We start from the raw sequence: 72,089 nt of genomic DNA on the forward strand, positions 1-72,089 counted from the left end.
GGGTATTGCGCCAAATCAATCTTCTTTTCCAACAACAGGAATGCCGCTCATGTCTTGGAGGGACCACCTCTGAGTGTGAGTCCAGCCCATTCCCCACTGATGAATGCCTTTGGATAAAAGAGGAGGTGAGATTTTTTCTTGAGAATTTCCACTGAGAGTCTGTATCCAAAGAGGACTGGGTACCTCAGTGGTCTTCCAGCCCCACGTCAATGACCACCAGTCCTCTCTTAGGAAGGATCAGTATCTGCCTGGATCCTTTTGACTTGCGTTGTGAGCTGTGGGGTCTGTACAAGAGAGCCAAATGCTGCAGGCTATGGTCAGTGATGGACCACAGCACGATGGACCAAGCCAGGTGAGTTAACACAGCTCATCTCCACAAGGCAGAGCTGTGTGACATCTTCCTGTTTGTGGGCTGCCACAGCTGCAAGGTGCGGCGGCATCAGGAGGGACCAGATTTGGGTCTTCCAATCCATCTCTTCATGTGGCTTAAGAAAGGATGTAATTTTGCTGGGGCTTTCTGTGGACATCATCATAGCCAATCCTGTTCCTCATTGCTGCCTATGGCCAGGGGGATTCCCGTATCTGAATACTTACTACCCTGACACATTTAAAAGACACATGAAACCCTGGCCTGAGGGTTTTTGAGACAAATTTTGAGACAAATACATGAAGAAAAGGATGGGTTATTCAAGGGCACCAAAGGGACACCAGAGCAGAGCTCCTGAGCAGCTCTAGCTGGGATAGGTACCTCCAACTCTTCTCTCTCACAGCTGGCAGAGGAGCTATAAATCTAATTTTGCTACCTTTTCCCTTCCTACACTGTGGAACAGCATTTATGTGTTTCATTTACACTAAATGTAGGTACACTTTGATTTTACTAAATGTGCCAAAAATAGAGATCATACATCATTAATACTGTCTGGCTTTCAGCTGAGTCATTACACATTTATGGAGAAATAAGTATTTATGCAACTATTTACTTTGGTTTTATGGGCAATATATTCCAAAAGGATGTGTTGCCTTCAGCACAAAGGGTTTTCTATATCATTTGGTCTGTATACAGTTTATCTCATTATGTAAAATTAAGCCCTCTATGTTCAGTCAAAAAAATACAATAAATTATATTAGCAAGTGAATTTCTCTTATTCATTTTTCTTAGTCATTTTGTAACGTCTTTTATTCAGTGATCTCAAAATACACACCATATTTGATTAGAAGCTATAATTTCATACAAGCATGATTACATACACTACACATAAATAGCGTGTCCACCTCTGCAGTGGAATATGCTGGATTTTTTAAGTTCACAGCAGAATATAAAAGTATAGGACAAGAGGTTAGGGAAAGTCAACCTAGAAAATTGAGAGACAAAATTCAGGCAGTTGCCAGAGTTTAAGCGTGGCTAGGGTGCAATTCTCTTAAAAAAAAATAAATACCAAAAGCTTCTTAATGAGCACAGGTAATTACAGTCTCATTTTAACGTGTCCTTTAAAATATAATTTGTCCAATAGGACCAGAGGTCATCTTCACACTATTTCACATGGTCTTTACTGCATTGTTTCTGAAAAAGGCAGAAGTGTTACTACACATTTATCCTGGGGACTCCTGCCTGCGGACATGCCATTCCCATTTTTATGACATGGAAACTTAAGTGAGAATCCCTGGTTGGATTGGAAACAGAGCCTGAGCCAAAAAATGAGCCCATCTAGACATTGCCAGTTTCCTCACCCGAGGATACAAACCTCTTCACTTAGCTTGTGACCTGTATCAGAAATGCAAGGGCAGGACAAATCATCCGCATCCCCCATTTTCTCTTCTCAGCTGCGATGAATTGCCTCAGAAGGATGCTGCTCCTCATGCTAGGAGATGGCTTTCTGGAAGCTCTAGAGATGACCTGCTGCAGTTGTGTGACTGTGACCTAACATTTAGAAGCTGGAATAATTTAATAAAAAACACCCAAGCAAACAAATGAACTACCATCCTTCAGGCAAGCCTCAGAGCCCACCTCTCCTCATCTCCGGACGGAGCAGCCGTAGGTGCCGACTCCGACACCTTCCCTGGGACACGGCAGGAGCTGGAAGCAGAGGGTCAGGGCTCATTTACAGCTTTGGTTTCTTGAATTGATGTAAGAGGCGGGGGAAATCTGTGCAAATCCAGTTGTTTGCCAGCTGCATCTACCATCCCTCCTTTCCCTGTGCAAAACCTGCTCGGTCAGCAGCAACCTGGAATCGGTGGGCTCACGCTGCTGCCCCCCTCAATCCGGTTCATAAGGTGCAAAAATGGCACCAGTAGTGTGTAGGAAAGCATTATTTCCTATGTATTTATTGCTCGTACGTGGAGAACTTATAGTTCTCCAAAACATTCACACTTCCATCGTGTTTCTATGAGGTTTAGCCATAAAGATCCCTTTTAGAATAACACAAACATTTCACTTTGTTTCCACTGATATACAAGCAAGGGAAGAGATGGAGTGTATAGGCTTGATATGGAAGAAATGATGGAAAGCACCACAAGACAGATAAAGAAAACAAACCACTATTTTTTGAGCTATTTTGATGTTATTAGCTATAAGCCGTAGTTTAGCAGGAGATGAGAGAGCCAAGCAGGCAGCGATAAAGTAAATAAACCGGAGCCCTAATTCCCTTTCCCATGGCAAGGGTGGCACCCGGTGGCCGAGGCAGAGATCGCGCCATCGCTTCAAGTGACTTCCAACATCTGCAAGGCACTCAGGAGATGCAGACTGGCCGAGACAAGAGCCAAACACACCCTCTGCTATTTTTGGTTATTCCTTTCTATATTTTCTCACATTCGTATGGCTGGCAGACAAGGAATTAATTTCACCAGAAAGACTGTAACTTTTTGTAGATAGCTTAGAGTAAGATGACCACCTCACACCTTTTATTTCTAAGATTTCCAGAGTGTTTATAAGACAGATAGCCGGGAAAATACTGATATTCAAACCCAACCATTCTAAATGTCTCAACTCCTAATTCCCTTTTTTATGCTTGTAAAGAAACAGAACACTGCATAGGCTAAATACTAAAGAGAAAACCACTACAATAAACTTTTTCCTGGCAATTTTATTTGCTGGCATTTGTAAATCCACTCAGAAAGTGTAGTGCAATCAATATAGCTGAGGCCCAAATTCTAATTAGAGCCTTCTGTTTGAAAACAGCTTTTCTTTAAACACTATATGGCTAGTGGTAGCGATAGAATATTCCCTAAAAATAAGAAAATGATTCATTAGTGTTCATGGAAACAGAAGATCAATCTGCCCTTGTGGAAGTTAATGAATACGCAGAAATATCATATCATGACCCCTGATCTCAATGCCTGAGGCAGCAGTATTATTATGCGCTCACCAGAATTGCTCAGCAACAGGACTCAGATACAACTCTTATTGCATTAATTTTATCTGTGTGATTATTTAAATTAATGACATTCTGGCTGCAAGTCACAAACTTCAAGAGATGTTCATCTGCTTAAATATTAATGATGCTTTTCTGCTGTAAGGTGTAAGAAGGGAAAGGAGAAATAAAAACTAGCAATCTTAAGAATAAATACTAACAACCGTACAAGCACAAAAAATAAAGCTGTTTCACTCAGAGAAATGCTGAAACAGCCGACTTAAATCACTACCCCCCCTCCCTCAAGTAAGCAAAAATTGTTTTGTTAAATCTTGGTCAAGCAAAAAGTGTAAGATCTCCTTTATTTAAAAAAAAAAAAAAAAAGTTTTGAAGTATGATGAAAATACCTTGAGGTCTTGAGTGACTTTTGGCAAGTCCTTGTGTAACTCCATCTCCCTCTATAAAACAAAAATGGAGAGGATGCCAACCATCCCATTTCTCTCGGCAGCACAACGATTTATGGTAGTTATGTTGCCCTCTATGCTATTTTAGATAATGGCATTTGCATTCTGTTACCTTTAATAAGAACATCTAAGAAAAAGAAATGTAATTTGAAGTCTTGATATTATGAATTTTTTTTCCCCCTAATGTACTTGATTGCAAGATTAGCCTTTTAAGATCATTACCAGCTGAGTTCTGCTGCAGTTTGAACCATCTCGATCTACCCACTGTGCTATTACCAGTTTGCTGGTTCATACCTGCTCAAAAGATAGAACAGCTTTTCTTAGCATGGATTTGAAAAGTGGGGTAAGCAGCTCTACGCTTTCTCTTCCCATCCCTTCTTCTTTTACCCCTGGAACATATTCTTCTGTCTATACTATTATGACTTGCAGGTTGGCCACTGGTCTTTTGTGGGATGAAAGGGACCAGAGGATACAACATTTCTGTCCAGGCTTTGAGGAGCAGCCGTCTGAGAAATAGCACAGCGTTACTTAGAGCCATGTGAATGGGAGAGGTTACATGGAGCCAAAAACCTCCTCATGTGGATGACTTTGCAGAACTCTTTCCTGCCTTTAAAAAAGTTATCTAGGAAGATCTGTGGACATTTGAGAAAGAACAAGGTTGAAGAATACAAAAGACCATGCTGGAATGTGGTAGAGCAATTGAAACTAGTCCATAAAATTGTTCTCATCTTTTTTACATACAGGACAAGCTCAAAAAAAACCCTTGTGAAGTCCTGTTAATGTGGAGGGCCTGAGTGTAGTGCAGAGAATGAAGAAAAATAGTTCTCAAGGATTTGTCACACACTGATCCTTGAATCCCATGGTTACCCCAAGCCCCACAGCTATACAGCATATTTTTCTGAAGTACATCTCTTCCAACAGAGCGTAGCTTAGGTACTTGAAGGATTTCCTGCATCTGTCTTCACCATGTATCAGGTACTGCTGGCACCCAGCTGGCACACACGATGGCATCATCACATCAGTGTTGCACATACACAGTCTGCTGTACAGTCTAAATACCCCAGCTCCAAATGCAGTAAAGACCCTTCCCTCACCATAAAGCCAGTAACTATAGGAGAAGCAAACCCTCTCGCTTCCTTCAGCTAATGACCTTGCTAATTGAATCAGCAATGATGCAAAGATTAAGTGACTTAATCACAAATTAAAACAAAGCAATTTCTTGACATTGGGTTATTGTGTCATACACGCACAGTAATTCAAAGCAAACTTACTTTTAGGCCTTTTTTCCATCCTTTGCAGACAGTTTCACTAGAAAGAATAATATCAGAGCTAGTTGATTTAATGACCCTTCATTTAAAGGCCAAGGTTAGAGTGGCTTTTTTTGTCTTCTTTGCAACTGGACTGTTCAACCACAGATAGTTATACTATATCAATCATTGCATGAGCGAAAGGTGAATAAAAGCATTTACTGAACTGTCATATCCATGATAAAACAACAGATGCTGTCAGCTCCAAGAGAATACATTAGCAGAAGTAAACCTGAAAGATAGAGACCTATTAGTCATAACATGCCTTTCAATCCCTTATTTATGTTAGCAGTTCAGCTTTGAAATAAAGTGAACATAATCCTTATTTACAATAAATTAAGCTTATTGTTGCACTATGGTGTATCTTAAACAATGATGGCATATTGATTTTTTTCCTTCAGAAACAAATTTACCTTCACCACACTCACCGGTTTCCTTCCTTGAAAGTCACTCTCACCTCCAGTTCTGTTAGTACAACCCTTTTGGATGTAGAAACCCAACATCTTTTATTTACCCAGTTTTTTATTTCACAATTGATAACGTGTTTATTAAACTGACACACAGATCCTAAGCCCAAATCAGGTAAAAAAAGATCTTACTGGAGTCACTGGTTACTTCAGGACACTGTAACAAGCAGAAAGGCTGAACTGACTTGGAAACATCTACTCCTTCCTTACTGCTGGAGAGAAAGTCTGTTAAATAAAGGAAAGTAAAGACATTACCAGGCACAGTGCAATTCGAGAACTGAACTATCCCAATGTGCCAGCACTGTAACAGGGCACAGCTTTTTGTAGGAGCTGAGCACATTGGCCTGGGATCGGCCACCATACGGGACTCCAGCTGAGACCTCGTCAGCCTTAAGCAGAGCAAAATTACTTCAGCTGTCTTGAAAGCTAAATGCTTTTAACATTCCCTTACGACACTTACTTGTTTTGCAGCAACGTGGCCTTGTTGCCTCCTGTTCCACTTGTAATCTGCTATAACCCTTACATCCCTTTCTAAAGGGCTGCTGCCTTGCTTCTCTTCCCACCATGTGTTTGTGTGTAGGCAATTAGCCTTGCTTAGAAGCACTTATGCCTATTGAATTTCTTCAATTTGTCCAGATCATTCTGTATTCTAATCTTGTATTCCTGTGTCCTTCCTTCCCATTTTATAGATCTGCAGTTTTAATAAGCACACTCCCTACTGCTTTGGCCGAGTGATTAACTCCGACTGGAACCAGACACAGAACCAGGCATCACTCTGGATACCCTCCTCCAGCACTCAGCACTGACAGCATCTCAGAGTACAACTCACTGGAACTCAGTAGTTTTGAAATCTACTTCTAGTCATCATGTGGGTCATGATCAACATCATGTCCTCCGAGTCCAATTGGAAACTTCATATTTAGAATTAAAAGCCAAGCTCAAGATATTTGCTATTTTTACTCAAACCACAGGACTATTACCTTTGTCACATGAGAAAATGAGCCTGTTTAATCATTCTCTACAAACAAAGAAATGTAGCTTATTCTCTACAAACCTACTCTGGCCACTGCATTCTTTTTTCCCAGGATATCTGCTGAAAAATTAGCTGCTAGCATTACATGTGCCCACATAAATGCCATTATCATTAGAATTTTTTCAATTAAAAATATGCGGAGACCCATAATCCCCACGGGTGCAATCAAAATACGACCTAGTCCTTAAGCTTCTGAAGTGAGCAGGAATTACATGGTTAGAGACGATCAGTCTGACCTGTAACCTGACAGGACATTCTTACTCAGAGCTTGTTAACAACATGATTTAACTACACCTCCCTCGCTAAAGGCAGTGCTTTGCTTGTATTCAGGATAATCACAGCTTTCTATCTACAGCTGTTACACATTACTGACCATTTCCCATAGCACACAGTAGTCAACTATGGTATTTTTGAGAAGTTTGTTTGCCATTGGTGCCAATCTTAAGTAGCACATAACACAGACGCTGTCACAAAGCAGAAAAGTCTGCTTTCTGCCACAAACCATTTTGTTTGTGGCACTGTGAGATTCCTGTTGAATCTACTACTCTGTTCCTCTAGGACACCCAACGGGTGGCTGTACCGCTTCAGATGTGAAAGGGGCACCCAAAGCAAACAACCACTCCCCTCCATCCTCCCTTCTAGCATCCTAGTGGCTCCACACCAGCTCTGTTCATGATGCCAATAGTGACAACAAAAAGGGCTGTACCACAAATTAAGTGGGATTTTTTTATTTTAAACATTTACAGAGATGGAAATAAATACAGGAAATAGAAGATAGAGGGGGTGCTTTCAAAAGAAATCAATCAAGTCTTCATCAGGCTTCAAACAGGAAAAATTGTATCCAATAGCTGCTTAAAACTGGCCACATTTCAAAGGTCAAGGATTAGGCTGAACAATAATGTAAATAACTAAAGATAAGTATTACAACAAACAAGGATGACACAGCTGACATCAGTAAACACACAGCTGTAAGAAACAAAATGGAACCACACTACAACAGGAAAATCTCATATATTTACAACATACCTATCATACAAAAACATTTGGAAATATTTAGAGAGTGATTTCTTCTCTGTCCAGCTGTAAGATATAAAAGACACACTGGAGGGTTTGTTGCTTTTGTTCCCCTCCCCAATATCTAGAGAATAGTTTTAACTTTTCGCAAAGTTTAAAAAAAACTTTGTATTGCAAGAATTTTTTATTCTACCTCAACTTTTCCATTTTTCCATCCTTGCTTATCATCATCACCATCATCCACTGGGGCAGTTTATCAGAAGACAAAAAGTTTGTAAAGTTCTTTCATTCCTTTACCGATGGTCTGACCTGTAGGTTGGAAAAGTGTCTGTGCGATGAAGCTTCACTGGGCTAGAAACATCTTCACCAAGTCCAATGCAAAAAAAACAAAACAAAAAAGAACAACACTCAGTAAGACACAGGCACCTTATTCAGCATTTTATAAAGGATCATGTGAACTACAGATTACAGCCTTTTAATTAAACCTATCTCTGCTCCATCTCAGAAACATCTCCGCTCAGATTTTCTTTCCCAGTTCCTTAAGAACAAAAAGTTGTACAAACAAACAAATTCTTAAGAAGTTCTGACTTTGCATTTTAAATGAAAAATGCTCTTTAGCTCACAATATTAGCATCAGTTCTTTTCTGTACATTAGAAAAGAGGACACGAGCCAATTCAAAAATCATAAATTGCAACTTTGGTGGAAGAAAGTTTTTGCTTACAAGGTTTCACGTGCCTTGACCACTGAGTGAGTGAATTGCTCCTTCACACGTAGGGAATTACACAACTCAATATAACAATTATTTCATATTTCTTTTTCCAGTAGTAATTGAAGCATTTCAAAATTTTGGCAGCCTAACCTAATTAGAAGTGCACAGGATACCACTGAAGTAGTAGCCCTGGCTGTTGAACAAAACAAGGACTTCAGCGTCTCTCCCAATTACAATGCTGGCTGCGTGGCTCACTTATTTTACAAAGACTTTTACCCTATTCTCATGACAACAATATCCTAGGATCCTTTTCTTCCAGTTTAAGAAGCAAGCTATTTTTCTAAATATAAAACAAGGGGTTTGTACCCATACAGTCTATTTATCTTGTGCCAACTCAATACTGAATTACTGTTTTAATAAAGGACTCTATAGCAAGGCACAGTAAGCCCAATCCACTGATTGTGTCAGAGTGCTGCAAGCAGTCTTGTTCTCGTGTGCCACAGGCTGCCACCAGCAGGTCATCTTCCCATGCCCTAATTTACTGAACAAATTTGAACAGGCGTGTAAGCGCTGCTTTTACTATTCATCCCACCTCTGAAGCATTTGCCCAGTTTAGCTGAGGCTTTTTATATGCTGCCTACCCCCTCTAGTGTTGGAAAAAGGAACAATATTAGCTTTTATGATTTGCTGAAAAATTTGCTGATTATCAGAATGGAATATAGCTATATACGTCAGGGCTGCCAGTGCTTGTAATTTTTAATCACAGCTTGTGATATTCTGTGTTCTGAAGGTGCTAACCTCTACAATCTCCTGCTTTGTTAAAAAAAAAAAAAAAAGTAAAATAAATATCTATCATTCATTATTCCTTGAAAAACCCCTACTATCCGAGAGGAGGAAAAAAAGAAACAAAAAAAAAGATTCTAAACGTTTTCCAAACCAGGATTTTTTAAAATATCTGTCTAGTGATTTCTGAATGCTTGATGTTGGCAAATGATATCTCCATGTTAGTACTAGAAAGCCCTGCCAGCTCCTGAGGTTTTCTGCGAAACACAGGTTTATCTGTGGTGGTTTTTTGCAAAAGGATGAGGCACCAGGAGCTGTGTTGCCCCTTGGTGCAGCACACGCTAGCCCTGACCTTCTGGGATGACAAAGAAACAATCCATATCCTGATGACCAAGCTGAGCTTCACTTTCCAATGCCCCTATGGTGAAGGGAAACTGCCTCGGTCCATCTTTATCATCCAAACGTTTAATCAAGCTCAGCCTTTATACCATACATTGTGAAAATAAAGCTATGGCAGATGTTGGCTCATTCCATGTAATGCTCCAGGCTGCCGCACTTCTATTAAGCATTTAGTCTGTTTTCTGCTGGCTTTTCTGAGTAATGCCCCGATCCTTACTTCACAACTCATCAACACCAACCTCTGTACAAACACTAACTCTGCCAATCCACATGGCTTAGACTGGAAGACTGTGTTTTGAAATACAAATGCGGTGGTGTTTGTTTGGGTTTTTTAATTCTAAAATTACTCATGACTACAAGTTGCTGACTTTGGATCAGTTCCTCAGAGGTACTAAGAACCTGCAGCTCCTACTCCAAAGATGCCTCCGGGGAAACCGGCCCAAATCAACACCAGTGCGTGACAGGGGCTGCAGTCTTCGCTTTATCTCAGGAGATTGGAGTTCAGTGTTGAAACACGCTCTGAAATACGTGGGCAGAGATAGCTCAGGTCAGCACTGCTGCGAAGCCCCTGTTAGCCATCCACCCATCCTGCAGGTGTGGTGGGCTTCCTTTCCTTCTCCCCATCCCTGCGCTCAGTAACCGCTAGATGTCCCTTGGTGACCACGGAGGGACAACTGGGCGCAGAGACCCTCCACAGGGGAGTGAGTCCTCCCTCTCTGCAGCCTGGGGTGGTTTCATGCACGGTGGCAGCATCGCAGCTGTTCAAGCAACAGTTTTCTAGAATTACTTACCATAGCCATTTCCTTTTACTTTCCCTAATTCAGCTGATTTTGAGTATGTAGTTGTTTAGGTTGAATATTAGCAAGCAGACAAAAAGAATAATGAAGACTGCATCATTCTTAGCATGAGGCAGCCATCCAAAGGAGAGGGAAGCCAAACGGCTATAAGTCTGGCAAAAAAATCAGGTGCCATTAAAAGAGCTTGGTGGCAGGAAGGATTGGGCAGCCTTGACAACTGGCCACCCTGCAGCATTGATTTCTTCTTGTTTACCTAAAAACAGTCAGAAAACCTGTCAAATGAAGGATCCCTCTCCAATGGGAAGTAAGAAGAGCACCTCCTGATGACAAGCCCTCTACCAAGTTGTCCACCTTAAGGTGCGATGTGCTCTTCTCTCCATCAACCAGACAGCAGCGGCAACTGGCTTAGACTGGACATCAGCCTTCAGTGAGAGGGACAGACACTGAAATGACTCAACGCTGTCGTGATCTGATTTGTGACCTGACTCTTTCCACCGCAGCCTCTTACCTTGCAGGCCGTAGAGCTGGCCAGTGCTGTGCTGTCGTGTGATGTGCTGCCAGTAGGCACTGCGGGGCAAGGGCACCATGGTGCTGAGGGACACGGCTCGCTCGCTCATTTTCATCTGAAGCTGCAAAGCAGTAAACAGGTGTCGAGGAGACATGTCACGTTTATTGCAAACCCGCCCAGAATAGCACAACCATTGGCTGCAAAGACTTCTAACGACGCTGCCAGCACAGCCTCTCCCTCCCTCTCCCCACCCTGCATGAGCAGAGGCAATTAATGCAGGGGTCAGTCTCCACGGGCACACAGCACTCGGGTTAGGAGGCCACGCTGCTGTCGCACACCAAAGCTCACCTTGGTGCTCCCCTGGTCCTGGGCTAGCACGGCTTCCCCTGAGGGGAGTTTTAACTCAAAAAGCTGAAACAGAAACCGGGGGTCAGTGGAAGACAGGAAAGTGTCGGTATGCTCCCCCTTTGGCAGCGAGGCCATCCGAGGGTATTCCCAGCTACCCCAGCAACTTCCCAAAGCTAAATACAGCCTTGGCACATCAAGAACCAGACTGGAGATGTTTCACATGGGTGAGGGCAAGTTGTTCTTGTTAGTTTTGAAGCATTTTCTGTTCATCCCCCCTCTCCTACAGCTGAGACATGTGCCAGCTGGATGGCACAGGAGTTCAGCACAGGAGATAACTGCATCCTTCAGCTAAATTCCTGAACGACCAGCACGCCCAGGGATGCTGAGAGGAGTGCACGTGGGCTGCAGTGCATTGCCAGAAGCCCCGTCTCACACTGCCCCCTCCACACAGGGCCTTCAGCTACATTTTCTGACATTATCACAGCCCCTTGTTAGTTACACCATACTTACCGCAAAAATACATGAGAACTGACTACCTTAAGGCATTTTTTTTCCCCATGAATTTAATAAGATATATGTGCAAGCTGATAAAAATAATTGGATTTTATCATAAGCTTCACAGTACAGCTAAAATTCTCCTCCCAAAGCTCAGGAAAACATCAGTTCAAACATACCGAGACTGCACTTGACTTTTCTGATTTATAAAGATAGCTTTCACAGAAAAGTAAGCCTTTACATTTTAGTTTCACAAAACCTGCGGTGAAAGAACCTTTTAGAAGAAGATCAGAATATTTTGGAGCAAAACCAAACAGGCAAAGCAAGGACAGAAAAGCGAGGGCTAGCTGTATCCAACAGACCCATTTCCACGTTATTTAGAGGTGCCATCTACCTTCAGCCTCCTCTCTGTACAGAGCACACGGTGCCTGTGACGTGAAGGTAAAACCAAACCCGGATCAACTCCTGCTCTTAAAACACCCACCTCCACATCAGCTGGCTGTGAATCACCACACCATGCAAGGTTCCACCTACATCCTACAGCGTATTTATTACAGCTCCTTCATTAAAGCCCGAACACCCTTAGCAGTGTCACCACACACATCTCAGCACCATGGAAAAAAACAATGATGGATCTTTTACTGGGGATGAAAATTAGCAGAGCATTGCAAGGATGGCGTTTCCTGGCTGGAGATACTTTTTTTGGTGGCTTCATTTATTGGTGAGGTGGACAGCAAACTAAGGCAGTCTGAGCAACAGTTTGGCTGTTAGGGGGAGTGCAAAATCTGAACTGGCTATCTTGGGAGAAAAAAGGGACACAGCTAGAAAGATATTAGATAAAGACACAAAAAAGGGCCAGAAGGAGTGCCCCTCCTGAACTCAATCAGCAGGGGGAAAAAAATTTAAAAACCCACAGCTGGAGATAAGAATTAGTATGTTATATCCTGAATACACAACGTTTCATCAAAACACCTCGGACTGCGAGCAAAGGCAGCTTTAATGATGATTGATTTCATTCTCACAATTAACCTGCTGTATCTCTGTGGCAACAGAAAGAGTAGGAATAACTTGATAATGACCTGGCTTTATGCTGCGGAAGCACCCAGCCCTGTAAGCAGGTCAAATCCAGTCAGAATTAATATGCTGGAACACGCATGAGCAAAGGCTGCGAGCAGAGAGCCAGGCGGGACACGCGGCTCCACATGTCATTAATAGAACAAATAAACTGTTAACTGGAGGGCACCTAATCCATAGCCTTTCACTCTCTTCTGCCCAAGGGAGATGGAGAATGCTGAGACCTGAAAGGAGATCAGGATCCCCAGAGCGGTTCAAACACCGCTCCCTGCACACGTAGCAGGGATCAAGTTATGTCAAGTCACGCTTAAAGAAGCAGCAAAGATGTGAAAAGTGGTGAGGGATGACCCTGCAGCTCTGGTGGCTACAAGAGACCTGCAGAGGAAGGGGATGGAGAAGCAGCACTCAGAGCCGTTGCAGCCAGTGCCGAGGGCAGCTGGGGAGCCGCTGTGCCACCTCTTGCCACCCTGACGAGAGATGTACAGAGCTACATGAAGGCAGTTTGCTGGGCTAATGCACAGCTCTGGGTCAAACACAGGGTGCAGTTGGCTCCCAGAAGTCCTGGGGAATCATGGAGAAGGTAAGTATTTTCTTTCTAGGATCCCACCATCAGCAAAATTTGCATTAGAGGCAAAACCACTGTCTGCTAAAAAAACCCAAAACAAATCCCAAAACCCAAACAAAACAAAACCAACCACCCAAAACACCCGCACAACAACATTCTCTCAAACCAGCTGTGAACACAGCTCCAAAAGGAAAGAAAAGAAAGATGATTTAAGATTTGTTAGGTTTGGTTGGCTTCCTCAGGCTGGACAATGCAATTTTCAAAGATTTTGCAGAACAACTTGCAATAGGTAAACCTTCATCTTGGGATCCCCAACTGCAGAGGACTGCACTCACTGTGGTTTTGAGGGGATTTTCTTCCTAGTGAAGCAAATTCACATAATCAATCAAAAATCAATTTAAATGGTAATTGCTTCAGAAACATTTGCTAAATTCATTACAGCAAAACTACAGAAAGGTAAACTAGTAAGAAAACTTCAGAACTCAAAGGGCACTAATATTGCTGCCATTCTGAAAACTATCCATCTTACACTAATACTCAATATTCTCTTATTTCAAAAGTTAGTGAGCACCATTTCCACTCTAAATTATGAATCTCTGTGGAAATGGCGAGAGATAATAGCAGGCTCCAGCCTGGACAGATGCACTCGCACATCAGATGGATCAAGTGCAAAATGCACACTTGAGCTGCTGAGAGGGGAAGAAGAGGCAGAGAAGGCTGTCCGTAAACGGGCTGATAATATCTTTCTATGAAGCACTGAGCTTTAGCTGCCAAAACTGGGAAGTTCACTGTTATTACTTTAGTGAGATGTCAAGTTGTAATGTCTTTTTTAAAGCAACCTGAACTGAAAGCAGGCATAAATGACAGCAGTCAAGTCACAGCACTGCTCCTTTCAGTTTTCATGGCAACCAAATACTTATGAAAATATAACTTGAATAGATATTTTCTTTCCATTGTCTGGCAAAGCAAAAGCGAAAGGAAAGAAACAGCTGGATGAGATGAGTTACCAAATGACCAGAAAGGCTTCATGCATCGCTAAGCAAAGCCAGCTTCTTCTTCCCTTTAAAAAGGGAGAGATCTTTGAATTCACTGAGAAGGAGAATAAATGAAACCCACTCATGAAAGTGTCACAGACTCTGGTCAGCATATGCTCAGACCTCGCCAGAAAGCAACAGCACATTAGCAGAAAGCATCAGGGTGAGGTTCCCAGCTGAGGAACCACCATCGCATCAATTTTCCACATGCATTTCAAAAGCCAGAGCCAGTTATAGTCACAAACAGAACCAACATACTGTAATATAAAGAGAGCGACTGCTAGGGAGGTGACAGACACATTATAGCCCACATTCTCAACAGGACTTGGCAGCTTTATTTCACTCTATCAGCATGGGACATTCGACTCTTTTTTTTTTTTTTTTTTTTTTTTTTTATTTTGCACAGGCTGCAGGAGTCCTCAGATAGCTTAGTACCATCTTCAACTCAGTCTTTGATAATCACATCACCAATGCAGCAGCAGTCAGGATTACAGGAGCAAACAGAAGACATTTAGTGTAGACTTAATTTCTCACCATCAGTATCTCCTACTTTCTACTTTTATTTACCCTTTCTATAAATGATAGCTCAAGCTTTACTAATAAAAAAATTGACATAGGGTAAATAATTCTTGGAGATAGAAACAACATAGCTGAGCATGAAGTTCAAGCATCGAAAATGAACTCAATGTTGAAGTGTTCAAAAGCAGAAGAAAAATGCAGGGGAATCAATCAATCTGAACAAAGATGTACTTTACAAATATTTTGTAATCAGCAATATAAGCCACTTGAGTTCTACACTGATATCACAATCCTCTGCCTAAACTTCTAATTCTTACTGTCCTTAAACCCAAGAGAAGCCACCAACTCTTACTGTTTCGAAACCAGACATTTCTGTGACTGACTTGGGAAACTTGTATTCAGGGGTAAATGGACTCATCTGAAACAATTATATTCCATTACTAAATTACAAGACTTTCAGTTTGCCAGGAATATGTTCTTAACCTCCACTCAGCACTCTATGGTCTATAAAATTAGATTTAGGGGCTATGGTTGGACACAGTGTTCATGAAAAAGCTTTTAGAGGTTGTGCAGCTGCTCTCTATTGAAATCTATAGCAACTGTGCATCTGCCGAGTCTATTGGCACTTGTAAGACAGAAATTTTACAGCAGAGCCTCAAACATCATCTATTAAAGATGCTATTACATAAATGTAAAACCACCAAATATGAAATTGCCTGTAAGCCTATTCACTATCGCTATGGAACTTATCCCTGTTTTTTGAAAATGAAGTTGTGCTCTCAACAGGTTACTTAATCGCTTCTGATCCTGGTGGGCTACAAATGATAGCTAGTTATGCTGCCTTAGCCTAGCTTAATTTTAATCTGCTTAATTTAGTTACTGTTCAGTACTTGTATCATCTACCCATCTGTCTCAACTTAGATAATTCTGGATATTTTTTAAACAAAAACTCCCTTTGCTAACTAGAACTATAAAGTTTTTTACTTTTAAACAAAAGTCAAAACCAGTAAAGATGGTGCTAGATGATATTTTACCAGAAAAGGGAAAAATACCAGTGCAGCTGGCTGCAGTTCACCTGCTAGTTCTAACGTTTTTGAAAGAAAGCAAGCAAAGTGTCGAGCTCTTCCTAGTGAACCTGGAAGCGCTGGGAAAAGCATGTGGTCTGAATGGACACAGGGCAGAGGCTGTCACAAGAAAGGCTCCAAGTTATTAGTTCATCCTCACAGACACAGCGCTCTCCCACGGGCTTTACAGAAGTGACCACATTGAAATGATACCAGCCAGAAGTTAACAGAGTAGCATCAACTGAAAAGTGGTATGTCACACTATATATGGTGTGAAATATATAAACATATAATATATTTAACACTAACTAGTCTCTTTCCTGTTGAAAGTAAAGACAAAGTAAAGACATCGCATGACGTACATCACCTAGAAACAGACTTGAATTTTCCTCACTTTCCTGTTTCATTTATCCCACCTACTCTGCAAATGACAGAATTACCCATTTGTCCGCGTGCTCGGCTGAAGCTATCAGTTAGCCAGTTCACAGGACTGGTCGGGATACTTGGAAAGAGTCTCCTATTGCTCCTCCTCTCCTCATTTGCTGCTCCTCATGAGACTGTTATTAAGAGAAATAACTTTCTTATCCTGTATTTGGCTTCCATTCTGTCTCAAGTCCAAGAAAGTGGAAGAACAAAAGAAATACAAGTACTTAAGAGAATTGATCTCTTTCCCATCCCCTCAACATCCACTCTCAGCTTTTCTTAAGTTTCCACAATTAGTAATGGCATTTTCTGTTTCATCCCAGCTGGGTCATCCAGTTAATACTGGGATAACTCCTCACTACAACATATCCCTGAAACCAAGATGTTGGTAGAACTACCGAAAGGATTAGGCAGGGATGGGGATAACAGCAGTGCTTATGCTTACAGTAAGAGAAAGACATAAGTCTTCCTGCAGATTACATAAACCAATTGTCTGGAATAGAGATAGTTTCTATAGCCAGGCTCTTCCACAGTTGGCCATTCTGGGTATTTTATACATTCCAGAAAGCCTGTTATCTTCAGGATACTAATTTTGCTGTCAAAGTCAACCTGTGAGTCTTGGGGTGTAGAGACCAATTAAGATCTGGGATAAACAGAATATTCCTTTTCACTCCACAGGTTTCATGACACACACAAAAAAAAAATCCAAACTGAAGTTAATAAGATCCTGAAACACGTTCGGTGCAAGTGCCATAAATCTGCCTGCCTTTCTTAGACATAATGCTTTTGGAGATGCCACACTCTCTGGTCTCAATCTTTATGCTAGTTTTGCATCTTACACTTCTATATTTCCTACCAGTCACATGCATCATAAAATATGTTTTAGACATAAAAAGCACTTGTGGAAAATAGACATCCACTGAGAGATCAGACAAACATCTCGTCCTCCCCCATAGTTTAATCTGAACCATATGACTCTTTCCAAATCATCCTTGGAGTGTAGACATCAATTAGCAAATGGAAAACTGAGCACAAGCCACAACATTTTGCAAATAGATTGATGAGAAATGCTTCCAAACAAGCTCATGATGCTGATTAATCAAAGGAACTTACTGAGAATGTGCACTGACAGGAGCTTATCATCTCTGTATTAATTCACACTTATTGATAGCTTTGCAAACACAAAAATCAAGGACTGTAAGTTTCCGTTTTGATACTTGGAAAGGAACCCCAGTTATATATACTGCCCTAAATATTAAAATCAAGCAGAATTTAATAAGAGCAATAATAAGACTGCTTGCTAGTTGTGAATCAAAACTTTAAAAAAACATATTGAAGAAACATATTGTTCATTGTTGCCCCGTGTGAAATAACAAGCATAATAAGCAGCCGTACCATTGAATTTTTCACACTCTGCAACAAGCGCTCATGTTGTTCTGCTATGGCCAAAGCAGCCGAGTGAACCTTCTGATAGATTGCTTCCCCATCTCTGGTCTGAAATATGAATAGTCCTTCTCCTGTGTCACACATCCTGCCAAAGCAAGAACAGATTGGATCTAAGAGTGAGATTTAGGTTTACAGATCACCATGAACAAACGAGACTTCACCATGCTGGTCTAGAGGTGCCATTGCACAAACAGTAAGAAAACAAAGGTTGTTGAAATATGGAAAAGTCTTTGCATATGGGTCTTACCAGCTCTGGTCCAGTCTTACCATTTTAGTCCGTATTTGTATTGTTCTCACGAAATGGGGACTCAGCTAAGTACCACTGATCTATCATAAGTGCTTAAGCTCGAGAGAGTTCATGCGCAAACCCCAGTTTTTTAATATTTAGACCCTATCTAGAATCTGTGCCAGGTAGGATTAGTTTGTCTTCCTCTTTCAGACTTTTAACACTGCCTGTAATGAGTTTTGCAGAGTTTGTTTTCCACTGGAAACAGTAAATACATATCCTTGGCATCCCCTACATTGTCTTATCATGGCTAATGCATGATCAGCTAAATAAAAATCTATCCTTCCCCCCTTGAGAAGACTAAATTCTGCAATAATATGGAGGATGGACATTTAAATACCTCTTCTCTTTCCAGATAAGTTAATTGTATGATCTGTTCCTGTTTTACTATTGTAATTCTTTAATGTGCTTATCTAAAATAATGCATCCATATCCCTTAGAATGGATTTGATAGTTTAGTTCAATAAAAAAGTGTGCTAACTTCAGCCAAACAAAGACCAGCTTATTAAGAAAGCAATTGCAGGAAGCAATACAGAACAACATCTCTTAACCAAGCAATTGCATTCAAATTTCTTATAAATCCATCTGTCAAATAGATGGAAAACAGAAATATAATCAATGGAAAACAGGAGTCTCTTCTCCATTGCTTTAGTTTGCTTTTGGGAAACAACTTGGCATGCACTGCTCTCAACTTCAAACTCCACTTCTAGTACAGAACCCATCATTCTGTGTCCACATTGTGCAAATTCTGGAATGATGTTCACCCCTTCTTCCCAGATCTGTCCATCCAGTTCTCTGGCTCGTATATAGCTTATTTAAGAACAACCCTATACAGCAATATACAATGCTGTCAGCCTCCACCCTGCAATCCCCTGGGACACCTCAGCTCTCCCATCCCCATCCTCAGGCACTTTAATTTGGCAGCTGCTTCTATTCAAGCCGCAACCTGGGATTAAGAGGCTTTTTATTTGTTTGGGGGTTTTGGGGGGGTTGTTTTTTTGTTTGTTTGTTTGTTTTGGTTTTTTTTAGCAGAGGGTACAGACTAGCCTCTGTTTGAAGATCAGTTCTCATCTCCTTCAACAACCTTTGGAAGTGGTCCAGAGCACCACCGAGAAAAGCAAGGCAATACAGCAAACACACACCTACCTCCCTGCTTCAAACGTGAACCAAGATGGGTCCCGCCCGTAGCGTCGGAGGGCACTTAATGGCCAAGAGATGAGTTTTACTCTGGGATTCTGAATGTCCCAAAGACAGATATTCTCAAATGTTATCTGCAAGGTACATTCCCCATGCACATCTAAATTAGGGGATGGCATCAAATACACATTGAATCTCTCTGGGAGAAAAACAAAAGGTTAGTCTAAAATCCCTGCTCATTAAATGTGCAAGTCATTAAAGGAATTTCCTATTTTCCACCTCTACTACAAGATCTAATTTCCACTTAGAACAATTAATTCAAAAACAAAAACTCAATTCCTTCCAGTAATTCAATAAACTCCATTATTTTGGGCAGTCAGAATGATGCACTCGAAAGGGCGTCAAACATTTGTGTGTGCATTCAGATACTGAAGAGAACTGCACCAACGTAATCCTGATATTTGCAAACAATTAACAAAATTGTGTGCATGAATAAATACATGCACAAATGCAATTGTGATGTAATTAGCTAATTTGCTTAGGAAAGCGAAGTAGCCATGGGCTCAGGTTTTGCATGCAATGACTATCATTTATTATTTGCTTTACGATGCTGCCAAAGAGCCTCAGACACAGACTGAAACTGTTGTACAGACTTCATACAAGAAAACACACAACAAAAGAAAGTCCCCATCTCCAAGAGCAACTAACCTGAGAAAGAAAAGTGCTATTCCAAAATAATTCTAGTTACCTTACTTACTATCTCTTGTAGCAATTACAACCCCCCCCCCCATCCCACCCCCCCCCCCCCAAAAAAAAAAACCAAACCCCACACAAACAAAGCTCTCCCCCCCAAAACAGGGAGGAGGGCTTGGAAAAAAGAATTTTGCAGCAACTTATTTCTGATACTCATATGCACAGTCCAAAAGACTTTAAAATAATGCAATTAAAGATTTAAAAGGTCAACATTTATGTACCTACCACTCTGCTCCCTCTCTACTCCAGATGCCAACAAGTCAGGCTCTCCAAGGCTAATGTCATTAATTCGCGTTCCAAGGCACTCCATCTGCAGCACCTTGCACCACTCATCTGCCTCAAGTTCTGTATAAATGCCCAGAAAATCTGTGTGTAGGTATAATACATTTACAATTTCACAATTAATGCTCTTACGCTTTCTAATGTGCGTTGCCATTTTGCTCACCTGACTCACAAGCAAAGGTTTTGGAGGTATCATCATTAAAATAAATCCCAACAGCGTGCTTCTTTGTGCTTTTTGGCATTCGTAAAATATTCTTCACATTATTGAGTTCTGTGACCTGGAAAAGCAGAATTTGGAGTTTAAATTAGGAGCTAGAAAAGATATATATCCATTATTGACTGGAGAAGGAGAGAAAAGAATTCTATCATGTTGCAAAAGACAGAGAAAAGGAGAGAGAGCATGAACACGCCTAGGACTGCTCTTAAAGAAATGCAGCCCTGACATGAATCACCTTAGACAATCAACTTGATGACCCTGGACGATGAATCAGCCACATCCTCCAGTTCTCTCTTGTCTGTGCATGAGTTTTGGTGCAACACCATCTGAACAGGTTTTTAGCCAAGAGGCAGGCAGAATCAAAGCTCACTCCAGTTTGAGAAACATTTACGTGAAGGACATGAGAAAGACCAACCTGATGTAGCAGAAGCAAACAGAAGTATGTAGTGAAGATAGAAATCTAGAGGATTTACCCGTTTAGAGGAGCAAGTCCAGTTCCAGTACAGCTTCATCGTGGAGGACAAAGCTGTAAGAATGGTGAAAAGCTGCTCTCTCAATTATTTTTGGATGGAAAATTGAGGATTTGTTAGAATAGTCCACTTTAAAAAAAAAAAAAAAAAAAAAATCACAGTTTTAGCTATTAGAAAGCTTTTTAGCTTTAAAGATTCATGGACTTGTAAACACAGATTTCTGTTGCTTGGTTGCCAAAAACTAATTGGAAAAATAGCTTTGACGCCAAAAAAAATAAACATGTATCTGTTACTTTGTATACTGCTTTAGTAAATACATACCACAGTTGCTTCATATTTCTAACATCCACTTTTCACCCTCACAACCGTAAGGAGCACTCCTAAATTTGACTGAGGAGGAATTTTTCATTATTTAAGTTCCTTTTAATACAAAGGTTAACATCCAGACAGGAAATCAGGAAGTTATGTTTAAATATTCATTATCAGAACACATTTCACTGATTCTTTTACATGGTAGGGGTTGGAGAGAGAGAGAAAGAAGGGGAGTTTAACAGAAATGTTCCCAAAGCTGTACAACCTAACAACTTCACTACTTTGGTCTCATTAGTCCTGAGGAATAGTCTCATATCAAACTATGTCAAATGTAAACAAAGAAACGCAGTAATTGTCTTATAGATAAGACTCAGGAAGTAAAAAGACAGTCTCGTTGGGTCCAGCAACAGAAACTGCTGCTCTGGAGCATCTCGGGGTCACCAGCGCACCCACTGGATCTCTCTGGCCATTCATCCCAAGTCACTTTCTTTTTAGAGTCACTTTATTGCCCATTCTCTTCTAGCAGGGGAGCAGAGACAGCCAAAACCACATTTTCAAGTAAGACCCCTGAAAAGGTAATCTTGCTGTGAACAGAAGGAACAAAGAGCAGTTGGTGGGCAGTCTCCCCAAAATAAAAATAAGCAACACATCCAATGTCCAGAAACTCGCTGTATGGGTAGTAGCATAAGGAATAATGGAAGGAACATCCCATGGGGAACACACCAAACCTGACACCTGCCAAATTTATAACTCAGGTTTTTATAGCCTCCAGGTTCAAGATTTTGAGAAGTGTCAAAACCGAGACTTCCTAATTGTGCTTAGTTTTGCATGAGCATTTTTTACTCTTCCAGGAAATCCTGTGGTAGAAGAACATCCCCCAGTGCTAACAGGACACCAACAAACTCAATGTTAAATATGACAAATCTGTCATAACCTCTTCCCATCAGGCTCAGCACATGACAGGTCAAGCACAAATTGCCAGCTGCCAAATTCAACTCTCATATATTTTTCTCATATGCCAAGAAAGGATTCAAATGCAAGAGAAAAAAAAAGAGCTCAACTTTATTCATTCAGGACAGCAACTACCCTGACATTTATACTGAGCAAATTCACATTTTCTGCAAGTGAACATGCTAATGAAGTTTTGTACCTACAAGTACAAAAGTTAGCAGAAGCAGAACGTAGCCATATATTTTGGTAATGAATCATTTAGCTATCTAGGATTTGTCTTAATGGAAAGCTCATTTCTTAAAATCAGGCATATCACACTCTTACTGTTGGATACCCCAGCAATTGTCCCCAGCATGATGAATCTTGAGGATGCTGTGACAGGGCTCAGCAAGATCATCAAAGGTTCGTACCAGGCAGGGAACCACACGCTGCCTCTCCATGCTGGCTCAGGAGCCAGAAGCACTTTCAGTAGCACTTTTAGCTTTTAGGAGGCCCAGAAGTTCCAACTAGTCGGCTGCTGCCCATATCCCCCATCAGCCCCTGGTGATGGGCAGCATGAGATGCCTCAGCCCCTGGCAGGGAGGCACCCTACGCCCTAGCGAGGGAGGCAAAGGACACTTGCCCATGTGGGAGGCTGCCAGCTACTGCACAGGGCTGGGAAAGAAAAAACAACCAACCAACCCAAACAGTATCACTAATGACCCTGTGTTCAGACTGAGTCATGCCCCTCCAGGCCAGATGGGAGCAGATGTTCATAACACTGTTGGGAATGTGAGAAAGACAAGATTAAAACATTTGCTTTGTCTGTCTACACTAAAGGAGAGACGCTTCTGACCACCGCTTCTTTTATTATGACTCCAGCCTTGTACATCTTACCTTCACCACTCCTAGCATCCCTAAGACTACACTTTACTTCCCAAGTTCTCATGTTTTATTCTCATTAGGGCTGCTAATACTGCCCAATCTCCCGACATGAGCTCCTGCAGTATCTGTATCCCTGGCACAGAGTATCCATCACCCATTTCCTCTCATTTCTCTACTGCTAGAGGCATCCTGTACTTTCCAGTCCGCCCACTCCAATTTCCAGCTCAGCCCTACCCACCCAAAGGCTTCCAGCCTTGCACACTGTTGCTTTTATGTCACATCCACATTGCAGGTCTAGGACTGCATCATGTCTGAACCCAGCCATGGGGACTGAGATTTGCTCCTGCTAATATCTCAGAGTACCTATGGTCTCCCTCACGTCTAGGGCTTCACATCAGAAGCAGTTAGTCATTCCAACAAGATCTACCCAGCACAGAGTAGGAGAGAAGCCACAGACATGCCTTGCAACCAAGAATTTTCTTTCTTTAGGTCTCCCAGTCAAGAAAAGTTTCACGAAAAGCTGCATAGGAGCTCCTCCTCCATCCTATGGCCCAGCACGGTAATCTCACTTCTGCTCCCCCCCAAGGGAGGACAGAGACTTTATGATATAGTCACTTCAGTGGACTGTTAAGGAGTTGTGCAAAACTCAAGGTGTCCAGAAGTATGGTGGCTGGGTCACTTGACCTCATGACAGCATAACTCACAACTCCCACATTCCTCTTTAGAAACAACTAAATACTAAGAAAAAGCATGAATATAATGGTATCCTTGTTTTGGAGCTGAAAATAGCAATAGTTTTTTCCTTCTTATCATAAATTCCTCTCAAAATCCAGTTAGTTACTGCAGTAAAGTACTTCTTTTTAATCTCTAATGCAGAATAATATATTCCAATAGAGATTTTACAAGAATCAGCTCATGCTTGAGATCCCAAAGTTCATCCTTCTGAACAGAAAAATTTGTTTTCATTTCAATATGCCTTCTCCTACATTTGCTTTTTATTACTATACTCCATCTAAGCATACTGTGTTATAAGGAAGACAATACAGATTATCTAAGACATTATTTATCTCTTACCGGTTGCCTTCACAGTATTCACAGTGGTCTCTTTTGCTTTTCTGGAGTATCAATCAACAGTTAATTCACCTCTCTAAGAGAAAACTCAGAAGGCTCTGCTGCCATGAGTTTTTTCTCACTTTTACTCTTTGAATTCTCGCCCCCATCCCAGTGAGTGAGTGACTGTGCGGTCCCTCATTGCCAGCTGGGGTTAAATCACAGTACCTGTGTGAATGCAGACTGCCTGCACTGCAAAGCACAGCAGCCACGTACCAAAAACACACTCCAAGAGCCTTGGCTCACAGCCTGGTCAAATAAAATGGCAGGCGATTTCCCCCTTTGGGTGAAACCCTTTTTTTCACCCTTTGGGTGAAAAATATTGAAAAAATATTGAAATCAATAGTATTGTGTCATTAATTTTAATGATCATCAAATCCTTTGTAACTCGTGTTTTAGCTCTGAAACGGGGGGAGAAAAAGGGTATTTACATTTGGAGAAATGCTAGCTACAATATTTGGCAGCTCCTGGGTTATTTTGTGCTGCATTGACTGCTCAAGAGCTGTTGTATAATGGCATTTCACAGAGCACAGTCTGAAAGTCTTCACAGCATCTGAAGATTTCCTGATGGCATTTGCTTTTGTTGAGCTGCACAAGCTGATATCTAAGCATCTCCCTTTGACGGTTGACAGACAGGTACCCCCAGTTCTGACCTCTGACCCAGGTCCAAATGTCTACAGTAAAATCCACACACTCCAGTCTCTTCTCAGCTGGTTTCAGAGTAAGTTTTTCTCCAGTACCAGATCTAGCAGACACAGGGAGAATAACAGATGGACAAAATCTGGCACTCTGGAACTCTTTCTGAAGTCAGTGGCACAAGTGACAGCATGCAGAAGAGTCACTTGAATTCAGTCTTTCAGCTCATGCATGCCTTCTGGCCTGGATACCGCTTGTGGCACCTAATTTTTTATGTCTGGCAAAAAAAAATAAAATAAAAAAAAAAAATCACAGAACCATAGAACAGTAGGGGTTGGAAGTGACCTCTAGAGATCAAGTCAATATACTCAATAAGCAGCTGACGTCTTTTCCCTTTTGGGTCTGAGCCCCTGAAGCTGCCTTCACCTTTCAGAGGTTCCAAGGTATTCCAATGTGGCAATAGCCCCTTCTGGCGAGATCCAGTTTTAGCCAAGAAGCTACTCCTGGCTGCCAAGGCTCAATAGTGCACCTGCAATCCCGAGGGAGAAGCTGTCTAAAGATCACTTGCTATTTGACCTGCTGTGTCACCTGGCAAGGTGCTTCAAAATGCCATCATTATCCCAGGTGCCTAAATAGCCTTCCTGTTGCTCACCCTTATGCAACAGATGGTTCAAATTGTCTGGCACATACGCAGCGAGTTCTTACTGAAGAAGTGGCAGGCTGCTAACACCCCCCCTCTACCACGCTTTTGGAAAGGAGTCAGGAGCAGACACCAAACACCTGCAAATATTTGAGGCTGAAGTTTTCTTTTTTTTTTTTTTTTTTTTTCTCATTTTTAAATAACTCTCCTCCTGCCAGGCTCTTGCAAAACAGTGTTTCCATGGTTAGTTTAATTCATGTATATTTTATTTATCTGAGATTAATAAGTAATGTACATTTATAAACTTAATTCTAAAAGGTGGGTAAACCACAAATACCAGACCTAAGACAGTATTAAAAGAGAAATCACAAAAAGAATGATATTTTGTTAGGGGTTAAAGATCTCCCTTTGCACACTTCTCCCCTGCCCTTTACTTTCAAGCCTTCTTTATGTTAAGAAGACGATCCATATAATTGAAATGTATTTCATTAGTTTAAAAACTAAAATACTTGCAGAGCTGTGTGGTAAGAGAGTTCTGAACGAGGAACAGGGATTAATCATTCATTTCCCAATCAACAGTACAAGCAGACAGAGCTTCATCCTGACCAGATACACTATGGCAAAAGTTCTTCCATCTCTCCCATTCCCTCCAAAAACATGCTAAGCACACAGTTTACTAAAAATGATCTTTAGCATTCAAACAATTGCTTGAATTAGTACATAATTCTCAAATATGGGTAGCCTTTCAGAACACAACAAAAGGGAGTATATTTACTGTCTACACAACTGCCACATTCAATGGTTTTAAGTATCTTGTGTTTTAATCTTAATTAAGGAGTTTATGCTTCTGTCTTGGCTTCCTGAAGACTCGTCCCATGATGAGTACAGGTAGAACACTTCCAGGACGTGTCAGGGGAACATTTAATAGAAAATGCTGCTGCAATTTCAGCCCAGTCCTGCTTATAAGATTTGCCTATACTTGTCTGTTGTCCTAAGTATACATAACATACTAAAATTGTATACAGGTTTTGTATATATATATGTATGTTTTAAAAAAATTACAGCTATGCCTATATCTCCTTTCCTTCAGTGGGAGAAATCATCAGCTGCTGGTTTTCACTTGCTCACATACAGAATGGCACACACTGGCCGTGACGCCACTGCAGTCCAGCGCTGGCTTTTTCAAAGAAACTAAAGCCAGGAACAACTACCAGATTTAGAGGTTCAATCTTGACCATCCCTCTCAGGGGCTGCTCCTTCGCTCACAGGATCAGCAGAGCCAAGCACAAGGGATGTCCTTCCATATGGAAGGACACGTACCTGCCCCATGGGCTTGCTGTGAGCCTTGCTGCATGGTGTTATAGTGAAGACACCAAAATATCCTGACAAGTTACTTTAATTCTTTTAAAGCCTCAATCTAGACATTTCATTCATAGTAAGTGATAGTATTCATTAAAATAAATGTTTAACAGTCAGTTATTATCACAGTGGTCATACTTTAAACATTTAATTTGCTACCAATACAGTTTTGCATTAGCAAGCCTGGAAAACAATTACAAATTACACAATCCAATTTTCCAAATGGATTATTCCATAACTAGACAGAAAGACTGTTTAAATTACTTCTGCTGTTTCAAGGCAAGATTAATACAATCGGATTAAAACTTAGATCCCCTCGAGGAATCAGTGTATTCCTGACAGCACCATGCAATTAGTTGGTTTTGTATTGGAATATTAAGGATTCTTCTGGCACACTGCAAAGTCAAAAGTCACTTGGAGAAACAAGAATTTTTTCATTTCTCCAACGTTGTTTTGTTAAAGCATATGGTAATTTGTGGTTGATTATTTACATTTACCAAGTGAAAACTAGACAGCTACCTGAAAGGCAACTCTCCGCCTAGATTTTGTAGCCTGGATCCTAATTATTTTCTCTCCCTTGTGGGACGAAATGAATTAAGTGGGCAATTTGCTTTGTGTATGCAGATTTCCAGTTCACTTCATAAGCTACAGATGACTATTCTCCGATGACCTGTATTTTAGGACACTTTAACCTTTCCACGTTTAAAAAAAAATAGAACAAGATTAGAAAGAATTTAAAGGTCAATATTATACAAACAAAAAAGTACTTATTTCCTTTGTTGTTTTAAACTTTGAGCGGCAAGGATGTCAAAATCCAGCCCCTGGTGCAGGGCTGCAGGAGAGGACACATACATCACGCATTCAAATGCAAACAAATTGGACCCCCCCAATATGACAGAAACAGATTGAGACGTCCCAGAAACATTGCTTGTGACCAGAGCTCAGGGGGATGGAGGAGAGACTCTGACTAGATAAAGGTGCCAAGGAGATGTTGTACGGTCTCAGACCACAGCAGCCCAGCTTCAGTGACTGGTACCACCATGGTGCCATCAGAACAAATGCTCTGGACAGACTCTTTCCACCAATAAATTGAAGAAACGTTTGCACTTTAATTCATCACAGGGAAAAAAAAAAAAAAAAAAAAAAGGCAGCAACAAAATGAAACAATTTAACACTTCAGTGAAGGAGGCAGGTGCTATTGAAAAATTAGCTCCATTCATCATTTTTCTTTTTCTACCCTTTACGGTATTATGATGGATTAAACCTTTCCTGAGATTGATGGGGTGAGCGGGGGCTCCTCAGTTTTCTAGATTTGATGCTGCTTTCAACAGCATTTGAGAATCACTTCAGAACCCAGGTAGGAAGTTAAGGACCATATTTCTGAAACATTGGTAATCCATAAGTGAGGTTTTCCTCTTACAGTGTCATCTATCAGGCTGAACTGCGTTTGCCCTTAGATTCGTTAGCACAAGCTTTTGACACGGTGACACCTGACACATTAACAGGACTCACTGGGCTTCTCATTTGTAGGATTAACTTTATTGTCAGAGGCAGCGAGAAGCAGCTTTCTGCCCCGGAGTGACAGAATTAGAATAGTCACAGAAAAGCCTCTCTGCACCAACAAGCTGTTATTACAACCACTGCTCTTGCTGACCCAATGTACATCAAGACACCAGCAATGACTGTCCTAGACCGCTGGATTGATGTCTTGAGTGCCAAAGTCCCGCTAATATTATACATCAAAACCAGGTGGCAAGTTGTGCTAGTTGAAGACTCTGCCATATTAAATTGGTTTTTTTGGCTTTATTAATAATCAGCTAGGCTTTTTATAAGAACCAGTTCAACTATATAGCAGTATAGAGCAGCAGTGACATGTTTTCCTTTATCAACACCTCATATTTAATACTGTTAGAAGCTGCATCATTCACTACCTTAGAATTTCACACGTGTACAAAGCTTTTATAAAAAAGAAAATCATTTTTATCCACCTGTGCTCTTTGTAAGTTAACATAATTTAGCCAGAAAATGCTATTTAATGTTCATTAGCTTCCTTTCAGTAAAGTTCATTAAAAATAAACAGAACCCATCAACTTGCACAGCTTATGACTCTAGAACTAGAAGACAGCCTCATTTACCATTACAGTGAAAAAACAGGGACAGAACAGAGCCCCACTGCCAAACAGCAACAATGCATAAGTGACAACCTCCTGTCCTGAGCAATCACATTTAAACTGCTCTTTTGGGTTTGCCCAGCTTCATTTACAGAGTGGCAAGGAGGAGTGACAAACGTGGAGAACAAATGCTGATGGCAATGCTCCCAACGTGGCTCCCACAAACGGCAGTGAGATCACTCCCTGGTCATCCAGCCTGACTGCACCCCGCTGTAGGCAGCTCATCCCCAGTGTCCAGGCTGGCAGAGTGCTGGGAAGAGAGATCTCTCCACTTTATCCAGGGGGACTACAGGCTTTCCGGTAGAAACCTCAGCACTGTATCCTGTAATTTGTGTCTACACACCTGGGGCCCGAAGCAGAGAGATGTTTAGGGGAAGGGCTCAGAGCTTGGAGCTGGCAGTCTAGCTCAGCAGGTCCAAGACACCAAAAAAAAAAAAGAAACACTCACAGAAGCTCAGACTGATCTCGGGTATACTTAAGGTAAGACTCAGACCCCAAGACACCACTCTCCAGTTCCTGAAATGGAGACTTAAGATATAATCTATCCACTTGCTCCAGCTGGAACCAGTGCTTTCAGGAGCACACACTACATTCAAGTGACCTGCATTCGGGTTTGGTTTACTCCTCCAGAAGTGACCGATCGTGGAGTTTGACCACTGTTTATTCCTGTCAAATAAGATACCAGAGAAATCCAGATACTAAATTTATAGAAGAAGCAATAGTTTAACATTAAGGAACTGTTAATTATAGACTAAGCTTGACTTAAAGCTGAAAATCCCTCAAAGCCAGTGGGACTTTCTATGGTACTTTAGTCTGCAGATCCAGACGCAGGAAACTGCTGTTCAGTTACACACGTGACAAGTTAAGTGCTAACCTACAGATTTTCTTGAAAGAGGAGAAAAAATCCAACCTCATCTAGATTCCTCAAGGATTTCATATCCATTGCCTAATCTGAACTTCAAGTCAGCGTGTGCTGCTGATATATTGCATTAATACAGTGGAAGAAATACAGATTTGCATCAATAATTGACAGAGTCATACTAATATAAATGCAACATTTCACACAAAGCTGGATATTATCTCATACACACTGTGCAACCCTCACACACATCAAATGAAAAAAAACCCCACACTTCTCATTAGTTCTGAAAGTTGCTTTATATAAATTTGAATGAACTATTTCTGGGCATGACTTAATACAAATAGCCACAGGTTTTATGACCAATGAATTACAAACTACATGGCACGTAGACAGACAAGTCTGAATTCAGACTCAGTATTCCCTCAAGATTTCCTCCTAAATATATGTCAAAGTGAGTAAGGGCAGATCAGCCTCAAGCTCAGCCGTGCTCGCCGAGTCCTAGGAATTTATGCACATAATTCCTAATCTTCTAATATATTAAGCTTTTGCCAACAATGATTATAAATTAAAGGGTTTCTTATTTTCATCTCCATGCCCAGGAGAATTACACATGTAAATTCTCAGATGAATATGAAATGTGCACATAACTCCAGAGAGGTGATTAGAGGAAAAAACTTCATTCTTTTAATACTGGTGAGTTTAGCAAAGGTTTTCACATCACCGTTGCAGAAAAAAAATGCATGTTGTCCATCATATCTGCAGCTGTCTACTGTACCCCACAGGTGTAAAATCCCAGTGAAATGGGAACCTTTCAGCTTTTGCGATTCACATGTTACCTTAGATGTTTGCTACTGTAATTATGAAGAGTAGTAGTCATTGCAAAGTGTTTCAGCTCTGATTTTAAAGGCCTGAGGAGAAGAAAGGAAATCTTCTCTAAAAATAAAGTCATTTCCCATTAGCTTAGCAAGACATTTGCTACAAAGCAGAAAATAGAACACTTACTCTGCGCCTCTATTTTACTGCATGAAGGAACATGTAAGTGAGTTTAGGACCTTGATAGTAGAAAAAGTTCCAATTTTTGGGCCAATTAATACACAACAACTTCAGATCTTTTTCTGGATTGTACATAGAAGCAAGTTCGAGAAACAACCATGTGACCATGTCTTACCTTGTGATAGCATCTAAAGTAAGCAGCTCGTTCATCTGAGAATTTCTCCAGTCTCTTTGGCCCTTTGCTTGAAGCTTTTTTGAATACTAACCAACATCTCTGGTAAATCTAGAAACACAAGAGAATAAACTTGGCATCTCCAATGACTTGAATATCACTAATATTTGCATAGAAGTTAAACTCATAAATCAGCTGTTGCTCTGGAGCTACAATTAATGGCTCTCCGTAGCTTAGATAAAAAAATCAAGTTAATGGATAGTTGGCATCCTATTTCTTTTGAATTATGATACAACCAGAAATTCTTATGAAGACAGTGCATGCTTGCATGAGACGTGCTAGGAAGGAAGCTGTAATTATGCTTGCAAACGTAGGGCTTTCTAGGAAACAGCTTTTTTAAAATAAATTGACACCCTTCTCCACATGGATTTGTTAGTGGTTCCCATCTTGCGTGCTTAAGACAGACATGAAGAAACTTTGAGCAAAACAAGTAGGAGATAAAACTTCAAGTGTATGTTCTATGTACTATGTATAAGTTAGGATACATGTATCTATATTGTACTATGTATAAGTTAGGATACATAAGAGAGAAGGAATCGAATTACTGGGTAATGGAAAAGGCAGATCTTTTAACAGTAGAACCCAGGACCATTCTGACAACTGGTGTTTTGCTTTCAAGGTCCAGTTGAATTTAAATTCAAGTCACTTGGAGCAGACTCTTGTCTATGCAGAGTGGTTGAAAAAACACCTTTCCATCTGCATCATTAAGCCACTTCATCTCACAATATTCTGCCCCCATTTCTTGCAATCTTCCCAACTATTCTTTAACTGTGGTGCACTTTCTACCATCCTCTTTCATACAAAAGCATAGCTCTCAGCTTAAATAACATACTGGTTGTATAAAAGGAAAGCATTGCAAGTCTTGCCAACTGTTCACAGCCTACATTTAATCAGTAATTCCAAAGTAACACCTGGTAAGTCAGAAATAAAACAAAACTGCCACTAAAATAAGTGTGATTTCAGAGAAAAAAAAAAAAAAATCTGATCAGCCATTATCAAGTAGTTCACAGCTCTGGCAGAGCTCCAGCACAGCACAAATTCACTGGAGGGATCAGTGAGGAGACCCATCAAAACATGTCACTGCCTCCAGCTAAGCCAGCACCCAACAGGTAACCAGCACAGAAGGCAACTCCATCCTCTGAACCCCTGATGGGTTTCTAAACAATGTATTCAGCACAAAAAAAAATTATGTCCATGACATATAACTTTATTTCTGTGCCCAAAAATGACTGTTGGTTGACTAGCTGTGCTTCTTTCACCAACTTTTAGCTGTTTCTATAGAGATGTTCAGGGAACCGGATTATTCCTCCCCAGTTTTATAATTCTGCCTCACATGTGGACACTCCTACTCCTGGCCCACTTGGCTGCAGAAGCATTTAGCATATGGACAGGCTGCTCTGATGCCAGGCACCAGCTGAACCCATCAAGATTTTCTTCCAATTTTCCAGCTTATTGGCCATTCAACCTGTTCTGTTTAGTGCAAGGGTTTGAATTAAATTGTTCCAGAATGACTAGACACTGACCAAAATGAGGGCTTGCCACCAAAAAAGCAATTCAAATATGCACCCACTTATACTGGAAGAGACTTTCTACTTTTGCCTTCTAAAAATCTTGTTTGCTGGGTCCAGATAACTTCATCACACCTGACAAGAACAACTCTCCAAAACCCCACCCAAAAGAGACTCTCAAAAGTTTGATTATTCAATCCTTTCGCTTTTCAAAAACCTAGTTTTATCTTAGCAATCAGAAGCCCATATAAGAGAACAGAATTCTTTAGTAATCCATTTGCCATTGAACAACACACACAAGAAGACAACAACTACCACATGATGATGTCCTCCTCAGACTATTTGCACTCAGAAACACCTCTCTGGGTCAGCAACCTACTCAGCTCTCTCCTCTTATGGAATCTCTAGGCAGAGAGATTCTACAGTAGTAGTTTAAAGTAGAATAAAGTATTTTGTTTTAATTAGAGACAATGAATATTTTTTTGCCTGATTATACAGTTTGGAATCCCATTAATGCTGGTGATCTGATGGTCAACTCCTCTCTGCTGAGCTTACATAAATGAAGATACGTCCCCTCACTTGAAACCTGCTAAGCACCTTAAAAATTAGGTAATGGAGCCATCAAGAATGGGTACTACTATCACAGTCACACTTCTATGCTCCCATGACATATATCTCATGGGTGAGCATCCAGCACCATCTTAACTGAGCATAAACCCTGATACCCTAAATCTCTAGCAATAAAAAAAGGGGTTGGACTAGATGACCTTTAAAGGTCCATTCCAACCCAAACTATTCTACAATTCTATGAATAACCAATTTGGCAGCATCTGCCTAGAAGCACTGAAAGCCCTTCAACACAGTCAGGAGAGATGACGTGCCCAAGACAGAGAGCTAATCACAGACCCTGTTAGGAGCTACAATACAGAGCAAGTAATTAGTCTTTGACGCCATCACGATCTAGTACGTGTTTGAGAATTTTCAGTATTTCTTCAAGTTGAAGACTGCACGTGAACTGTTTACATTGCTACAGCCGTTTTGACAGAAGCAACAAGAACCAGCCCCAAATGCTCTTAGGTGCCTATTCTGTCATGAACACTTAGCTCACTTACCCCTCAGATCAACATTTTCACTATTACTCCATGAATAGGAATTAGTTGAAAGTACTGCAGTAATTACTTCCACTCCAAACACTTGGGCTGACAGTGATTAGATAATCCAAACAGCAAATCAGGATCTGATGTGCTGAGAGAGAACAGTAATAGCTGTCATTTGCATTAACACCTAAAACTTACAAAGCTCTCCCTGTGAGATCTCCTGAGAAAGCCTAACCCAAAATTTAATTCGAGTATCAAAAATTAACATCTACTTCTTACGGTCTCTCCTGAAAATCTCCACTTCTAACAGCCCACTGAGCAGGTAACAACATAAAACTCCAGGGAAATAATGTGACTATTTACGATGTGGATCATCCAGAACTCAGATAGGTGATCCAATATGCATGTCCAAGGTCACATCAAAACAGTTCTATTTTTGGCTGTAAAGATCAGCTGATATAAATCATTAGCACAACTGAAGTCTAAGGAGTGACTTCAAAGGAATGATGCAATCTGAGTATTTGGATTCCTGCTGTCAGTGCTGTGCCTTAGGAACCAGGCAGGATTGCTCAGCCATCCCCATGCTACTTCTGATGCTGGAAATACACTGTGAAGCAAAGGAGCTATTAATCTCAGCTGGAACTGGTCAGCATCTGGCTGAGTAAAGTGGAAAAATTTCTTTTGACTTTCCTGGGTTTCACGGTTCAGTTCTGGTTTGAGAATACTCTCATGCAGAGAGGGAAACTGAAACCAGGGGCTTGCTGTCCTACGTGGTGACCTAAAGCCCTGGTTGGTCCTGGAAATGGGTGTGGGTAGGGAGACCTGTCAATCTTCACCACCTCCCAGCTGATCAGAAAGGCAAGATAACTAAGAGTTAGTTTTTTGAGTGCCTAAAATGTCGTTCTTTATACACGAAGCACAAACAAAGAAACAAATATCTGAATTTAGAAACTAAAATTTGCATTTTAGTCCAAAGCAAGTTTACCCAACCCCTCAATACCTCTGTTCACCAACTGATCTAAAAAAGTATCTAGAAATAGCCAAATATTTAGAAATTGGAGGAGGGAGGCCATTTTTCAAATCTTGGGGCAGTAAATTTAAAACCAGCTGTTTTTTTAAAAACTAAGATATGTCACTTCCACTACACTATGGCAAAACATGCCTATTTTACTTCAGGACCAATCCCACCCCATATTCACTTGTTATTTAAGAGGGAGATAGAGGTCAGAGACAGTAGCACAAGTTCACAAAGGAGAAATTTGCCAGATGAGACTAAGTGAACCTTCAGGGAAAGCTGCTCTGCTTTATTCCTTCATTGTGTTTTTCTGCCCTCTGTCCTAAAACAAAGAATTCCAATGAGCTGCACTTACAGGGACAATGAACTTCTGTCAAATAAACATAAACTTTGCTTTTTTAAAAGCTGTAGCTTGGGATGATTACCAGAAAGCCTGGGCTATTGCCAGGAACTTGCAGTTTGTGACTGACAACCTCTAGAAACAGATAATCTAGTAAAGGCACAGCACAATAGCACAAGTAATTTCTCACAGTATGTTCTGTAGTATTTTGTAGGGAAAAAAAAGCTGCCACTTTATCCAAGACTGCTGGAGAGCTCACCCACTGAAGTAGCTCAGTTGCATAGGGAAAGCTGTTTGAGTGGTTTTGCCGAACTTTTCCCGGAATCTCCAGTGGACTGGAGTTCCAGATACAAGGCCCTTTCCAACAGGGGGCTGCCCACACAGCCAGCTAGTGCTAAGTGTTTGGATCTTAATTCCTGTATTTAAAAATTTTAAAAATGCATTAATATGTCGCTGCTGACTCAAAAGGTGATAAAGAACCCTGAAATAGAATTCCCAATAAGGTGGAAATTTGTGAGGAGACTGGATCTAGAATTTTGCTTTGCATCTAGAAAAATGAAATATTGCCAATAAAGGCAGATTGCAGCTCATTTATTTAATTATATTCACTCCTCAGACATGTCTGAAGCAGAAGGTCTTCATTACAAAGCTGTTTCTTTGTGAAAAAGCAGAGGAATGCTTTCTAGTAAAGAGGTCTAGGTATCAGCAAGTATGATGATGCCTTATGTATCATGTTGAATGGGACTGTGTGGCTCTAGTGAAGACCCCGCAACCTTTCCACAACTTCACAAAATGCAAGTACTTGATTTAAATGTATTTCTTCCATAAGGTTATGACTTGTCCCTACTTTTCCAACCCAGCTTTGTCCCTTGCCCACTTCATCCCCATAGTGGCAGTTGTGTTCAGCTCTATTTCATTCTGAAAAAAATACAATGTAAGCATAAAACAACTAGAAGTAGATGGATTACTAGAAAGAATGACATAGCTGTAAAGATATTTAACTTGTACTGAAATGTGTTTAGCGTGACTTAAATGGTGCATAGAAAAACGTAGACTGGTTCACTGGCTTTGTAAAATAAGCAGCAAAGCTGTCCATGTGTTGCCTGTGAAGATATCACTGCACTTGGCAACAAGACAATTGCACTTTCCCAGAATACCCATTCAATGCGAGTGTGTTATGAGTAAGCGATATTGCATTATTCATTGTGATCAGGTTATAATGACTACATAAATCAAAGTTGGTTTACATCAAGCTATCTTCTTCTCCGGGGGACTAAAGAAAATGATCTAGATTTCTCCTTCCCCCGAGAAACACATTTGTGGAGACGTAAACCTCACTCCTTCCTCTCATTTAGTGTATATCTTCAGAAACAATATTTTATACTAAGAAGTCATCCACAGCTGCTAATAGGGAATGAAGCTGTAATCTTCTTTCTGTGCCTGTTCAGAATGCACAATATTGCTCAGTACTGCAAAGTTTTTTCATCAAGTTACAAAATCCAGCTTTGGCACTGGCCAGAATTTGCTATAAGACCAGTGCACAGCAAAATGCTTGGCAGACCTTTATGAATCTATACACTTTCTTTTACTTATTAATGCAAGTCACAAAAAATGCCTACTGCTCTAAAATATGAGGTGTTTTAATAAGTCTTTCCTCTTCAAGAGGAAGACTTCTTCTACCCCTTCCCTCCCAACTGGGATTGCATCAACCAGAAGTGGGATTTTTGTTAATGGTTCAGGCTCAGAACTCAGTCATTCCTCCAGCCTTAGTTTAAAACGCCAAACAGCTGGATGAGAGCCTACAGATGCCTTCTCACTTGGCACTCTAGTTAGAAGGCAACTTTGTTCTAAATCTTGGGGTTTTTTTTGGTCCTCCATGATTACATGGGATTCATTCCACAGACAAGATTTACTTACTGCCAAAACATCCTCAGCAACTGGAAGCCTGTATGCTGTGCTCTAGGGTACATTGTCCGAGCCATGGTAGGGTGGTGAGGAGCATAAGCTGAGCACAGGCAGTAAAACAGCTCACCCAAGATTACCTAACAATTTAGTAATGAATCCTTTGTTTAATTTTGTGTCTATACTACGCTCTGTGACAACGGACATTGACAGGGAAACACAAGCAGCATTTTACAGGTTTTGCTTGTAACTGGTATCTATTAGTTATTGGTTCAGACAAAGGGGAAAAAATGCTCAACAAAAATGCTGCTGCCGGCACAGGTCACCTCTGGCAGATGTCAAGATGGAATGGGCTCATTCGAAAGACAAGAAGGGATTTGCTGATGCATTCCAGCCTGGTAGAAGATTATTTTCTTTAAAAAATGTTAAAGGGACACCAGGAGCTTATGAGAGCCCTTTACAGTGAATCACTGCAACTGTCAATAAAGTAGTTTAAAAGCAATGTACCCCTTCAAACTGTTGATGCCCTCAGCAGCTGGAAGTCTAGTGTTCAGAGGCATCTTAATTCCAGATCCTGGCCAGATGATGACACACATTACCAGTGAAATCTCTCTGACATACAATCTTCTGAGGGCTTTGAAAGGACACTATGGTTCAGTCCAGACAGAGCAGAGGTGCCACAAGACTTGGGGTGACACCTAAAACAGCATTTGAGACCTCAAGGGGCAGGCAAAGGGCTCCAGGAATGCAGGACACCCAGGAGGTTGGCAACTGGAACAGAACAGTGATAGCTGCTAATGCACAATGTCATTAAGAAGACAGGGCTAGGAGTTAGGACTTGCTTATCCCACACGGGTACCATAAGCATTCTGCAAAGGAGCCCCTTCTTTCCCTTCTCTAATCAGTGTATGGTGCCTTACATGCAACTCACAGGAGACTTGTTGATAAACTAATGTGTAAATTAACTATACTGCATAATAAACTACACAGGAGACTTAAGTGATAAGCAGTCATGCTCTTTGATATGATGGAGTGCAATATAGAACTTGACTCCATTTTTTAGTTTCTCTAATGACTGTCTAGAATTTCAGGATTTCAGACATTAAAAGCAAAACTTCAACTTCCAGTCTACTCTCCCTGCAAAAATGATGTATTGGATGCAATATCATTAGAAAGAGAGCATTACCTGAAATATCCTTCCACTTTCAGGCCCTTTATGGGCTTAAAGACTTAAAAATATGGGGCTGCTGGTTTTTTGGGTGTTAGTTTTTTTTTTAAATGTCATACACTGAAAAGGTTATAATTCTGGGCTGTGTAAGGCCATTAGAGGAGAGTGCCTCCAAGTGCCAAAAAGCACTTACAGCAGAAACCCTCTCGTGCTAGCGACAGTTTAAAAAAAAAAAAAAAAAAAAAAAAAAAAAAAAAAAAGGCAGAGTGGAGCTAAGTATCTGATTTGGTTCCTTGAACATCTGCTAAGCTTTATATATGGGCACAGTTAATTCTAGGCATGAAACTGAATAGGAGAAAATCAGCCTAGGACCCTAACTACTAAAGAAAGAAAAAATAGTAAAGGCTTCAAGGCAGACTAAAAACTGACTCTGTGCAGCCAGCTCATGCTGAGCTCTACAGAGTGCAGTTGGATCTGCTGTCCTGCTGGGTCAGGCCATTAGTGCGGTCCAGTGAATTAACATAATTTAGTACTGTGTTAGAATTAGGTAACTGCTGAATAACTTAATATGACTGTGATGAATTATGGTTTGGAATTATTCATTTTTGTCACTAAGTATCTGACTTGGTTACTTTAATTACATGGGCTATAGGGGGAAAATGGCATTGATACAGCTCATTACCAGTTCATGGAGCTCACTAATTAGTACATCAGATGCAAAGAGGCTACAGAGCACACATGTGCTAACCCTCAGTAACAGCCACTCATAGCTCTAACAAGAACACAAGCTCACCTGCTAAAGCCATGGGGGGGGATGCTCTCCTGAACTCTGCTGTCAGGAGGCACAGATGGGACTTACTCCATGGTTGGAGATGAGCTGTACTTGTTCACAGACTCCCAGCAACAGCTCCCCAGAGCATACAACCACTTGTAAGATTTGTATTTCAGAGTTGGACTTGTAAATTTAAGACTACACCTAGTAAGAGTGAAAAAAAAAGGGCAGACAGTGCACATGAATTAGGCCTTTATCTCAGTAAATTCTTCAGCAGTAAGCTGCCAGCATCCACAGCCAGACATGGGAGAAGTGTTATACTTTCTCAATCTTCAGTGCACAACTTGAACAATTCAGCTGTACCTGTTGCCACTTGCCCACCTGTTAAATTCAGTTAATGATGCTTGCTATGTGCTGCTTGGAGAGCCAAGGATGACAAATGCCCTGCAAGCCCGTAACTAACAGATGGGTATAACTGCACAGTTCTGGCCTGCTGTCATTCTTTGCCATTCACCAATTAATTTAACTGCAAGCTTCAGAAAGCATCACAGGTTTCCTGTAACAAATACATTACCACCCATCCCTACAGACAGCCTCCAGACACCTCAAGTCAGTCTCAAGGTTAGTCCATCATACTGTCCCAACACAAGGTAAACTTATCTTATTCCTTCCACATTTTTCTTTCAGCCCTGACATCAAAGCCATCAGTCACAGGTCATTCTCCCAGCCCCTCTGGAGCTTGGATCACTTTTAAAATCAAAGTGAATCTGCATGAAAGAACAAATAATGCTACCAGGTGAGTCACCGCAAGCTGGACTTCACCAAAACATAGTGCTTTGTTAAGAGTGACAGAATTACAGCCCATTAAATCATAGTAACAAGCACTTCGTCATTGCCTTACAGGACTGCAGCAAATAATTGAAGTCCTCTGCCTAGGCTGCTGTTCAGACCTGCTACAGGGAGAAGTCCATGGCAGTCAAAGTGCATTCCCCTTTTCAAGCACTTTGCTGCATTGGCTTCAGAAGCATAACCTTCACTCTATCTTGAATTACTGAAGGCACGTGCACAAAAGGATCCACATCCTAGAAGAGAGCCCACAGCGCCTGTGATCGGCAGATGGACCCCATCCCTGGCATAAACCAATGGTCCTGCAAGAACTGCACTGCTCTCCAGAACTTTTAAAGCTACCAACCAGATGAATATGTCACCAGTTTGTCCAATACTTTAAAAACAAAATTAAGTCAGTTTTCTAGTAAAGGTGCAACTGATACTGGGAGGAGGGTTTTCTCTGTTTATTGGCTTTTCTTTTTCCCTTTTGTTTCAGCTTGCGTTAAAGAAACACAGATTAAAATGAGGGTTCCAGAGCCAATATTTCCCTGGTAGACTTCAGCTTTCCACTGGCTCTTGCAGTTGCCCAGGCTAATCTATACATTAGTTCAAATGGACAAACCCAACTTCTATTAATTTCTCGTGTCCCAGCTGTGTAGTACTAATTAAAGAGTTCAAGAGTTCATTCACATTTAGGTAGACTCCTCAAGAAAGTCTGAGTGCTGCATAAAAAATGTCTATGAAAGCTTAGCAGAATACTGTCTTAATTTGCACTACTTCATTTAACAGAAAATAGCCACTTGTATTTTACCATAAGCACTGTGCCAAGAGTACGCCACTCAATAGCATGCAGTTAATTCAGTACAATCAGCTCACATCCATCTTCACTGGTGTGGAGATATTAGAGACAGCATTAAGAGGAATTTTCCCTTTGCCGACCATAGGGCACTGATAGTTCCCCAGATAAACATTATACTTGGTAAGTAAAGGGACAACTTAATCTCCTACGTTAATGTTACTGAGGAGAAATACCACTGATTTTACTGTATTGATATTTTGAATTGAAACTAGTTACATTATTTTCAGTAAAGGGGAAAAAAAAGAACACTATTCATTCCAATAGCCTGAACTTTCACTGGTTTTCTGACAGCACTTGATGAAGTCAGACAAGAAGATAATAGGAACAGTCCATCAACTTCCATGGTATACCTAAAACTACAGAAACATCAAATTAAGATGTCAGTCTCAGGTGCAGATCTTACATCTGTTACTTTCTTTCAAGTGTTTCCACAAACACTGCAAAATGTTAATTTATCACTGATCTAACTCCAGGGCAATGCCCATATACACCAGCAGGAGAATTACCTTTGCGCTGTGTAGTGAATTGATGATGAAAAGGCATCAAAATCACAGAAGACTAAATTTCACTGGTTTATAATTGGGTTTATAAACCAAATTTCACCGGTTTATAATTTTTCTTTCACTGCCTTTACAATCATTCTTGGCATACCCTTTTGTATGCAGAGTGGTCATCTCCAGAAACTGCACAGACCTTTGTCTAACCCAGGAAGAGCAAATAGTGAAAACACAGAACTGGGACCCACAACTGGCGGAAGATGAGGGAAGTGTTTGAGATAAAAACAGAAGAAAAATGGTGTTTTGGTCAGGTTTGGATTAGACTTGTTAAAATGAAAACTCCATCTTTAGAACAAGACAGCAAATGGGTAATAACCACTTGCTTACTAGTTATATCAGTTTATGAAGAGAGGCAAATTTGTATTTTCATTGTTTTACTTCACAAACTAAGCCCACCTTCCCAAGAACATGGAAGGTAATTTACCAGAAAACATATGCTGGAAAGCACAAGAAAAGCTGTTCCTGCTCCTAACAAGGGCCACCATCAAAAAAGGAATTTCATACTCCAAATCGTGATCTGCACAATCTCCCATCTTCTGCCACTTGGAGAAAAACTGGAACAGTTCTTAGGCTTGGTTTTGGGGATTTTGGTGGGGTTTTCTTGGAACCAAATTAGGCACTCTTTTGCTTCTCTGCACACAATCCTGAAGATTGGATTTGCCTATTTTTAAGACACACAAACCTCCAGATTTCCCAGCTCAGTTTAGAATCATAGCTTGGGCCATGAGTGATATCCAAAACAAACTCAGATGCTGCCCCAAAATGAACCTCAGATATGAAAAGTGGCATCCCCCAAAGGGGACTTGCTCATGGGCTGATAGACCCAATGCCAGCAGTCAGATGGATTAGGTCTTGAATGACATTTACTGGTGTTCCTGCCCTTATCAGCTCAAGGATAAAAGCTCAAACTTTCTAAGCAATGTGCCAGATCCTATTCCTGCTGCCACTGACAAGTTCCAAGCAGTAAGAAACCTTAATATCTGAGACTGTGTTCCAACACTTTATTTAACGGTTTCCTAAAAACGTGAACATCCAATGGGCTTAATATCTTGCAGGTTGAAGTTGGTACATAAGAAATCTGTTCAGTTCTTCTCTGTCTCATTGCTTTCAGACTGAAAGGAGCTGTATAGGTGAACACAAGAGTTTTATTAATAAAGCTGCTTCAAATGTAGATATAGGCAGACAACTTTTCCTTCTCCTTGCTCCACCACCCCTCCCCTTACCCCCCAAACCTTATATCATTCTTGTTTCCAGTTTTCACAGCTCATACTCTAAAATCCCCATATTAAGCTTCTGGCACGCTTATTCAAGCGCCAATCTCTTTAACCATATGGTTCTGGTCCTGCAGATTGTCTCTCCCCCATTTTACCTCTCCTCCCACAGGGTTTCACAGAAACGGTGCTATGCAAAACTTGTAAAAGTACATGTCATTTTAAACGTTCAACACCAATCTTCTCAATGAAGTTTCTACAGAAGTCAGTTTAATTAAAATTGAGACCAGAAAACCCTGAAAGCTTCATCTCTTTTCAGCTTTTGACAATCAAAAATTTCCTCTGAAGTTAAAAAAATAATGCTGAAGTGGACAAGTCCAAAACTTTATACAAAAGCTTCTCCAATCGTCTAAGCATGAAACAGAAGTTTTCCCATCTAGTCCTAAAACAAGTGTGTGCAGTGTTAATGTTATACTTTCTGAGGAGCAGTCTGTAGCACAAAATCATTGTACTTTCCCATTTAATCTAGCATATGGCCACTGTCCAACTTGTAAATTCTCGTGCAATACTCAAATACACAATAGATTAACATCCTCCTGATTTTAGGTGAATGTTTGATATAGCCTGTAAAGCATTAATCAAAGCAAGAAAAAGGCAGTCCAGAAAACTAAGAATGATTTTTTTTCATTGACTTTTTAAATTAATCCAGAAATATTTGAGTACTGCTCACATAACTCCACTTAAGCAAGCATTTCTTAGAAACAAGCAACTAGTTACACACTTGTGAAGAAGTCAGCTCCCTCCTCTGCCACAAACTGAAGACTAAACTACTACAAACTCCTACTATGGGACTGGCCAGGACAGCCCCAGTTCTGCACTGGGGCACCACTTACACCACATTCCTTCACAATGATGTGATTAAGAGGTTTTGGGCTTGTCAGACCCATCAAGCAAAGAAAATTGACACGCACAGATCTAGTTTCTGTCCTCAGCAAGGTTAACACTAAAGAGGGAACAAGTCTACTGCTGTAGTTCCAGCAGTCGCATCTTTCAGAAGAGACCCAGTTACTATTATCTACTAATTTTTGTTTCCCCAATGTCACTATGGTCAGGACTTCACTGAATTTGGCTAAGCTGGTTCAGATCAGCGTTAAACAGTGTTTAGAACAACGGCACCCACATGAACTTTTTCTACTATATGTTAATGTGATCCTTGCACCAGTGAGATCCATGGTATCAACATAGCTTTCAGAAGTACAACTTCTTGGAGTGGAGGGAAGGAGAAAAAGCAGAAATCAGGTCCTGCTTCACAGCTAAATGGCACTGGAAATGTGGCAGGTCACCCTGGTAATGAGAAATCACTTAATCATGCCCACATTGATTTGGAGAAGCGCAAAAAAAAAAAAAAAAAAATCAAATTATGCTGCCCCATCAGTAAGAGCAAGGACACTGAGGAGGAAAGGCTGAATCCCCTGACCCATACTGCCCCCAGTCAGGAAAGTACCCTCCAAAAGGAGCAGCTGGGAGTAAAAAGTCTAGGCTGAGCTTAGTTCATCTTTAGCTCTTCAAATAACCTTGTTGCTAGATGTATGGGCACAAGTTTCTCCATCTTTAACAAAGGTGGTGAAACCACGATTTAAAACTCCATTCTATCCATTTGTTCCCAGAAGATCTGTCCCCACCAGAGGCTAACAACAGAAACCCCCAACGCAGGTGCCACAGAAACACACTAGATGCTGGACAACCTGGTGCTTGCCATGTCTGAAACCCTGGAGGACACTGGCTGATCTCTGTGTCCTTAGGAAACTCCCATGGACAAACACAAGTGGTATCAGAATTGCATTTTTGGGCTTCAGCTGCTAAAACCCCACTAACCCTCACACTGGGTGCTCAGAGCTTTTCCTTGGATCCAGCCCAAATTTCCATGGAGGACCCATTCTAATAGACAGATGAGGCTGATCATTCCTTGCATAACAAGGAGATGCCTCCAACAGATGGGGTTACAGACAACCCCAAGAGCAGGCTGTGCAGACTGCGGATTTAATTAGAAGTGTTGTTAAACAGATACGACTGCAAGAACAGTTCTGTGCCTCGCCTCGTAAGTGCAAAGTGGAAGATACCTCATGAGACAGGATTCTGCAGAAATCTGTTAGCAGCATTTCCTTTGCCAGACAGAGGTACAAGAAACAGATTGCTAGGTAAAAAAATTCCACTTTACCCCCTCTTCCTCCCCGTGAGCTTTATTCTCTGACAAACATATATAAAAGTCTCTGCAGAGACCTGTATTTTTAGGAACAGAAACTTAGCTGTTAGCCCAGCTCCATTAAAGTCAGTGGATCCTCCCAAATGAGCATTTTTAATAGCCTGTAATAATTTGATAGTAATACAGACTTATGGAGCAGCCTCCCAGACCTCTACATGCAGGAAATACCTTCATAAAATCATGGCAATAATAAAATAAATCAGGCCATCTGTTAATAATGTCCAATTTTGAGAGTTCTGCACATTAGTTTTAGTGTCCAGATTGTTTTTCTGGGTTGTAAACATACAGTGTATCTAGTTAGCAAAAATATATGTTCTAGAAAGATAAATACTTTTTAAGGCTTTTCTAACAAACAACAAATTGCTAGGACTATTTGTTTTCAGTACTTCTGTCATGCAGAAGCAGTAATCTATGTATATTAATTCAGCAGCATATGCTGTCCTCACTTTTAATTTTAATAACCTTGCCTTTTATAAAGGAAAAAAACTTCATCCTCTTATAGAACACAGGTCACCTTAATTTCCATATGCAAATTTTTTCAGCATTTCCTATTCTGCTTTTAGATACATATGATCATTAATGTTTTCTTGAATCCTTTGTGAAAACATGCATTTAAGCTCGGGAAGGCGACTTCTATGACTGTGAGTGCCGAAGTTGTTTCACAGCTCAGATTCTTGCATCTTCACCATGAAATTAAGAGACAGACAACCTGAAGTAACATGTTGCAAACAGCCAGGGAACAGAAATAGTTTCATTGTTAAGGAGAAGTTTGCTGAAGCAGAAAGCATCACAACTGTTACACTTTCTTTGCTTTATAGTGAAATAAATAAGTAGGCAAACAACTGCACATTCAATTTTCTAACCATAATTCATCCCATTTTTCAACCTGGATTTATATTAGATTATGGCATAGACATTTTATATCAAAAGTCTTCCAGAATAAAGACATTTTAAGTTTTACTGGCAAGACAGATAAAGAGCGCTTTGGCATCGAGAAGTTTGTGACAGAGGGAAGGGTACACGAGAGCAGAAACTACTGTAGATGGCTCCACATCTTTTTTTTAAGCCCTAAAAATTTAAAAGATTCCATCTATCTTTGCTGTTGGATTTTTCCTGGAAGATTGTTCAATAACAGAGTCTCCTCACATTGCCTCTGCGGAGCTTTGATCCACCTTATACCATAGCAGGTCAAGCATCACAGAAGGAAGCTCACATTTTGATATAGCATCACTTTTAAACTCATTAATATAACAGGTATCGAGAAACGGGGATACAATAGAAATACTTGCACACAAGCCAGATGCATTCATAGTCGGCAAAGCTTGGGAGAAAGAGTGCAGTCATATTTGTATCATCTTAAGGTATGGTCAGAAAGGTATACTTCCCCTCCTGGACAGCAGCAACACGTAAGCCACCACAGCCAAACCTTCTACTGGGAAGAGGATACCTAGTTTCCAAGCAAGCCAGAGAGAATGCATTTGGAAGCCAATGTTTTTTAGTCAATCAAATATTGCGCAGAGCCAAACCATACTCTGCAAGGCTTTACATAGCTGTGAATACGTACAACTCCTCAATAGAGACATGTCTGCTCACCACCAGCACATCTCAGCTGGTTCTTTGAGGCACTTCTGTTTGATCAGCACTATTTTGCTTTCAGCTGCAGACAGCTCAAGGCAGTTGCTGTTCATCCAAGAGATTGTTTCCCTCTGACACTAACAGTACTTCATCACTTAATGCAACAAGACACTTCAAGTGTGTTACTGGCATACCAGAAACCAGGGGCTGACAGCTAACCCCATGGCATCTTGCTCCAGCAGTCTCCCATACATCAAGAGGCAGGGACAGGCCAGATGCCTGCAAACTCTGCAGGGTCTTGCGAGGAGAACAGCATGATCTTCAAAGCCCCGCAGAGGAGGGCAGCCGGCACCCTCCTGGTGCCACACCATCAGCACTCCCAACACTGCTGCCTGTGCCCTGAGGAACAGGCTTCAGGAGCATCACCCACCTTCACTTTGAGCCTCCAGCACTCCTGCCTACACCTTGACAGTGGCAGTAGAGGATATCCTTAGGGCAGCTTCTGTGCTGCGTAATCCTTGCTTAAATTGAAATGTGCCTTCCAGCAAACCTGAGTTCAGGTGTGGATGCAGGAAGGGTAAAGTAAAGCTTGACAACAAGTTCAATGAAAGTGTAAGACAGCAACCAACACAAAGCACTGGAAGCCTCCCAGCCCATGAGGAAAGCTGGGCTGGCTGCATCTCCAAGAAGAATATCAAGTGTCTCTTGCCTTTTATAGCTCTTCAGGCTCACCGAAGGCCCTCTCTTTAAAACATTTGTTCCTGTTTTGATTTTTAAATGTTATTTGAACACTCAGTTGAGACATCCCAACCTACAATGATGGTCCAAGAGTGTTCACAAGCAGTGCACATCCATCCATCCTTCAAATGAAAACACAAGAAATGGCCTTTCCATTAAGGAGAGGCAACACCCCCATAATATATTCCCCTTCAGAAAGGTCACATCTGTATCAGAGAATGACACATTATTTGAAAAACATAATCACAAAACCCCCTTTTTTTGGTACAGAGATCATAAAATGACTCCCCTGTTTCATATATAGATATTTATTAAAGCACTTAATGAAATGAAAAGTGACTGCAAGCAAAAGCACTCGGCGCAACAGAGCATCTTCTTTCTCAAACATAGGTCCGGTGGTCACTAGTGGTCACTGATGGAAGCGCTGCTCACAGCGCAAAGCTGGGTAGTTTTGTTTTAAGGAACTCTGGAAGGTGGTGCTTTTACACTGTCAGCAGTTTTCCAGCACACAACCTCCTCAGTGTCACTGCTAATGACATAACAGAGGGAGACCATTAGCGGAGGGAATTATTTTTCTCCCTATAAGGATAGAAAGAATCAGGAAGAGTGCGCTTTCTCCTGAATATATTTGGCTCTGCAGAAGACACATGTGATACAAATGTTGCTATGGAAACTATTCTATTAAATAATATTAAATTAAATTTACATATTTAAAGTGCACAAAAACAGTCTAGGTACAAAACTAATTAACCTAAATTCAATCTTGAGATTACGAAGTAGGGCCTATTAGAATTATCATTTTTCTTCTAAAAGAGGTTTGCTTTTGAACAACCTGCTTTTCTGCACCCCTTTCTTTCCAAATCTGCACCCCAGTTATTCAGAAAAGTCATTTCTTGAGATAATTTGTACATACAAGCTCTGCTCCTAGTTCCCTTGGTGATGGAATTACCATAGCATTACAGAGAAAAACCCAGGAGCTGAATTCAGTCTGAAAAGACAATGCCCTGATTACAGCTGTGCCACCATAATATTGGAATGTATTTTAATAACTCCCACTTACATCTCACCCCACACGCTGTATTGAAATCCTCCTCAATCAAACAGGAGTCCTACACAGCACTGGAGTAGGCTTGTGCTTCCTAATGTTTTCAGGGTATGGGAAAGTTCTTTGAAACTTAGTATTTTAAGGTCTAAAGTATTTTTTCCCTTTCCAGCTCTTCTGTGGCCAACAGCTCTGCCCAACACAGCTACCAGAAAACAAGCTGTTTGCATCCTCCCTTCCCCTCTGAAGAAGCCAAGCTCCCGTTAGCCACCGAGTAAGCCTGAATTCAAGCTCTTGCTAAAGCCAGGTGGCAGCCCCAGGTGCTCGGCCAGCATCAGCACCGGCCTGAACATACACATCCACACCTGCAGCGGGGGCTGAACATCCACACCTGCAGCAGGGGGGGAGAACACACAGAGGAGAGAGGACACGTTTTAGCTGGGGCTGCCTACTGAGAAGCGGTTCCATTGCTGCTGGAAGCAACAAAAGCTTATCCTGCATTTTAAAACTTGGACTAATAATAATTACCCACTTCTACTTGGGTGTTGTAAATCAGGGCAATAGGCTTTTAAGCAGCTTATAAAAAACGCAAGTTACAGAACAAATCTGCAGCCATGTTTCAACCGTCTCTTCTTAAGTAAGGGGCCAGTACTCTAAAGTGAAAACTACAAGGACAGGAAAGGATTACTGCTGATGAAACTACTTATTTCCAAACAAACGAAGCAGCGACATTTGAATAGGTCACCTCTCCCTCACAGCACAGGCCTCCGTCACCAGATCTAAAGCAGTGACAGATCACAGCAGCTCGTAGCTTCCCTCCCAGTGCTCTCCACAGCACTGGAAAGCTGTCAGGACAGCCTGCCCAGAGCCAAGGGCAGCTTCGGGCAACAAACTCAGACTCTCCATTTTAACAAACCTATGGCCACGGGAATGCTCTGAGACTTTGCTTGGACTTCTTCACACAAGCACTTTCCATCACCCTTTTCACAAACCTTTGGAATTAGAAGGAATGAGATCAAATAAAGAAAATGTCTTTTCAAATAAAACATTTAATATTTGTTCCATCTCCATGGACTCTGTGTCATTCCCCTTTTCTCCGTCTATTTTTGCATTCAGCTGTCAAATGCGCTACTACTGAGAGGGCACTGAACACTTCCTCACCACCACACCCTCAAAGTGGTTTGGAGAGCCTTAATAAAGGAAAGGCACAGGCATTAACAGAATTCACACTTATCTCAGAGTTAGACGTGTCTTATTCGCATGCCCATTGGACTTCAGTGTTCCAGTATGGAAAGATGTGGCAACGTGGTGGGTTTTTATCTTACTCTTCATTTATGCTGGAGCAAACTGAATACTAACATACATTCAGTAATGAAAGGAGAGTTACAACACACTAATTCTGCCAAATTTACTACAAGTTCTCTCATAATGACGTTATCTCCATCTGTCACAGAATCATGCTGTTCTTAAAGAAAAATAGCCTGCTGGAATACTTTAAAATGCTTTCCAGTTTCCAAACAAGTCAGGGAGATGCAAGTTACCAAAAGTGTAGAGAAGCCATTGAACATGGGTACAGCAAGAGAATGAAACTATAATTGTGATGAGCCAGTAAAAGCCTTCAGATGACCCCACATAATAAATCTTGATGCAAAACTCATGCTACGAACAATTCAGAATTGCCAACCCACCAGTTCTCAGTAAAGACAAGAAAGGAGTCGTGTTCCTGCCCCGAGAAGCAGATACATCAATTAAAGCAGTTTATAAACACAAAGCCTCCCTCCAGTTTGCTTCCCCTTAAGCCATGCTGGCTCACTAAGGGAGATGGGAGGTGTGGAGCTCGCAAGTCCCATCGCTGGAGCAGCTCTGGTGGCGAGCTCAGGGCAGCAGCAGCTCCTGAACTGTAGGCACAGACCACCCTTTAGAAGAGCATATTCCAGACTAGGTACCGTGGGGAACTGACCCACCGCCGTTGCCTATCTAGTACCTACAACCAAAACTAGGAACACACCATGGTAGTGAAAGAACAGACTTCAAATAAGTTTAAAATTAAATAAGGACCTAAAGGGAGCATTTTGGATTTTCATTTTGTGTAACTCAAATGTAATGAACTTTAAAGCCCTGAAGATACCACAAGGTCTTCACCTGTCCCACTCAGGATCTTCAAGCCCTGATTTGCAGCAGCCCCCTCCCAGGAACCCCAGGACTTCAGCCGCTCCGGAGCGCTCCCAGCCCTCATCCCTGCCTGAAGTCCGCCCGCATCCCCAGCCCCTCAGTCCCGAGGGCACTAACACCCCCAGCCCCTGCCATCCTCCCGGCCACCCCCTTCCTCGTCGGGGGTCGGAGCCCTCCGCAGCACCCGTCCAGCTCCGGCCCAAACTTGGCGGTGGCTGCCCGGCTCCGGGCGCTCCGTACGAAGGGCAGAGCCGGGAGGTGGAGGCAGCAAAGCCTTCCCGGCAGGGAGCATCCCCACCTCCCAATGGGAGAGAGAAAAAAAAAAAAAAAATATATATATATATACACACGTATATATATAATGCATATACGTATATGTATATTTAAGTGCTTTTATTCTTTGCCCCCTGCCCCCAATTTTTTCGTTTCGCGTCTCCCCTGCGGAGACACCCGCTGAGCTCAGTTTGCAAAAAGAGGGAAGACAAAGGAGAGGAAGAAAAAAAGGAAAAAAAAAAAAAAAAAAGGAAAAAAAATCCCGAAGGTAGGCGGCCTCGGGGAGCCCGGGCGGGGGCCAGCACTCACCCCCAGCCGCCGGCTCCGGATGCGCACGTAGCCCTGCTTCACGATGTCGTTGAAATTGGAGGCCATCCTTCCCCGGGAAAGTTGGAGGCGGCCGGCGCCGCTCAGCCAGCGCGCATGGCGCACAGCAGCCTCCGCAGCCGCGCCCCGCTCCGCACCGCCCCGCGGAGCGCCCCGGCCCCGCGGCGGGCCGGGCCGTGGGACGGGCTGCCGGCAGCGCCCGCCCTCCTACACCCCCGCACCGCCCAGGGGAGGCTCTCCTGCCGGCCCCCCCCCGGTCTCCGCGGGGCTGCCGGTCCTCGCTCCCGAAAGTCAGTTTCGAGGAGCAAAACGCTGAGGGGTCCCCCCAGTCCCCACCATCACCGGCTCTTTGGGGAGCCGTCTAAATGCTTCACGCCGCCCCACCAAGTGCAGGGTTTCCTCCAGATGCAGGTGGGTCAACTGGGAATAATCAGATCTGCCCCATGGTGCTGAGGAGATGAGGCTCTGACCTGTGGTTTTCCCCGGGAAAGTGGGTTTCCCAGAAAGTCTTTGAGATGCCTGAAAGTCTGCCAAGTGGCGCAGCTCCAGAATCTCCTTCTAAAGGCTGGTAACCTGAGCTGTTGTCCTACGGTGCACTTCATGTCGTGGAAATGTCACACGAGCATATGCTGCGTTTTCTAGGCAATGTGCGGTTGTGGTAAGGAAAGACTCTGCCTGGCACCGGGCCCCGGGGTTGCCTTCTGCGTCCCCTGAGTTCTCCAAGAACGTGCAAATATTGCCAAGTACGCATCGAGCCCAGGAGAGAGGGGCTCCAGTGACTCCGCTTGCTCTGCACGGGCTACCTGTTAGCGGTACGCTATAAATACTATGTCCTGGAAAGAGGGACCGCTCATCTCTTCATAACATCTTTTAATAGCACTGCAAATATAGGCAGTCTGAAGAGGAGGTCAGCCAGATCGATGACTTTGACTTTGAGAATTATTGTGCCACGGAAATTACAAACGGGGTAGCAAGGAGGAAGGCAGAGCAGAGACAGAGCCCCTTGCAGCTCTGTCTGCAGGGTGACGTGGAAGTGATGCCCACTTTTATTTAGTGGGCCAATGACTACAAAACTCACCTGCGATAAAACTGACCCCTTTCTGGTTTAAATATGTAGCTCCTTCACTTTAGGAGCAGTCAGAAATGATGGCGGCTGCTCTGCTGTGGTAACAGCATGGTGCTTTCAGTTCTTGCTTGAAGAGATGATTATGCTTTGCAAGGCTTTACAAAATATTAATTGATGGAGTGGATTACAGAGACAGAGTGTAAGACTCTCTAGCTGAAGGGCTAATTCACTTAGGATGAAGGAGACAAGTCTGCAGTCCTTGTCTCAGTCTACTTTATTACTTTACACTTCCCTCTCCTTTTCACTGCGCTATTTTACAGAATGCATAATATAGCACAGCTTCAGCTAGAAACAACAAAAACTTTCACACCCGTGTATACCAAAATACGCCAGAAATGAGAAGAATATTCTGAGACAAGTCCTTCCACTCGGATAATATGACCCTAAACCAAAACAGAAGCTGCATGTTACAAAGCATGGGTTCCTCACTGCAAAATTGCCAAGTAATGTGTTTCTATTAAATATATTGTACAGACCCAAGAACACCATTAATACCGGTCCCATAGTATCATTTGTTAGATTTCATTGCTGGTCGAAAGCTGGAAAAGTTAAGGCACCCAGCCTGCTTCATCTTCTAGAGAAGCGTGCATTCAGCGTGGAAACATACTTCACAATCTCAAGCACCATAAAAATACTAATGCTGGAAGCATCGCGTATATTCTAAACCCAGGAAAAAAAAAAAACAACCAACCAAACAAAAAAACAAACCACAAACCAGAGAGCGCTTATTTTGGTTTCAAAGACATTTGTAGCAGGAAACAAACTACAGAGCCACTTTAGATGTCTTTTCAACAAGTTTAGACATTTCTTCTAATCCCTTCCAGTACCTGTAAACACATACCGCTGATTTCATTAGCCACTAGCATATTCTTGCAGGTAAACACATTCCTAAGAGCTTTGCTAAGTAAAGGTGGATTTAAGCCTGTGCTTATTCTTTGATGAATTAGGATATTAGTGTCCACTTAAGTTTTTACTTTGAACAACATAAATCCCTTACACATGCTACGGTTCAAAGAGAAAATGCATTTTAATTCCCATGTGTGCAATATGTTCCAAGAATGTGCCAGAAAATCTCATTGTTCAGGTTTTCAACCCAATACTATCACTAGAAAAAAACCCCTTGTTTACCAGGTTTTCAATACCGATGCAAATGTGTGCTCTCATTGTTTTGACAGGAGTCCTCCTTTCATTTCCCTAGGGGTCTATTGACCATTTGCACTCCCCATAAGGAAATGCTGCACATGTTTATCTATATTCAAAACTGTATAAAACCTTTTTAATAAGCTTTCATTGAAATGCAAATTCTTTTCCTTTTAATGACAGTGGTTTTGCTATTATTTCTTATGAAGATAAGAGTCAAGGGTCACTTTGAAGTACTAGCCTGCTGTTAATAATTTAAGTGGATTATTGTTATATTCTAATCTCATAATAACTATCATTGTATTGCCCTACAATGAGCTCGTTTGCTTTTAGGGCTCTGGAAACAGAAATCACTGTTATGCATTATAACTGAAAATGAAATATCAGGTTTTTTTTCAAAATGCCATACTGACATTTTAAAAACAAGTTACATTCACCTTATTATATTTGCTGCATGTCATCCCCTGTGTCCATGATAGTATTTCATCACAGTCTAAAGGCAAAATTTGACAAACATCTCCAGGACTTAGCAAGTTAAAGAATAAGAAAGCTGCAGAGGCCATTTTAAGGAAGCAATATTTCCTGTGGAAGCTATTTCCTTGAACAGATGGAGCTGGTACTAGTCAAGCATTTCCTAACAAAAAAGTTTCTCGTTTGATCACTCTGAAATGATTTTCTGGAAATGTATAACACGCATCAATATTTTTTCATGAAAAACTCCCGTAACATTTTGTTTTCATAAGGTCAAGATGACAACATTTTTTCACTATTGTTTTGATTTTTCAGAGTAGTTCAGAAATGATAACGTCACAATGAAGTGTTCTGACCTTATCAAGTACTTTGAGGTTACTGGAATGCAGTATTTCAAACACAGTATCTCCAGGAAAAGCTTTTTGGCATTCCTATGTCTAATTTTGGTTTGGTGTGAGATAAATTTTTGACATTTCATTCTGATTTTTGCAATGGAAATTCTGAATTTGGACTGTTTAGCTGCGAGGAAATGCAACAGATAATGAGCAAAAAATAAGAGAATGTCATTCTTTTTTAAATAGTGGGGGGTTTTCCCTATGCTATTGTAAACCTTGAAATCCCTTATTCTCCTTTTTGCAAAGCCAAACTTGTAGCGACGTCTTGGATCATTAGGCCAGCCATATTTAATTTTGGAAAAAGAAAGAGAGAAGCTTATTCTGAATTTACTTCTTTCACAATGCAGATATTTGATTAGTTTTGCCTTATAATTGTGGCTTGTTCTACCTCTGGTGCTAATACAACAAAAATACACTGGTATAAAACTGCTCAGAAATTCTCTTCCTTCACCATTTACATACCAGTGTGCTAACTGATTTTCAGTGAATGGATTCTGCAGAAATGAAGATTTCTCAGATGCCTTTCTCTGCTGTTACATCTTCTTCTGTGTGTGTTTCTAATATGCCAGTGAGGCTGCCTGTGCAATGGCCACACTGCCGGGCGTCAGGCAGAGGAGTAGTGGTTTGGGTCACAGAATTTAGGAAACCTTCACAAAATCTGGGCCAGCCTTTAGAGGTAGGTTACCTGGTGAAATGAGGGTGCTTAAAACATCCTCATTTGCTCCAGGGATTTTTGAATACGTTAAGTATAAAATTGCATTAGTGCAATGCACACATAACTGATTGGCAGAATTACTATGCAGATGTCAGTCAGTGCCAAGACATGCAAATTCATGAGACTGAACAGTTAACTTTAAAAAAAATCCCTACCATAACAGAATGTAGGTATATAGCTACTTGCACAGTAGGCAGGAAAGTGCCTGCCAGCATCAGCCGCTGATAATCAATATTTAATGAAAATAAATAATCTATTAACCAGGCTAACATGTCATTTTGCACAGTAATATTGCAGTACCAGGCACTGGAATTACCTTGCCTCTGCACAATTCATTCAAATAATTTTGCTTCATGTAGACCAAGGTGGTGAGAGGCAGAGAAGATAGTGGGGGGGGGGGAAGCAGAAAATGAAATGTATCCTTTTACTGGAAACTCTGGTTCTGATTGTAATATTTTGTCCCTAACAAAATTACTGTCAACACAGTGAATGTTGAGATAGAAATAAATATATGCTGACTGAATCTGCAAGCTATGTGAATCCAGGGTAACATTAGCTATTGAAAAACCCAACATTCATTTTGCTTGCTTTGTATTTCTGTGACAGTTACAAGCATTTAAGCAACTTTTTCATCCTCGCTCTCCTGAAGACATACATCAAGGGACCTTCTTGAATCTGCGGAACACGCCTGGAAGGATTAAGCGGGACCGAGTGGTGGGTCACAGGGTCGCCATCCATCCTCCCTTCTCCTATAGGTAATTTATCAGAGTCTGCAGTGTATCAAAGCACAGCTCTGGGACCGGCAGCTCGCTCTGATCTTTGGCTAAGGCAGAGCTGGAGTGATAGAGCCTTTGCAATTGCAGTTCCCCTGTCTGACTGTTTGATATTTCCCATCTGAGCCAGCACAAGAACATTAATCTCAGAGTAGGGCCCAAAATATGTGACTGTCTGTATGGAGCCGTGAGTAGGCAATGCAGCAGCGCCGAAGACTCAGACCTCAGCAACAGCTGAATTCGGATTTACACCACGTGCACAGGAAAGGCTCATTCACATCTGTCGGTGTGTTTGGAGTTCGCTGTATTGCTTGTGTAGGTGGATTTCACTGCACGACATAACGCAGTTGTCACTGGGGCTGGCCCAGCTAAACCCCACAGCACATTGAATAATTCCTCCAAGAGATCTTTCAAAACAGGACCTACCACCACCGATGGTAAAATCAGTATCTTCTGGGATAAGGCAGCACTTTCCAAGCCAGTGAAGACACGCCTGCTAAAGGGTATCTCAAGACTCGAACTGCCAACATCAAGCTGTGAGATTTAGCAGGAAAGGTGTGGAAATCATAACATAAGTGGACGTTTTGCCTATTGTATGCTCACAAAGGAACTTGACTGGGAAAGTATTAATGGTACTCAGGGAAATACTTAAGCCAGGACCTATATTTAATGGTATCTGCAATTTTTAAGAAGAACATTCTGTAGGAACCTAAACCTTGTCTCTGGTAACCTCGTCTAGGAAGAGGGTTTGGGGTTACTACTAGCACTGAGGCTGCAGTGTGCCTCATCAGTGCTGTTAACAGGATGCTGCTTGGTATTACAGTGTATTTAAATAAATAATTTACTATTATCACATTAAAAGAAAAGCATCGGCTAAGTTTCATTTGAAACACAAATGTTACGGGTTTCACTCGAATAGAAGCTCCTTTACATTACATCACTGTTTTAAATGAGTTGTTTCTAAATTAGGCCTCAATGCCTAATACTTATAGATATTTTGTTCAATGTTCAATATTTATAGATATTCCAATACTAATTGATTCCAGTGAAATTTATTTCTGTTGTTTTGCCCTAAATACTCATTACGGAGCCAACGCCAAACTAATTTGATGTCTGTGTTAACAATATGTCTACAAGGCAAATTCTTATCTTGACTCAGTGCATATTTAAGCATTTATTGCCGCATGTCTACTGAAAATTTACGCCTGAAAGTTTTTTTGATCTTTTTGTTGCTGTTAAACGAGTTAGAAAAAAGTATATATTCTAATTATAGTATTTGCAGATGGCATTTGGAAAAAATATCCAATAGTGTCAGTTTACAATGTGGAGTTTGATATTATGTGTTGCCTTATGTAATGAGTAGATTTAGGGGCTGGTTTTTAACATTTCATTGTGCAGTTGGGAGGTTAAATTTGCATGAGCATTTACCAGAACTGGGCACCCGAATAAACTGAATGAATATGAAAAAAAACCCACCATTCCCCATTGCAGTACGACTCGCAGGTAGGAAAAGCCAAAGCTCTCCCAATGCCCTGCACCCTGGAGCTATTGAACAGGGAAGGCATGAAGGGTGGGTTTCATTCTCCAGATCATTTTCCCAACATATCAATCCCTTTGCATGAAGGTGGTGCAAGAAGAGCTGGGCTTTGTAATGCACTAAAAGGCAAGTTATTTCCCTTTAGAAGTGAGACAAATTACTAGGAAAGAATGATGACTGAATCACAGTACCTTCACACCAAAGTCTCAGAAAAGATAGCAACTAAAAAGATGTACGTTCTGACTGTCCTTAACTAGAGCTGAGACAAAAGACTGCATCAATCACCCTCCTGCAGGTGCATGTGGAAACATTCAGTTCACATGTGAAAACCTGCATGTCACTTTTTTGAAAAGGCAGCCCAAATTTACAGATGTTCTTTGCTAACTTTGAACGTGGAAATTCAAAACAGGCATTATAAAACAAAGACTAACTCAAGTAAGACAGATACCAGGACAGTAAGTCATTCTTTTTACGGCATGCAAACAAATCAGGAATTTGTATTTCAGTATTGAAATAAAAATATTATGAACGCTTTCAGAGAGGTAAAAAGCAAATGACAGGCCCTCTGTTCAAGAAGTGATCAGAGCTATTTTCATGACTCCATAACATCACATATCAAATGGCTCTGTGTAGAATATAGATTTTTAAACTTCTGCTAACTGCCCAGCAACTGCAGGTGCCTTAAATTGAGTCACTTGTGACTTTGTGAGACACCATTCGTTAATTGCATTTGCACTGGCAATGAAGTTAAAGTCTTACTGAAGATTTAAGGGGATTTTTCTGGGTTCAGCCACAGTCCTTCCTAGTCTCTTGCTAAACTGCACCAGCAATTCTGGTATACAATTGGGAAAAGATTCTCAAAGGCCAAATGATTTCTCAGATTTCTCAGGGTTTTGGTCAGAAATAGCACAAGAATTTATACCACGTGCTTACACATCCTGAGGGCTGTCAATACTGCTGCTGCTCAATATTTTGAGGAGCAGATTCCAGCACAGGCATCGATTGTCTAAAACAGGAAAAGTTTGCCAAAGGGTTAAATTCAATTTCATGTCAGGTCACTCAAAAGAAACGCAAGAAAGTCAGGGTTCTTGACTACAGAATGTATCTAAAGGTACTAAAAGTATTTGTTTACTATTACCCAAAGTATAACAAGTTTTATAACAAAGCTGCCATAAATTGAACATCTGGCTGTATTGGGTGGAATTTACCGACCTTTCTCATGCAGCTACTTCCCTGAGGAACTGAGAAGAATAACTTAACGCCCAATTATCCTTGATTTTCATGCAATTTACACAGAAAATATTGTAAATTGCATCTCTCATGTAAATTATTTCAAATGAGTATTCATTAACACAGGTGACTTTGCTTGCCAAGGCTCAGCTGGCTCTGGGGACTCATCAATTGTCCTAAATGGTGGATATACACACTGATTAGCAGGAACAGAGAGGAGGAGAAAAGCACAGGCATAAATATACAAAGAGCACTCATTCATAAACAAAACCAACAAAGACAACTTGAGAACCATGCACTGCCCAACATTAACAAGTCCTGTCAGCAGTGCCTGTTTCCTTACTGATATTTGAATGTTAGATTAATTCAAATTCAACTTTGTCATTATTTGTGGCCAGACTCATTTATCTCACTTCATTTTAACAATCTTTCAATAAGTAGTTTACAACACATTAAAAATGTTAAATGGATATTAATAATATGTGCATTTGGGTGGTAAAAAGACTAAGCTAAAAGGGTCTAAGTCACTATAAACTGTAGGGCTGAAGAGTTACTAAACCACTGCACAACCTGAGTACTCTATAACCCTCAACAAACCATTCGCTGAAACTTCCATCGTTGTATTAAAACTTTATAATATCTTTACATAGGGAACTCTTCTGGGTTACTTGAGCTACCTTATGTCACTCCCTGAAACACAGAGAGAGCAGTTTCTCAACCCTTCTAGCTCCCAACTGCCAGGACAGAACCCTTTGGTGGGGAGGTGGTGAGGAAGAGCAGCCCAGGCTGCATCCAGGCTGCTTCCTTGCAATATAACCTGAAGGCTGAGGATGAGTATGTCTTCTGTGCACTTTGCACCATTTTTTTAGTTTTGATCATTCTTTGACACATGTACAAATCCAAACCACAATTAATTTTCCTTTAAATAGATTATACTGATTTTTCCTTTGAAAGATTAACTGATGTGAATTGCTGTACAGCCTGGGTAGTTGGGGTGCATGCAGTTCTCTGCTGCTTTATGCCTCAGCCAATGATCAACCATTCTGATAATTATCTACTTGGCTTTGCATTGATCTTTCTCCATACATTTTAGTAAACAACAGGAAATTGGATAGAAGGATTCCATGTACAATTTATGAACCAACTAAACTTGCCATCTGTCTTAAAAGTATTGAAATTCAAATTGTGGTCATTTGGGGTGAGTCCTTATGAATTTATACGCTCAAGCTCAAAGACGCTTCTCTTTCAAAACAAACTATGGCCTAAAGAATGGAGGGGAAAGTAATTTTAAAATTGTAAGTAATCTTGCTGTAACAACATTACCTGTCCCTTTTGATTGCCAGAGCTTGTAACAGGAGTGAAAAACTGGCAGTATACTCTGCTCTTGGCACTATTGCAGAACTTCTGGGCATCGCTTTCATGCTTCAGAAATCACTTGTGTGCATTGGGCTTTTCAGAAGAGCTTAAGGAAGCCCAACTCTTAATGAATTTTCAGTGGGGTTTGGATGCCTACCTCTGTCTGGTTCCTCTGAAAGCCTCTTTATTACATTTTGAAGGAAGCTTTTGCAATGTACAGGAGGAGCATTCAGAATTTCCCCATCCCACTATGGACTTGGGAGGTTCAGGCAGAGCCATAAAGTGCAATCAACAGAGCAAGGAGCAAACCTTCTCCAGAGATGTGTACGTCTCTGGGGCTCCTGGCAGTGGAGATAGCACAAGCCTGACCGGGAAGCTTAATTGTACTTAAAGTAGGTGCTGCTGTCCTCTTGCCCTTTTCCTGCCTCCCCTGGGGACACTGGCCTTCGCTTGGGCTAGATGTGAGTTCGCTTCTCTCCTGCATATATCTTCTTGATAATTTTTGTCCATGAGCACTAAAATGCTACAGCCCTGACTCATCAAGAGCCTTAACTGTGAACATAATTTAAAGCAATTCCATAGTGACGTTATAAATTAACGGTCTTACTCATGTAATAATGTTTGCTGTGTGCTCAGGCAATGGGTGTTCCACGGCCTCATTCCTTGAATGACGGATGAGTAATTCTAAGGCCTCTGCTTCACTCTCTGTCAGTAACAGTAGTTTTGAGTTTTTTTCTGGAGAAACTGGTGTCTCCCCATTGTAACTTTATTATGAACTTTTGGTTGGAGTCTCAGTAAATCTAAACTGGCAGAATTTCATTCCCTTCAGCTGCATGATACCAGTTTGCACGAGTGGACACGTAGGTCTTTATCTTTGTCTTGGGAGGTTTCTGTGTGGTCTCCAATCCTGACACATGCTGCAAACTTAAGATGTCAAGTAATTGTCCACAATTAACCTTTAACTGTAGGATTGCACATAAGATCTAAAACTGTAATACAGAAGGTGGGGGCACAAATACAGGCTGCCAGGGCAATTCAGTTGGGCATCAACCTACTTTTTGCCAGCTTTCTTGTAGAGCAATCCCTTCGATCTGGATAGGTGTCACCAACTAAGACATTTTTCTGGCAGCTTGTTCCTTCTTTTCTTAACGTCCTGCCACTACACTTAGGGCCAATAACGCATTTGTCACTTGATGAAAATACAGGCACTTTATCTCATGCAAGGTGTGGATCTACTAGTGGCTGGTGGGAGCTCCTGGGGGCAGTTTGTGTCCCCCACGGCACAGCCGGGCTGCCATGAGGGGATCAAACAACTACTTGGTTAATTGAAAAGTCTGTCTGGTAAGATTGATAAATCAGTAAGACTGATGAGCTTTATTGAAAGCAAACTCTAATTCCCAGCTGTGGTTCAGTTTGGGATAGCAAAAGTAACGCTTATATTTAGTCATGGAAATAAATAATGCATGAGTGTTACCATGGCATTTTAGCAGCATTTGGGTCTGAAACAGGCGTTGCTGTCATCCCTTCTCGGTCTGTTCAAGCCTTATACTTTGTGACAGTTCATTTCCTTAACATTAAACTTTAACCAAATGTTATTTCCTTTTATGAAAATCAGCAGTTTCTATTAGACTTGCTTGGGGTAGATTTGCTAAAAAGCATTTGTGTGTAATATTTAGTGTCACTTCCAAAAGATACTCATCACATTTTCTTCTTTGTTTCAAACTGGAGAAAGAATGTTTGCCAATAAAACAAAATGTATAATTGCGAATCTAATTGCACATATTGTCTTTATGAATGTGCTTGCCAATTGGCTATTTTCATGAGCAAAACACATACCTACAATTACTAGTCTTAAAGGTTCAGTTGTGAGATTTCTAGCTTTAAAAGTGTAAGCAATTGGTGATTTTGTTGAAGAGAATTCTTCAGTGGCTTTTCCCCATGAGCTTTCTTTCTGTTTTTATCCATCTTAAATTAAGGAATTTCACTACACTATATGGTTAACAGTTCCTTGAAAACACTGATAGAATAAAATATATAGCTAGTATATCTAGTGGAATCTGTAAATCCATTTTAGATATGTTAGGTATTGTTGCCACATCTCAAGACTGGATTGCAAATGTGAAAATTTGAAGGTTTTTAAAGCCCCAGCCTCTTGTTTAATATCACTACTATTTTTTTTTTTATTTTGTAATTAAATTTCCAGGCATTTTAATGTAATAAAGTAATAGCGTGACCCTGAATAACAACTTGGTTTGAACCATCTTTTAGTTACTGTAGCCAGAATATGTATGACTGAAGTTTTGATTTAGGTTTTCACACATTTCTGGACATTTCTTAATGGATATCTCTGCCCAGATAACCACAATAATCTCAGAAAATATATTGCAACTGATTCACTGTAATTTCTAGGCATTTTTTGCATGTACCTTGATTTCTAGAAGAAAGGCAGAAAATTGATGATATATATTTATGTTGATTTCACTTACTGAAATCTTTTTAGGGACTTTCAGTTAATGCTACCAACTAAGCAGAATGAAAAACTGATTTAGTGTGTACTTAGTAACACTGAATTTTAACAGAAGCACTATGAGCAACAATAAAATAGTCTCATACATAAAAACACTGTGGACATTTTGGTCTAAAATTCCTAAACTAATCCAAAAGGAAGATTATCCTTTCATTCAACAAGTTGCAGTGGAGAAGATAAGCAATCATGCAAGAAGATTAGAAAGACTCCAAAATATCCTTGTAAAATAAACTACTAAGACTTTGATGTTACCTTATCTGGCAGATTTCCCAAATGTTACAAAATATAAACAATTGTACTTCAGAATTGAAAGGCACTGTATACACTCTGTATGCACTGTTTTAGCATTTAATAACTGAGCCAGAGCAAATTCCAGTCCAATATTTAAAGAAGCACAAACCATGCAGTTGCATGCAAACTGCATCTATGTAAAAAAAAAAAAAAAATCAATACTAAACAAAATATAATTTGTCTCTGATAAAGTTTATCAGAAATAAACTCTTTTGAAAGACTCAGGAGCACACAGAACCACTCCTGAGGCTGGCAGGAGTCAGATGTGCAGCCCCTCTCCCAGAGTGCGGGCACTGGGAAGTACCCTTCACCTGGACTTGCCCCACTTCACAGTCGAGATACCAACAAAAGCCATCAATGCAACAAGCTTAATAACTGGACAAAGAACAAAAATGAGACATGGTCCAGGACTGAAAGAAGGAAATGGTACTTTGAGAGCATGTGTCCCCGCACTGGGACTAGCAGGGTCCAGACATCCATCCTCTTCTCTGCCTCTGTCACATGAGCAGTGGGGCAGGGGGCAATACTTTATCTGAGACCTCAGCTACAAGGACAGCAAGATCTACCTGCTTAGGATGGTGAAAAGCTGTTGCACGGTCTTGTGTACAGATAACAGAAATACATAAAGCCAAGAAAACCTGCTGCCTTTCATTTCCCAAAAGATGCTCCGTGTGAACAGTTATGCTACACACAAAAAGCTCCTTGACCAACAAAACCATTTTCCATGCAAGAATATCATACTATAACTTGTGTGGGCACACATGGAAACTAAATACTTCCTTGTAACTAATATAAAGAATGAATTGAGTTGGGAAATATTTTTACTGATATATATAGGAAAGGGGTAGGGAAACAAAGTAATAGTTCAAGAATGCTATTTAACACATACAAAAAATATAAGTTAAATCAACCTATGTGAACTTTGCAATATTTCTAAGATAATTTGGCCAAAAAGGTTGCTTAAAACTAATGAGCTAGAACCCAAAATCCAGTATGATGAAGCTAGAAGGCAGCTCCTGAAACTATGAATAAGATCAAAAGAGGGTTTCAGGTTTATTAAAAAGATCTGCTTAATTGAAACTGAATAACTGCAAATGACCATGTTGGCAGTGTATTTCATTTAGAGAAGATTTCATATGGTTAAGGGTAATTATGAAATATGTGACAAATTAACTCAAAGCAAGTGAGAATGTGTATGACAGGCAGGTAAGAACATATATTACACTACTGCTTACGACTCTTAAGTCTTCAATAACAAGAATTTTAGAATCAGATAGAAATTACTTTTTTTAAAAAAGGAATTAGACAACAGCAGTATTTTGGAAGATGTAGCCACGGCAGTTTCAATGGAACCATGCAGTTTGATGTCCCCTGGCATTATGGATCTGATCAATCTTCATGGCCTTTGGTAAAATTAAGAATTTTAAAAAAACAACCAGTCAAAAAATCGTATTTGTGCTTCACATTCATTCCCTGTAACTCTCATTCATTGTCATGCCAGCAATTGATGTTTGCTCTTTTAATCATAAGTAGGAAGAAAAAACCCAAAATCTTCTGTGTGAAAGTAAAAACGTTCCCATCTCTATTCCATTGACAACTCAAACAACATCACGTATTGTACATCTCCCCCTTTCTCTATTGCTGAACAGAAAAATATTCTTAGATGCTTACTGAAGCTTAACCCAATGAAGCAATTAAAAGAAAAACTTAATCAAGTGGTGTGCTAATGAGACTGGCTCAGTCTGTGGCAGCAGCAAACCGGCAGCTATCACGTAAGGACACGCTGCTTTATTGGTTTCCCATTGACAGCCTGTAGCAGCAAATAGAAGTGCCCTCCCACAGTCTGGTGTTTCACTTCACATCCACCACTGCCACCCAGTTTGTGGTGGGGAGTGTGGTCTGCATAGGGACAGGCGACTGCTCTCCCCATGGCGTATGTCCAGACTTCCCCCAGATGCTCTGGCCAGTGTAGGGACTTGCTGGTTTTGGCAAACCATTCTTCTTACCCTGACTCCAGGGAAACTCCTGCTGCCCCTGTAGGCAATAACTGAGCTGCTTGGGAGGTTCTGACTGGTAGCATCATGCTCACAGTCCCACAGCCACTCTGCCAGCCCCTCCTAGCTGTGGATGTGGTTAGGAAGAGCTGTGAGAAGACCCATCACGATCTCTGGTATTCCAGAGACAACAGGATTTGCAGGAGCTGAACTGTCTGTGGCTCCACTTTTTTTCTTGATAGATAAAGCCCACTGTCTTTCCTTTAAATAGTCACCCTAATAGCATTATTTTTTTTTATCATTAAGCTGTGGAATCTTGGTTCTTGTCCTGACCTCACCACGTTAAAACCGGTACAAATTCTAGCGTAAAACGGTGTTGCCCTTTTGTGGTCTGAAAAAGCCTCTTCTGGTTTCAGCGCGGCACCTCGTTTGAAAGCAAGAGCCAGAGAGAGAGGCAACATATGGGATCTGCCACCACAAAGCCACAGTGCAAACAAGCTTCTCGGTGATTCAGAGTTTGCACAGGGGAGGAAGAATGTGCACTTCCTTCCTCCGGCACACTGTGAGGTCCCGGTGGTAATATCTCATGAGGGAGACATGCCTATTTTATGCTTCAGAGCATGTTTGATTACAAGAAACATCTTGCATGGATCATTGCCAGATAAAGAGTACAAGACAGTTAAAAGCACCATTTGTACTGAGCAATCCATGCCTGTATATGTGCGTACGTATATATATCTGCACAGTAATTATCACATCCTTTGCACCATTCTGTGAAGACCCAGAATACCTCTGCCATGTAGGGCAATTGCTGGGGTTTTTGGGTTGCGGGCTTTTTTGGGTTGTTGGTTAGGGTTTTTTTTTTTAATTTACAGGTACTGACATGCAGGCAAAATGTGAAGTCACTTTTCTAGTATGATTTCACTATGTTGGCATTATTGCAGTTCTGCAAATGACACTGGCTAGTGGCTAAGGAGCATTAGGAGCATGACACCAAGCCAGACAGCAGCTGGTGGAGGCTCTCACCTCTTCCTAACAGCTAACAGAAGGCAAAAGTAGAGCAGCTTTGCAGTAGGAAAATGATCCAACACACACTGAGAGTTTAATGGGATTTGCATCAAACCTGTAATTTGTTGAATAAAAGAGAAAGCAATAAGACAAAGAGCTTCATTTGTCTCCTTGCTGATAAGGCTGGAAGTCAGTAAAAGCCCCGTTACCCACGGGGGAATTAACAAGATTCCAGTGATCAACATCCTTGGTATTCAAGAGCCTGTTATAAATGAGAGATCATGAGGAAAAGATGTTAGCAATCACAAAGATGGCCATATTTTATTTAGCTAAATGGATATTTGCTTTTTCCCCTATGGGAAAGTAAAAGCTGAACGCGTCAGACTATTTTTCCTATGTAAATGTAAGGAAACACACATATGCATCAAGTGGATAAATATGGCCTCTCAGACAGATCCCTGTCTTGCAATCATTCTTTCAAATGAGGCCGTTACTGAATAAAAATGTTTCTTTATTTTTGCTCCAGATTTTCACCTGTGACTGCAGACATTTCTGTCACCACGTTCCGTACAGGCGCTTGTTTATGTTTGCTCAGAAGTCAAAGGTGATGCAAAACCTGGAAAACGGCTCAGTGTAGCATCTGCTCTTCTGCACCATTTTCATTCAAAATTTTGTACTGAAAACATGGATGTCACTCAGAATGGATGAGATGCAATAGGATAATTTAACCCTGAAAGCTGAATTTTCTATAGAGGTTTAAAAATGGTGCAATTAGGACAGACTGTCACAAAATGATTAATACCACAAGGTACCTATCATTTCTTTTAGTCATACCCGAGTAGCCCATTAATTTGAAATCTGCGCGGTCACAAGTGTCACTTGCCCCCACATTTATGCATGGGGACCAAGAAGCTGTCTGTATAGGGAAATCAATACTGAGTATTGTTGTGAATACCTTCAGACTAATCAAAAGCATGGATGACGTGGAGGGGGAGGAGGATTTCATTACAGTTAACAAATTATTGGTGTGGCATGATGGTACGATGTTAAATGGATGTCACAGTGCAGACAGCTCATGTTTTAAAAAATGCTCATTACATTTTGCCCTGGAGTAATGATTTATGTGATTATGATGTTTTCTTCATCTAACCTCTCTCCCTGTCTTCAGGTTTCCTACTGCCAACCATCTTCATTGTATTGGAGCACCCGCAATGCAAAATTTATAGCAATAGTCAAATCTCTAGGAAGTTAACGTTCAACAGCTTTTTTGAAAATTGCCTCAAATTAAGGAATAAAGACAACAAAATTATTTCACTGCTCAGTCTTAAAAATGTTCGAAGTACTAATTTTAAATCTGTTCATGCCACACCTCTGACTCATCTCACAGACCACTGAAGACACTGTAGTAATGCCCCATTTCTGTAATACTGCATCTGATCTACATTCCTAGATTACTTAAGAACCATTAATGTATATTTTTTAGTACACTTAAAGAAATTATTCTCAAGCCAAACCTATTTCTTCTCATCCGGCTGTTTGATTCTCAGTCCAGTGCCTGTTATGAGGAGCAGAGTGCTACAGTGAATTGAATCACAGTGGTTTGAAACTACAAGACGCTGCTACATTCTTTTGATGACTATGTACATGAATACGTATCAAAGACCCAGCACTTGCCTTTTGGGCCAAAGGTGATCATCCTGCAGTTGTCCTACACCAGCATCCCGTACCAGCTCGAAACAAGAACTAGTACAGCAGCATCTGCCATCATATTCTTAGGAGTTTCAGAGAATAGAGAGACTGTATAATTAACAAGTCAGCACCCTGCAACTACCCTGAGGCAATGTGGAAGCTAAAAATGACTGGAGAAATACAAGGAGTGGCAGGACTTGTTATGTTCATTCAAATAATGAATTTGCTTTAAAGAATCGAGTGGAACTGTTGTCTTAGTAACCCACTCCGAGAAAGAAAACATTTCAGTAAGTTGGCATGCAGTCACCGTAACATCTGCACACCAAGACAGGTTGGTGAGTCCTGCATAAGGATCCAGATTCTCTGGAAATATCTGGCACAGATTATCCTGGAATTTAGCTAGCACTGAACTAGACAGAACAAAAGAACTTTGCTTCTCCCCTCCCTGTCCACCATTTCCCCCAGAGAGCCAGCAAAAATAAAATTGGGAGGCCAACACAGAATACGCTACACTGGGCTATATTCTGGGTTTTAAATAAGTGCAAACAGTAGAGTCAAGGCACCTTAGCTTTCCTTATTATTTCTCAGATGGTCACCTGAAGCAGAGAGACTGATTGGCTCAAAAATAAAAGGAGCCTGTGCCGGGCTGATTGCTGCCCCCCCAGGTGTGCTGCCTCTCCCCAAACACCGCTGCTGCTGGAGAACAAGAGCCTTCTCGTGCAAAAACTCTCCATTCAGTCAATAAAAGCAGTGACAAAACTCAGGCATCACATGTGGGATAGCATTTGCTATGATCATATTTGAAAATATTTTCAACATTATGCAATTATAACTTCAAAAGAGAGTTATCAAAATACTAAATAAAATAAGAAAGTATGCTCAAGAGATGAACGTTGCAAGAGCTCTCTGTCATGGAAATGTGTTTTACAATTACAATTTGTTAAAAATACATACTTTCCCCCAGGCTAAACTATCTGCAGTAACTCAACTTACCTTCATGGATATTTACATAGGAAAAAGAAAAAAGAAAAAAATCCCCTTGAATCTGAAAATGAATCTTCAATGACAAAACTATTCTTTTATCCACCACCACCACCCCCAGTTATTGTAAAAGAGCAATTAATGTACCAAATAGAAAGATTTAACTAGAGTGCTTGAAATGATCTCTTATGAAGAATCTCTCGTAAACATGTCCATATTTCAGTAGGTTGCTCTGCAAATAGCAGAGCACTCTGAAAGTGATTGCTCAACAAATAATCTTTGCAGCACCACTTTGTTCTTTCAGCGATCTGAAGTCCTGCTGTAACAGCCAATAATGAATTTCAGATCATCTGCAATCCCTTGCTGGAATTTTAAACATGTTCCCAAACGGAGGGAATGGTGCTTGTGAGTCTGAAGTTCAATTGGCTTTAGTGGTTTAAATGCAAGAGAAAGTTAATTAGTCATAAAAAATGGTACATGATGAACACAGCACCCCAATTTATATTCAAATATGACTTCTTCTGGTCTAAAATAGAAAGCAAAGCAATTAGCCAGCAAAGGCGTTAACTGCTTGGGTTATTTAGTATATAATGAGCAAATGCATCCACCCACCACTTTACTTTGCAATGCTGTTTTTCATTTACTTTTAATGCATTCATAACATTAGGTTTTGTTTACTATTATGGTGATTAACAACAGGGAAACTGGATCAAACTCTGCTCTCATTTGCTTTACAAGACCAGAAAAGTTATTGCAGGAACAGCATTTGGCCCGCTGCAATTTCTGAATTTAAACCACAGACAATTTAGCAAAGCAGTAATGGAATGGAAATAATTTGATATTTGAATTTGCTATTCATTCTATGCTGCTTGCAACAACTGGAGGTGAAGTTAAAAGTAAACCAAGCCCAGCCTACCTGTAGTAAATTTTCCTGAATACTAAAAAAAAAACCCACCAAAAAACCAAATCCAAACCACAGAAGCAGTGACAAAGTTTTTAGCTGGGAGCAAGCAAAAGTGACAGCACTTGTCAGAACACACTGAAGCAGAAGTTCAGCTCCAAAATTCTGAAGAAATCATGGGTGATGGAGGTGGCTGGGAACTTGCTCAAACAGCTGAAGGACAAAGAGTCTTTGGGGATGTTGTCACAGAGCTTTCCCTACACCTTCCTTTTCTGTCAAGAAACTTTTTCTACCCAGTTGGAATTTTGGAGGTTTCAGTAAGTCCAAGCAGGCTGCCTGGTGCTCACAAGGACTTTACGCTGCACACGCAGTAGATCCCACCGAAGTGTGTGGACTTTCCATGTACAGCCTCTCTTCTCTCCAAGATTTCCTCAATGAAAGGAACCACAACAGCATTCAGAAAATAGAAATCGTTCACTTCTGCTCTCTACAAGTCGTTTCTGGAATAAAGAGGAAGGAAATTCAATCCTGGTATTTATAACCGAAGCTCAAATGACTGTACTGAATTTGATGGTTATTTTCAGCATAGAGCCAGTAGCTCTTTTCCTTCTGTTTCACCACACCCCCCACATGTTATCCTCTGGAATCTTTTGCCTCTGCTTTTAGAGTTGTACTTAGAGGCACCTAAAAAGCCACACCCACATATTCTTGCTGTTAACTCTGGGATTCCCTTCCCAGGACACATTAAAACTGACTTAAGTTGAAAGCTTAGCCTTGGCATTTTCCAGTTAAAATTTGATCAAGTTTACTCACAAACTTCTGTAAAAATCATAAGTGTGAACCAAGATGTTTTCTCTTTAGTCTGATGTTCTTGAAGCTCATGAGACACCACCTAAATCTATTTAATTTCATTCAGTTTTCTGGAAAAAATGCCCATTTATAAAGATTTAATGTGATTAGAGCACTTCTGACATTCATGGACTTGTGCACAAGGCCCTCTTAGACTCCTTAATCCCCATGTTGATGGCGTTCCTTGTAAACAGTATGTTAAGCTTTTGGATGGTCATTGAACTGAATCCTCCATGAAACATATCCCAGTGCAGCTGCAGCCTCGCAGCATCGCTTCTTGTAGTGCTCATGGGTTTCAGGAGGCACCTGTAGTTACTCTTGGTGCTCTGGGCAAACTGTATTACATGTAATTACGTTCAGCATAAGTACCCTTACAATTTCAGTTGGATGTGATATTCTTCTGCATTCTCCTCCCAAAGCTGTTCAGTAATCTTGTCACTGTGAAAGAGTTGTTGCAGCCTACTCCTCAGTTAGCTATACTTAGTGATGGATGAAATTACCTCACTAGGTTTTTAGTTCATGTGAATGTTATGCAAAGCCCTCTGAGACTTCTGAAGAAAAGCTCAACAGAAAAGCATCGTGCTATTGTTTATTTTCTAACATGTTGGCAAGTTCGATGCAGTATGAAAGTCCCCAGAGAAAACATAATTTTTAAAAATGTTTCTTCTCATAATGTCCTTCAGGAGCTATGACCCAGAAGAGGCATCCTGCTGATTTTCACTGCCCCAAATCTCTGCCAAAGAATCACAGGGAACAACTACAGCCCTTGAGTCCATAGACCTTCCCTGGCAAGCAGAAGGGCTGATCCAAATGGACACAAACTATCGCTGAAGGGTTGCTGATGACATTCAGTTCTCACTGATTTGAACAGAGGATCTTCCCATGGGACTGACTCACTAGTGATCTAGATAAATGAATATAAGAAATGGAGTGTTATTATACATGTACCCAGACTGCCTCCACAAACATCCCTTCCTGAGACCAAGTTAGAGAAATGGTGTGGCAAATACTGCTTCTTCTGCGAGGGCAAACAACTGATACCTAAATATGAATCCAGTTTCACTGCCATTCCATTGGAGAAAGAACAAACTTAAATGCTTGCTAAGTGAAAGGCATATAAGGGGTAATAGGATTACAGATGGGTTAAGTTCAAGTTTCTATATAGAGATTACAAAGTGCAGGAAATAAAAATAAAGTATAAGAAAACTAAGAGCAAAGAGCTTTGGCTATATCTCTATTTAAATTGTGAAATATATAAAAAAAGTATCAACCAAAGTATAATGACATTTTGGATAGTTTTCACGTGTGTCATCTGCATAGAACTGCTCCTTGCCAAAATTATATATCATTTAAGAGTTTCCCAGCTGTACAGCAAATATCACACACAGAGGGCAGGAACACACACAGACAAATAATAAGTCTTTCCGCTGGCTAGCCTAATTTTATTCTGTGCAGCTCACTAATGAATAATTTACATGCTAATGTAAATTAGATCAATTAAGGTTTTCATTTGTATGAAATCATTATTACTATTATAACAGTTTGCCCTTATAGAGAGGAAGACCACCTGTTCTCTGCTCTTACATTAGGGGACACTATATATTATTAATGCCAGATATAAACACTTTTTGTCTCATACCTAGATCTACCTTTTTTTTTCCCTCTTGAATCCATCTTTCATCAATAAATTTGCATGCAAATTAAAGTTCTTTCAATGGAGCATGATTTTGCTTTATCTTCCAGCTTACCTATGTAATAACGTACCATTTCAGAGATCAATTCATGGAAAAGCTCTATGCACTACATTATATGAACTTACTGAAGGTATATTATGTACAAGCACAGGTGGGTTTTTTCTCTAGTTTTTCAATTCAATGGATGAGAGACATGTTTTAAAACTTGGTATAGAATGGGCTTGTATCTTCTCTGCTTTTTTTAAAAAAAATCATCTGTTATATCAACAGTAGCTACAGTTAGGAAGAAAATCATCACATTTGTTTAGTTCTAAAGAAGGACAATCTGTTACTTCTGTCATTACTTTGCCAGGTATCTTTTTTTTTCCTGAACTTGCATAAGGAATTAATATGTAACAAATTTGCATTAAAACAGGGCTGCAGCATCAAATGCAAATAAGAAGGTAAGAAAAAGTACATCCACAGAGTCATCATTATAAAATTCCACAGAGCAAGAGGCTTTTACATGACACCTTTGCATAAGAAGGGATACCTGCTTAGACTGGTGCAGCATTAAGATAAAAAGTGCCAGGGAGAAAGCACTACATGTCTCTTGTCAGAGCGAAACACACTAAAAAACTCTGGGCTGAGCTGACTGGTACCTTTCCCACCGACATTAACAGGTTACATGAGCAAAATTCATCTCAACAAGTG

General features: G+C 40.9%; 1 protein-coding gene across 3 annotated transcripts; it reads right to left on the reverse strand.

The window, feature by feature from the left end:
• Positions 1-7,332: 7,332 nt before the first annotated feature.
• Positions 7,333-50,879, reverse strand: DOK5 (docking protein 5). Of its 3 annotated transcripts, none has more exons than XM_074157147.1 (9): positions 50,702-50,854; positions 31,016-31,123; positions 20,419-20,533; positions 20,199-20,339; positions 19,230-19,419; positions 17,747-17,882; positions 11,178-11,240; positions 10,830-10,950; positions 7,333-7,993 (listed from the first exon to the last, which is right to left on the reverse strand). In XM_074157147.1, exons 1-9 carry the CDS (start codon positions 50,765-50,767, stop codon positions 7,926-7,928), a joined length of 1,008 nt encoding a protein of 335 aa, XP_074013248.1. In that variant the 5' UTR covers positions 50,768-50,854; the 3' UTR covers positions 7,333-7,925. The 3 variants fall into 3 exon arrangements, with proteins under 3 accessions (XP_074013248.1, XP_074013249.1, XP_074013250.1); XM_074157148.1 differs by having other exon boundaries at positions 20,199-20,318; positions 50,702-50,851; XM_074157149.1 differs by lacking the exon at positions 11,178-11,240 and having other exon boundaries at positions 20,199-20,318; positions 50,702-50,879.
• Between the last annotated feature and the right edge of the window lie 21,210 nt (positions 50,880-72,089).

The sequence above is a fragment of the Numenius arquata genome, chromosome 12, assembly GCF_964106895.1.
Source record: "Numenius arquata chromosome 12, bNumArq3.hap1.1, whole genome shotgun sequence".
NCBI lineage: Eukaryota > Metazoa > Chordata > Aves > Charadriiformes > Scolopacidae > Numenius > Numenius arquata.

Bases quoted from the DNA above. Each gene is read 5' to 3' on its own strand.
- DOK5 (XM_074157147.1), bottom strand. From the start codon at position 50,767: ATGGCCTCCAATTTCAACGACATCGTGAAGCAGGGCTACGTGCGCATC. The intron at 20,534-31,015 runs GTAAGACATGGT...CTGCTTTTCCAG, and splicing joins ACTTTAGATGCTATCACAAG to GTCACAGAACTCAATAATGT. The intron at 7,994-10,829 runs GTAAGAGGCTGC...GACTTGGTGAAG, and splicing joins CCAGCTCTACGGCCTGCAAG to ATGTTTCTAGCCCAGTGAAG.